The sequence below is a fragment of the Podarcis liolepis genome, assembly GCF_965112155.1.
Source record: "Podarcis liolepis genome assembly, chromosome: 11".
Taxonomy (NCBI): Eukaryota; Metazoa; Chordata; class Lepidosauria; order Squamata; family Lacertidae; genus Podarcis; species Podarcis liolepis.
The window spans coordinates 43677065-43749153 of NC_139565.1; the positions used below are offsets into that span (position 1 = coordinate 43677065).

General features: G+C 45.3%; 1 protein-coding gene across 2 annotated transcripts; it reads right to left on the reverse strand.

Annotated features, from left to right (window-relative positions):
• Nucleotides 1-17901: 17901 nt before the first annotated feature.
• Nucleotides 17902-37134, reverse strand: FST (follistatin). Of its 2 annotated transcripts, none has more exons than XM_083466216.1 (6): nt 36890-37134; nt 34569-34760; nt 31424-31642; nt 28755-28979; nt 19830-20060; nt 17902-19320 (listed from the first exon to the last, which is right to left on the reverse strand). In XM_083466216.1, coding segments are annotated over exons 1-6 (951 nt in total). In that variant the 5' UTR covers nt 36972-37134; the 3' UTR covers nt 17902-19318. The 2 variants fall into 2 exon arrangements, with proteins under 2 accessions (XP_083322342.1, XP_083322341.1); XM_083466215.1 differs by having other exon boundaries at nt 17902-19032; nt 36890-37128.
• Between the last annotated feature and the right edge of the window lie 34955 nt (nt 37135-72089).

Below are 72089 nucleotides of genomic sequence, written 5' to 3' on the forward strand. Positions count from 1 at the left end.
AATAAATCCACCAGTTTGTGTGAAGCTAAACCTGCCTGGTTCCCAAAGGCTATATCCTGCCCTGCATGTGTTTCAGCTGAAGCCCGGCCTGTTCTGTTCACTCCTACTGTGTAGGACAGACACCACTGACTATTAACTGTATTCTCCTGTGATGAAGCCCTCCGCTCCCCATTCCAGTCTACAGACCATACTGGGTAAGCAGGGAAAGAGCCTCAACTCGGTAAGTGAGACAAATAGATTGAACGATGAAAGCCCTATTCAGGAGTTTCTCCCCTGCACAACTAGAATCATCTGAAGTGGTTGAGGCTGGTTCCCATCACATCCTCGTCACCCATCTGTTGGCCTTCCACACATTGGAGGGGTACCTTCAGCAGAAGCCAGACATTTCTACTTGGGTACATTAAACCCAGATTATACAGAGCAAGAAACTGCACCTTTCAGTTGCAAGAGAGTTTAATGAGCAACAGAACATTGTGGTGTTGTTGCTGGCTCCAATTTTTATTTAGGGAAATTCTAAATGTTTCAGTTAACAGAACTGGTCATTGAAAATTTCTGATCACTTTTATTACACATTTTTGTACCAACAAATATTCAGCATCGGCCAGGAATATATTTCCTAGTAATCTTTTGAGAGTTAGATCCTTCTTTTACAGGAAGAACTATATGTTATCAGATACATAAAGGTAAAGGGACCCCTGACCATTAGGTCCAGTCGTGACCGACTCGGGTTGCGGTGCTCATCTCGCTTTATTGGCTGCCACATAAAACACCAGTTCTGCATCCAGTTTTCCCTGTCCCAGAGGCAGAGCTAGCGAATGTCCCGGGAGGTGGAGTAAGTGTCCCACGGGGGTGGGACGGCGATGTCACCCCCCTCAGGGATGACACCTGGGGCAGACCACACCCACTGCACCCACCTTCTTCCGCCAGTGCCCTGTCCCCTCTATAATACATGGAATGATTTACTAATCAGTTTCCTAAATCATGATGCCATACCCTGCAAGTGTTTAGAAAAACCATGGTGGCCATTTTGGGCACCATGATACAATCTGATCTGGAGTCAAGATCTTGCCCCGAGAAAGCTACACATCTAGCCTGGTTTGGGAGTGTTGAAGGGGCAAGTAAAGGTAACCTGAGAAACCTCCATTACATCTTTAATCCGTGTCCCCCCCCAATAAAAATATTTCTATACTATTGTACCATAAATATATATATCACAGCTACTTAGAACAATATAAAAACATACAACCAAACAATGAATTAATAAAAAGTTAAAAACACATTAAAAGGAAATAGAAATTAAAAACGAACATCAATAGCCCATTGTAGAGGATGTAGAATCATGGAATTGTAGAGTTGGAAGGGATCTTGCAGGTCATTTAGTCGAACCCCCTGCAATGCAGGAATCTGCCCTCAGCTGTCCCTGGGTGGGCTCCAACCACCAACCACAGGAGGTATAGGATACCCTCAATTGCCTGCATTGGCCTGGCTGAAAGGTTTTCTGCAGGCGTTTGAAAGTTGGCACAGAAAGCACCCACTAAATCTCTAATGGCAGGGTGTTATACAGGTCTAGACTGATGACACTGGAGGCTCATTTTCTTCTTGTTGTCAAACAAGCCTCACCAACTCAAGGGTTGACCCAAGATGCTCCTGCAGATGATCTCAGTGATCATAGCCAACTCCTAGGAGCCAATGTCCCTTCAATCCCCCCATAAAATATTCAAGCTCCCCCCCCAAGTTAATGAGCATTGCCATTCAAAGGGTGTCCATTTACCACGCCAAGTGACCAGGGTGGGCCTTACTTGACCCCCCCAATATTTTATTCAAGTTGGCACCCCTGTCAGTAATCAAGCTGGAATATAAGGGTTCAGGCAATCCCTGAAGTATCCTGGACCCAATTTCTTCAGAGTTTTGTACATCAATCCTGAACCAGGCTCAGTAGCAGACTGTAAGATAGGTCAACCAACACGATTACCTGCTAATGTGACCTGTTTTCAAAGGTAAAGAAGCAGCAACAGTCCGTTAAGCAGGTGTGGGGAACCCCCAGCCCTCCAGATGCTGCTGAATCACAACTCCCACCAACCCTGGCCATTGAGCATTCAGGGTGGGGCTGATGGGCGCTGTACCCCACACCTGCCCCTGAACTTTGATTGAAACATGGGAAGTCAGCAAGGCTTGGCTACCAAGTGGTTGCTGATTTTGTTCCTTCTACCATGAAAAAAAGAGAGAGTTCCACACTGATTTATTTAAATGTAGAAATACTTATAAACAGCAACAATTGTATGTACACGATTGTTATGATGATGAAGAAGAAGAGTTTGGATTTGATAACCCACTTTATCATTACCCGAAGGAGTCTCAAAGCGGCTAACATTCTCCTTTCCCTTCCTCCCTCACAACAAACACTGTGAGGTGAGTGGGGCTGAGATACTTCAAAGAAGTGTGCTTAGCCCAAGGTCACCCAGCAGCTGCATGTGGAGGAGCAGAGACACGAACCCTGTTCACCAGATTACGAGTCTACCGCTCTTAACCACTACACCACACTGGCTCTCAAGAAAGCCCAGCTGAAGATATCAAATGGTTTTCAGGAAACCCCATAAGGCTGCCAAGTGCAGACAAGTGGAGAGGGGATTTGAAGAATAAGGGGCAAAATGGGAAGGTGCCGCTTCCCCCGTTGTCACCCTGCCCCCTTGTTGTCACCCCAATGCCAGCGTCGCACCTCTTTTACCTGCAACACCAGTGGTATCCCATCTGTGAAGTGCCAGCAGCAGCTTCTGGCAAGATATCGCCAAAGTCTCCTGAGATCTCATGCATTCCGTGGGATTTTATGAGATTTCAGCACGTCAGAAACCGCTACCACTGGTGGTAGAGACAACAGGGCAGGTGATGGAGGCAAGGTGAGGTGAGGCAGGCTCCTCACCCCGTCAGTGGGCCGGGCCTATGTAGATTTCTTTGTAGATGAAAGGACATGTATAGGATTGCACTGTTGGTCTGCAATCCTATATGGACTTGCTCAGGATTAAGCCCCCTTGACCTCTGTGGAGGCTTACGTCTGAGCAGCCTTGGACTGTGCTGTATTAGAGCTTATTTGCCGGCAACTAGAACCACATTGTGCCCTTTGTCAGTGGGGTTTTCACCTGTCCAAACACTTGAATATCCATCAAACCATTCAGATAAATGAGGTGTACTCCAACATCATGAATTTCTGACTGAATTTTTATAACGTGTAATAGACACATCACTAAAGCTTGAAAATAAAAAGCACCTCTCTATATTAGCTTATTGTGGTGGAAATCTAAAGTCTCAAAAGTAATTGCTGATGATGTGAATTTCTTGTTTTGGTAGCTGCGTTGAGATTTCCACCTTATTGTTTAAAAATAATATTATTTGGAAAACCTGATAAAACATTTTTTTCCAAACAACAACGGTTCTGATATTTGAATAATAAACATTAAAGTCATTATGCAGCAGAACTCAGGCCTTTAAAAGAAATTATAATTTATCTTAAATTCTACCTAGTTGGAAATGTTCAGATTCTTCAAGCAAAATTATAAATGACGAAGGACTGTTGCAAAACTGGGGAGAACAGGATGGAGGTATCCCATGCCATTAAAAGGCTTAGCATATTAATAGCCCTTTGACATTATCAACCATTCAGCTGCAGGATTCTGTCATAGGAAAGAAAAGGCTTCTTACCCTAACAGGAAGCACTGGCAAAGCAAAAGTGACATTAATTCCCTGTCAAATGAAACCTAACTCTTGTTTCTGAGATGCACAATGCATGAAAATGCTTGCTTGTTTGTGCACAAATTATTTTTTTTATGTAAACTTCTTCACATATTAAGAAGCTCGTCCTTTAATTTTGAAACACTTTTTTATGAATTGTGTTTTCATCCTATTAAGTTTTGCAACAAAGACATTCCCATTACCCATTACAGTTCAGATCACAAAATGTCACCTCCAGCAGAAATCCAAATGTGCTGTGTGTGTGTGTGTGTGTGTGTGTGTGTAACACGTCTATTGAGGCTTTCTCTGCCCAAAGTCAATACTTCCACTTATATGTCATGAGAAAAATTAAAAGCCAAAATTAAATTACTCATCAGGATCCATGGATTGCTTGTGTTGCTGTTGTTTTATAAGAGTTTAAATTTTGTGTTCCAAAGAGGCTGTGTGTGCTTGGTTTTTTTTGTTTTTTGTTTGTTCCAGAGCTGTCACTCTAAATTTGGTGGTAGTGGCGTGTCTTTGCGCAGTGAAAACTTGATCCTTTGCTAATTTTGTTTACGCGTGTATTATTTTTACACACCCGCTCCTACGCTGTCCTATACACTTTATATTGTCAATTATTTTTTCTTTCAGTTAACATTTCAAAAGAAGGGAAATAACCATTTAAGGGAGATAATCTCTTCTGTAACAAAGAGAGAGAATCAGATTTAAATGAGGCAGGGTTCATCAAAGAGACTTGTAATCCTTATTGTGTCTGTGTATTCCTCCCATCAATTCACAAAATGTACTTTTAAAAACCATAGCACAAATCGCAGCAAACCTAATAAATCAATTTATATTCACACACAGTGTCTGACGTTTTCCTATATTGCAAACTTAAAAATTACTTTAAACATCTTATTCTTCCTTGCCTTTTCCATGCACCACATGGAAGCTATGGGTGCAGAATTTAGATTTTTGTTTTCTTCCATTGAATTTAATTGTACCCACAAATGTCTCTGTAACAAATGTAAGAGACATTTTGTTGCTCTAGACAGAAGTGCACCAAAAAATAAATAAAAAATAAAATAAAAATTAAGGTAAGTTTGGAATCCTAACCATATCTATTCAGGCATATGCCCTATTGAATTTAATGGATTATTGCCAGGTAAGTAGAGTTAGAATTGCAGCTTTAGGCATCTATATTCTATATGATTTTTATTCAAATCTTTGGACGAGAACTAGACAATCTGATAAGAGAAGCTTTAATTTTTCTTGAACAGCTGAGCTGATTTGCAACCAATGTGATATTAGTGGTTTAATTTGCATCAAGCTAAATAGATTAGAATTTCATTATTTTATATACATCTTTTTTATATCTCCAAGTAGTTCTGGTAATTCTTATTAATCTAAAACTTGTTTCACATACCCTTTTATAATACTTAACTAGAGAAAGCAATAGAACTAGGCAATACTGGAACTGTAGAAGTATACATGTTATGACACATTCAGTTCAAAGTTTTCTAGTCCAAAAGAGATACAAGTATAATCCCCTTTAAAATTCTTCATTCTACATACTTTTAATCATTTACCAAAACAAAAAACAAAAAAGCATAGGCTAAGATTTAGATAGAAAGCAGTGGAGCTGTATAAAACACCACATGAACACATTCCCAGAATAAAGAAAAACTTAAAGAAAAACGATTAGCTCTTATTTAGACACTGGCTATGTTCACAATACGGGTGGTGCTGTGGGTTAAACCACAGAGCCTAGGACTTGCCGATCAGAAGGTCGGCAGTTCAAATCCCCGCGACGGGGTGAGCTCCAGTTGCTCAGTCCCTGCTCCTGCCAACCTAGCAGTTCGAAAGCACATCACAGTGCAAGTAGATAAATCGGTACCGCTCCGGCGGGATGGTAAACGGTGTTACCGTGCGCTGGTTCGCCAGAAGTGGCTTAGTCATGCTGACCACATGTATGCTGGCCACGGCTGTATGCCAGCTCCCTTGGCCAATAAAGCGAGATGAGCGCCACAACCCCAGAGTCGGTCATGACTGGACCTAATGGTCAGGGGGCCCTTTACCTTTATGTACAATTTCTAGAGTGGCTTAACATCCAATCCCGTTTCAGAGAACTTTGGGAGGGAAATAGGGTCTTAACAGCTCTCAGTACCCTTAACAAACAGCAGCTCTTAGGATTCTTTGGGGGAAGCCATGAATGTTTAAAGTGGTATCGTAGTGCTTTAAATGTATGGTGTGGACACGGCCATCGTGTGATCCTGGAATGGCAAAGTCCAGTGCAGTCCTATGCATATTTACTCCGTGGGACCAATTCCCAGAAAAGAGTTACAGGATTGACAGAAGCTGTCATGAAATGGACAGCAGCTGTCTAGGGTTTCAGACAAGGGTCTTTCTCAGCCCTGTCTGGAGATGCCAGTACACAGAGTCTAATCAAATTCTCACCAGGGCACATGGCACAGCAGTCGTAGTATGATTTTCATGTATGCACATGCTACATTAAAATATCTGCGGAATATTTATTGAAATACTAAGCTTTGTTTTAAGGCAGTCTGTCCCAACCTGGTGCCTTCTATATATCTCTGGGCTGACCCTTGCCTTTGCTTGTTGGGATTGATGGGAACTGGAGTCAGAATACCAATTCAGGCATGTACTATACTGGGGATGGGGTTTTTAATTTAAAGCATGGAGATTTTAATTCAAGGCACTTCTCCTCCTTGCCATAACATGTGAACGTGGGGTGAAGAACCTATGTCTCTCCATATATTGTTGGACTCCAGTTTCCATCAGTCCTAGCCAGCATGGTCAATAGTCAGCAATGATGGGAATTGTTGTCATTCAACAGCTAGAGGTCCACAGTTCCTTATCCCTGGTGCAAGTAGTAAACATATCCTGCAGTCTCACATGTTGTGTTCATGTACGTCTTGGCCTCCATGCATCTTGATCCAGGACCAGCTTCACTTTTGAAAGGACCCCGGACAAACTGCCCGCTCGTTGGTCCTTCTGTTGTATTGGCAATAATCCAAACAGTGCTGGGCAGCTTGGTCTACCCATCCTTTAAATTCCTCATGACCAATGGCCATCCTGGCTTGAGGTTCTGAGAATGTAGCCCAAGATAGCTGGCGGGCACCAGATTGGGGAATGCTCATGAAACATTCTTTTAAAAATGGATAATATGCAAAGCTCAGAGTACGATAGTGAAGAAGAGAAGGAAGATGAGGAGGAGGAAGAAGAAGAAGGTGGTCACGGTTTACAAAATTGCATTTGGGAGGAAAATGGATTTCCTATTGCTGAAACACGATGCCGTGCAACCATGTAAAGTTCTGCCAACAATACATTCAAAGCATCATCAACAAAACCATATTTCTTAATTATATCTAATGGATGAAGTAGAATTAACAGCAAAAGTTGACAATTTAACATTTAATCATTGTCAATTTAACAATTTAACCAATGTCTCTGAAGTAAGGATTCAGTTCTCATAGACTTGTTGCTATGTATTTAAGAATGACAGTATTAAAATTAGCAACATGTTTCCTGCTCCGTGTTCATCACAGTTTCCTTTGACACGATCTATTCTTTTTAAAGTCTCTAAAATGAGGCAGGAAATGTGCGCGCGTGAGTACAGGGATGGGGGGGACGGACACCACTGATTTGGATCCTAACTTCATTTTGATTTGTCCGTCAGTTCCCTGGATTCAGAATCTTCCATCACAATTAGCACTTCAGTGTCCGGATTTCCTTCTCCTTGAATGCCCACAAGGTTCTGCTGTGATGGCTTTTCAATGTGAAGACCTGGAACAAGAGGATGAATTCAATAGCAACCCAAACTGGTGAATGAATGGTATTCCCAGGCCATTGTGCTGGTTAGTCGCATGTGGGGAGGTAATAACAAGGCATTCTAGTCTTTCTTAATGTCTCATCTACATATCAGTCTCATGGGACCTGAAGCCTTTTCAGCCAAAGCTTTCCAAAATAAGAGCTAAGAGGTGTAGATTTCCCAGGACTGCCAGCATGAACATCAGTCATCTGAAATACGCAAGATCCCATTTACACTTTACTGCCTTTCTCTCTCTTTCCCAACCCCCAAATGCTTGGGATATCTGTAACATCAAGTATTGGCCAAAGGTTGAATATATTTAGACAACTATAAAACTGGAAACCCAGCCCCAGCTTAATGCTGGGCATGGGTATTTTGATTGAATAACATGTTTCAGTTGGCTTTTGAAATGGGCAAGCTCTCCCAAAGTTGCCTCGGATTAACTCTGAAATTCTCTGAACTCTTCTGGGGAAATAAAAAATCCAAACAATTTTTCTGAGCCAATCCGAGACTTTGGAAAACTTACCTGTCTGCCTGCTGTAAAGGTAAAGGTAAAGGGACCCCTGACCATCAGGTCCAGTTGTGGACAGCTCTGGGGTTGTGTGCTCATCTCGCTCCATAGGCCGAGGGAGAAAGCATTTGTCCACAGACAGTTTTTCCGGGTCATGTGGCCAGCATGACTAAGCCACTTCTGGCGAACCAGAACAGTGCACGGAAACGCCATTTACCTTCTGGCTGGAGTGGTACCTATTTATCTACTTGCACTTTGACGTGCTTTTGAACTGCTAGGTTGGCAGGAGCTGGGACCAAACAACAGATGTTCACCCCGTCGCAGGGATTTGAACTGCCGACCTTCTGATCAGCAAGCCCTAGGCTCTGTGGTTTAACCCACAGCGCCACCCGCATCCCCGTGTATCTGCTGTATTTTATCAAATTGCTCATTGGAAGAGAAGTTGCTTTGCATGCAGCAGGTCCCAGGTTTAATCCTTGGCATCTCTCTATAGGGCTGGGAGAGATACCTGTCCAAAATCCTGGAGAATTTCTGCCAGCCAGTATAGTCAATTCTGACCTGTGATCCAACTCAGTATGAGGCTGCTCCCTTTGTTCTTAACAACATTCATCACCAACTCACATCCCCAAAACACGTCCCTCCTCCTCCCTATCCTCACCTGTAATTGGCCAAAAGGGGCTGCCATCACCTGCCCCCCACCCCACAAAATAATGCCCCTGGGAATGATACGACGTCATGGCATGGCTTTGTTCTCTTCAAAATTACAAAGTGGAAAGCTGCTGGGGTCCTGAGGGCAGGAAAGTCCCCACCCCTCTGTGCTGGGAGGTGGGGCTGGTACAGGTTTGTTTTTAATTTATTCTTTTTTATTTTTAAAATGCATAACCCTCTTTTCACCACCTTGGTCCCAAAGCGGCTCATAAAATACATACAGAAAATATACAAAACGAAAACTATAAATTAAACTCCGGAGGATTAAAACACCGGTGCAGCATTTGTGGTGCAAAGGAGCCCGGGAATAAAATGGCTTTAACCAGGCGTCCGAAATGTAGCAGGGATGGTCCCTGGCTGATTTCTACTGGGAGAGAGTTCTGTAGAGCTGGGCCAACTGTACAGAAGGCACAGCTCTTCATTGACATGAATTGCGCTTCTGGTCCATGGGAGATGACTAACAAGGCTCCACCAGATGATTGGCTTTCGACCTACCAACAGTCCAAAACATCTGGAGGGCAGCAGGTTGGCGTAGGCTGATCTAGGGGGTCCTTCAATTTTCCCTCATTAGGTCTACACAGTCTCCCCCCCCCCCCACCAAACAAGCACATTCAGAGCCTGCCAGGACAGTGAAAATTCAGCTTGCTCCTCTGCTCAGTTCCTTCCCTGTGTGCAGAAGGTTATTCTAAGTACATGTGTTCATGTTTTGTATTGCTTTATGATTTATTGTACCCCTTGATATTTAATATGAGCTGGCAGTATAATAATATTTTTTATGAATAAATATAATATTGATTCTCACGGGAGCGGAGAATTGTCGTGGAGGGAATGTTGCTTTGAAAAAGGAAATTTAAAAGGTGCAAATCCTGCAGAAAAGAGGTTGAAGGCTAACATTTTGGTGTGTGCGGCGTGAACTTTCATATAGTTCTGTGGCTTTTAACTACCAAAGCTCATACTGCTGTGTAAGTGTGCTTCCCTTTGAAGGTGCCACAAAGGTCTTAGTTGCCCTTTCCTGTGGAATTGTATCTTTTTACACTCCCTGTTGCAAAGTATTCTGTAAATACCTCTATGTGCCATACAGCAAACTGAATTTAACAAGTCAGTTTCTTTCAGAATAGCATATAGCTGAAGCACAGCACTCCTGCGTCCAATTACTCCCCTTGATTTTCCCAGCAAAATTCACACAATCACAGTATGAATATGAATTCAGCATGGAACAGTTGGCAGGTTAATACATTTATGCGCATTAACATGGACACCTCATATTCAATGCATCTGCAGCTTTGTTACTTCCTTTAATCTGTCTTGCTTATGCATTCAGTTAGTATCCCATAGGAATAAATGTCTCACACATTCCAAGCATTTCTGAAACAGACTGGTATCTCTTAAACATATGGCAGACTTGATTTCATAATGGGGCTCGCCCATTCTAAGCTTCACATCACCTACCAATTACTATGTAACTTAATTGCTGCTCTGATTATGGAATACTTTGTTTTTTTGTTGTAGTAGTATGAAATATACCGTAATTACAAGTTATTTGGCAGGGGGAGGTGGAAGAAGAGATGATAAATAGAACTTCTTTTGGTTTATCATTTTCCATATAAAAATGAAGCTCCATCAAGTATACTTTCAGGGTAACGTGCTCGTTTGTTGGTCCACAAAAGGGACTAGAGAGAATGGGTCAAGCGACTGTGCTTTCATATGACATATGTCCTCTTTTCCCAGGACATGCCGTCTTTTTCATAGATATGTAAAAGGAGAGTCATCATAAGCAATCCGTAGTTAAAGGCAGAAGTCAGCAAATGTGTCTTCTTTTTTGGTCTTCAAAATATGTCAACCCCATCATATGTCCATTTATTGTCTCAAAGGCTGTGGCTTTCTTCACGTATCAGATACTGGCCTGTCTCTTCTTCTGTTATCTTCTTGGGAAGAAGAAGGAGAGTTTGGATTTGATATCCCGCTTTATCACTACCCGAAGGAGTGTCAAAGCGGCTAACATTCTCCTTTCCCTTCCTCCCCCACAACAAGCACTCTGTGAGGTGAGTGAGGCTGAGAGACTTCAAAGAAGTGTGACTAGCCCAAGGTCACCCAGCAGCTGCATGTGGAGGAGCAGAGACACGAACCCTGTTCACCAGATTACAAGTCTACCACTCTTAACCACCACACCACACTGGCCCTTTCACCAGCTAAGCCTGCCTATGTGACATGGGTCTCCATGGGGCCATTTTGTGAGATGCGTTCTGCAACTTGTCATTGGCACAAAAATGCCAAGAGAGAAGTGGTGGTAAGAGTGTGAGAATGGTTGACCCCTGTATCGGAACAAACATCAATCTGTATAAAACCCATTTGGGTTTTCTTGGAGAAAGCAGCAGGGCAAACAAAACTCTTGGACCGATGCCTAGAAAGTATGGGACAAGCATAATGTGGATGAGCGATCAGTCTTAAACTGGACACATAGTGTTGTATCCCCATTCATGCAAGGACTTCCACATGTGAAATAGAACTTCTCCTCCCTCTCCTGCTGCATGCCCCCCATCTGTTCTAGGGATTCCCCCAACTCTCTGGAGGGGAGATGCAGGGGCACATGGGTGGGGGGGACAACTGATATAACCCATTGCAGCAGTTTGGAATGAATAATCTCCATCTAGAGCAGAAATGGAAAACCAGTGCCCCTCCAGATGTTGGCCAACTCACATCAGTTCCAGCCAGTATAACCAATGGTCAGAGATGATACAAGTTGTAGTGCAGCAACACCTGGAAGGTTACAGGTTGCCCACCCCTAATCTAGAGCCTGACAGAGGAAGTGAGATTCCTTTAGAGCTTTTGGATCTCTCAGCATCTTTTGACACAACTGATCATCAAAACTTTGTGAGCTGGCTGAAGAAGTTGGGTGTACGAGACATAATTGTTTAGTGGTTCCATTTCTAGACCAGAATTCCATGTCAGAAGGTAAAATCGGATGAGTACTGCTCTGCCTCATATAAATGGAATGAACAATAATTTGGAGATATAGATATAGATGTTAGAATTCCTGCTCCATGATTGCAGTCATGGGATTTTTGTCTAGCACATGACAGTTTATATTTTGACTCCACAGAGTGGGAAGTGACGGAGACAGGATGTTTGTGTTACTGTGTTCTGTGAAGTGGGACTATTGTCCTTTGCTCTTTCTCTTTGCTGTCTGATGCTAGAGAGAGAGGGAGCCATGTTGCAGTGCTCCGTGTGTGTTTATATGTAAATAAAGTAGATTGGCCCAAATGCTGAGTTGCTGAGGTCTGTTACGCAAACTGTGAACACTCTGCAGATCCCTAAGTGTGCCAGTGTCTGTTGGCATCAGTCACTGTGATGTTTGGGCTGAAGAAAGCTTTTGAAGCTCCCAAACAAAAGACCAGGAGAGAGAGAACATGCCAGTTGGGCATGTGTCTCTGCCAGGGTCCTACTCGAGAGTAGGACGAGCTCCTGACAATAGATATGTCAGGTTATGTATCCACAGCAGTAACCAGAGGAGGAATGACCGCTGGGGGAAGTGCAGAAAAAAGAAATGCCATGGTATACTTGAAGCAGCACAACTGGATGCCTTCATCTGCTCCAGCTGCAACAAAACATGTCTCTCCCATATTGGTCTCTACAGCAGCAGCAGGCACTGTAACTCTCCAATGGTTTGACTTCACCCTCAAAGGCCACTCTTCCATTGTCTTCTGAGACAGACAGATGCCAACCTTATAGATACATATGAACTGAAGTAGCTTTGGAGGAAGCCTAAATCCTGAGCCAAAGCAGAGTGCTTTGGAGCAAATTGGGACTTGTCTGAGATGAAGTGGAATCAGTACAAGGCACCCCAACTCAAACCAGGCATCTCTGCTAAGCACCTTGCAGTGCTTGAATGAATCAGATGCCCCTACGGACAAGTGTCTGCTAAAAGTGGAACTCATTTCTCTAACCTTACCTTATAAGGAAAACAACAGACTAGAGGAAAAAGGGGGAGATGGGGCAAAAGGGAGATTGTAGGGGAGATTGTGACTGTCAGGTCAAGCTTGTAATCAGGAGAGATGATTTTACCCAGACACTCCAATCCCAGTATTTTCAGAAAGGAAAACCAACAGATTTTAGTTTTGCCTCTCTCTGAAAATCAACTATGATTGTAGTCAGCGCTAAGACTGCTGGACCCATTTGCTTGCAGTTGTCAGGTTTCTTATCTAGGGGCACCTCTCACATGCCTGCTATATTCCAACCAACTGGTGGTTGTTGTTGTTGTTTTTAAAAAACAAACATTAAAGGTGTCATTGGACTTGCCTGAAAATTTGATCTAATTCTGCCAAAATAAAAAAGTTATGGAAGGTACACACACACACACACACACACACACACACTTTTAAAGACATCTAGCACAGCACACACCCCGACCTATTTGTCTGTAATTTGGCATGTTTCTTTCCTCAAGGCACCTCTCCTATGTCTGGTATTTGCAGACCAATTGCCCACAGATCACTTGGGGAGATTAAGTGAATCCTTTTTATCCACTCCAAGGCTACAAAGGCTGCCCTTAAAGGAAAGCACCGCCACTATCCTTCTGAAATTTGGCAGGATTTATTCCCTTAGGAAGGGCTACCATGTCTGCAAATTGTATCCCATTTCAGTGTGTGTGTGTGTGTGTGTGTGTGTGTGTGTGTGTGTGTGTGGCAGGCACCACAACCAGTTTCTGCAAAATGGCCTGGTTTCTAGGGAAGAGGGGTGAGAATGTGAACTCCGAAAAATGCCTCCTGAGAAATTTCAACTTGCACTGCCTCTAAAGTGTCAGAATTGCAGTCTTGGTTGGTATCCTGCTCTGCTGCTAGATACACTAGTAGCAAAAGTAGCCAGGATGGCCGATTACCACCTTTGATTTGTATTATGATCCTCTCAGATCACGAGCTGGCATCCATTCTGCATGCATTGATAATCTCCTGTGGATTGCTGTAATGCACTTTACGCGGGGCTGCCTTTAGAGACGGCTAGGAATGCTTTGATTATTGCAGAAACCAGCTGCTCTTTTACGGAAGAGAAATCATAGTCCTGCTAAGATTGGCTGCCTGTTTGCTTCTAGGGCCAATTCAAGTGTTAGGGCTTACCATTAAAGACTCAGATGGCCTGGTTCCTGCCTATCTTCAAGAATTCCTCTTCCCATATGTGCCTCCATGGTCTTTCAAATCTACCCAAGAGGTCTTGCTCTGTTTTCTATCATTATACCAAAGAGCACAAAACGAGGCCTTCACTGTAGCAATGACCCTTGTGTGGAACTCCCTAAAAATTCAACTGCTACCATTATAGAACTGCTCTGGAGGGCAGGGCCTGAACCAATGGCTTCAAGATACCGGGAAGGAGATTCCGACTAAACATCAGGAAGAACTTTCTGACAGCAAGGGCTGTTTGACAGTGGAAAGGTCTCCCTTGGATTGCCTTGGACTGTCCTTCCGCAGAGATTTTTAAGCAGAGATTGGATGGCTGCCTATCAGGGATGCTTTAGTTGAGATTCCTACCTTGCAGGGGGGAGTTGGGCTAGATGCATAGCTGTTGTGTGTGTGTGTGTGTGTGTTTTAATTTATTTAATCATTTTTTCAATACAAACAGCAACCACAAAAAACACATACAACAAAAAACACAATAACACAATTTAACAATTCAGATTTGAGTACTGATATACCTATAACTACACCTTTTTAACAGTATTTCCCCACCTCTCCTCCCCCTACTTAAGTAATCTCTTAAGTAATCCTTCCAGATTTCTTCATATTTATCCATTCTTAATTTGCGTTGATATGCAATTCGTTCGTATGTAACTAGTCTGTCCATATTGTCAATCCATGTGCTCAATGGGATCTTTTTGTTGCTCTTCCAATTCATCAGAACAAGTTTTTTTGCTTCTAACATGGCACGGTACATCCATTTTTTTTGACCCCTTGTAATCTCCCACGTTTCTGGTATATGATTTAGAATTAAATTCAAATCCCCTAAATAACATTTTTTTTTATTACTCTTGCTATATATATCCTCACCTCGCACCAAAATGATCTTATCATCGGGTAGCCAATCATCATATGTACTAAGTTTGCATTTTTACTTCCACATCTCCAGCAGTTGTCTGCATTTGTTATTTTCTTCTGGTAAAGTTTTGCTGGAGTCCAATGGACTCTGAATATTATTTTCTGCTGAATAAGTCTTAGATCCATAGAAGCTATTTCTGTTGATTTTATACATGACTCCAATATCACTTCTTATCTAAATCATACTTGCATAGCTGTCAACTTTTCCCTTTTCTTGCGAGGAATCCTATTCGGAATAAGGGAATTTCCCTTAAAAAAGGGGAAACCTTGACAGCTGTGGCTAGATGACCTTTGGGGTTCCTTCCAGCTCTACAGTTCTAAATACAAACGTCACAGATCTCCTGGACCTCTCACACTTCATGGCCTTTTGGCTTCACTGTTTACAAAATTAGTTTCCCTATCTGTGTCTGCCAATTGAGGATAACAGTTCACGCATCCGATAAAGCTGATACTTTCCCCCTGAAGCTTGTGCCAAAATAGACCTTGAAGGTGCTTCAGAAGACTAAACTGTTTTTGCTGTACCAGACTAATCTGACTACCCTTCTGGAGTTCCCCAGAAGTTAGGCATTCTTTATTTGATAAGGGTTTTGCTGGCATCTTGCTCATTGCACCAGAGTGTTCCAGAGGCTTCCACTGATGGAAGTCTTATTGCCAGCTGAATGACAGTGTTGGATACAGCCCAGTGGTGTCTATTCACATATTTTTGTGTAGACCACCAAGTATAAATAAATCCAGCTATCATTTGGCTTAGAACTGCTAGGTGCAAGGAATTAATTCCTCAGCAAGTAGACCTGTTAATATGCGATTAAAACTTCATGATCCCAGTGTCCACCAATAAAAGCTTTATTGCAGGCAGGCAAAATACATGATTATATTGACATTGTATGGTTTTACAGGATAAAGAGAGAGTCCCTGGAAGGATTCTTGAAACTGAACTAAGCTCTTAATGACATAAAGAGGAACAAACACTGTCACTGTTGCATTATTTATTACAATATTTCAGCCTTCCTTCGAGAAGCTGAGGGCATTGTATAACCCACATTTTATTCTCACAACAACCCTGTGAGTTGAGTTTGACTGAGAGAACGTGACTGGGCGAAGGTTCACCCCATGAGCTTTGTGGCTGAGTGAGGATTTGAACCTGGATCTCTGACGTTCTAGTTTAACATTCTAAACACTCCTGCACACTGGCTCTCAGGTGCCTCAATATGAGACGTTGGAAGTAAGTTAGAGTACAATTTTCTAGAATCTAGATGTGACTTTGCACCAGAATGGAACGTTTATTCTATGTGGAACAACCCTTTTACTCAATCGTGGTTGAATAAATAATAGATAAAATTATTTGACCTGTGCTTGTTTACCACTTTCCCATAACTCTAATAGATCACTTTTGACATGTCAGTATTGCTGCAAACCCTGTTTCTTTTACATCCCCAGTGGAGTAGGAATGGGGGGCGGAGGGGGCAGGTCGCCCCGGGTGCCACTCTGGGAGGGGTGACAAGATGGCCCCTGCCTCCCCTCAGCTGTAGAGCGAGCGAGGGTGCCCGCAGTCTCTATGGGCGCCACTCGCGCGCAGTCCGTATGGACTGTGCATGTGCGGCATTCTGTAGGGAGTCCATATGGGCTGCGCTGCCCCGGGTGCCGGAGAGGGTTCCTCCACCACTGTACATCCCCCAGTGAACTAAGGTTCAGATTTCATTTCTTCAGGTTTACTATGGCTCAGAGCTGTAAAAATGGGAAACCAATGGTTCCTTTGTTGTTGGACCTCAACTCTCATCCTACAACCTCTGGCCACCGTCAGTTCAGCCAATAGTCAGGGTTGATCAGCAACATCTCTGCAGGGATACAGGTTCTCCAGTCCTGTGCTAGGCATTTTGCCAGAGGCCTGCAATCTCATGGCGATTTCTAATGATCTACTAGAATCCACTATGTGAATTCGTACCATCACACAGTGATTTTTTTTCCTTTGCTCTCTGCTACTGATCATCCCCAATGTGGCCCCAAATCACATAGTGATATGGCTGGCAGTAGTAAATTCACCATTTGAATATAAGGTTTAAAGCAGTGCTGCAAATAAGTCTTCAGAAGACCACTAGTGGCCAGTGTAGTGGTATGGAACTTAACTTGAGAGGGCAGAGCAGTGGGGTTGTAAACATTTTTGGGGGGTGGCTCACTCAGGTAGGAGTGCCTGATTGCCTCCACCATAGCCCTGCCCAGTCCCCATCCAGGTTATCTGCAACGACACTGGTGTTTGGAGGGTGACTCCACCCTTCCACACCAGCCAATACTGCAAAAATTACTTAGTCCACAGATTATTTTACTAGTCCACTACTATTTGGTTCATCTGACAGAAAACCACCACCACCAGTTTCCCAGCATATAATTGCTTCCCTTCCCAATCATGTGACGCTTATTCCTACTCACCACATGTGATGAGGCAAGCAGCCATTTTGAAACCCTGTCAGCACCAACTCTTGGAGTTCATCCAGCACTAGATTGGGATATTTTTTTCACACCCAAAGAAAAGTACAAATTTGCTTCCATGATGGAACTCAAAGTAGCATATAAGGGATCTTAATGCTGTATTGTTTTTAATACTCAATTGGGAGCCGCCCAGAGTGGCTGGGGAAACTCAGCCAGATGGGCGGGGTATAAATAATATATTATTATTATTATTATTATTATTATTATTATTATTATTATTATTATTATTATTATTTATTTACCTCGTGTTCTTCCATTCAGACACTGCCCAGGGCTATACATGCTTAGTTTTAAGTTGACAGGCCTTCAGACAACTCCCGGGGCTCGAAATAACAACCTGCATTTGCAAACTTGGGGCCCTCCAGCTGTTTTGGACTTCAACACCCATCCCTCCCAGCCAGCAAAGCTAATGGTGAGGGATGATGGGAATTGTAGTTCAACACCTGAAGGGTACCAAGTTGGGAAGCCAGCTCTGAAACTAACTCCCTCCACATTCAAAAAGCCTTGGTGGTGGTGGTGGGGAAGAACCACATTAAGCAACCAATAACTGAAGCCAATGTATTATAGGGAAAAGAAATCCATTTTTTTATTTTTTCACTCATAATTTATTTACAAATACACATTATAACTTTTATATACATTGCACATTTACATGGTAGAAAAGTACAAAACTATATATTTAAATGAATTTATATTTAACTCGCCATGTTTGAAAATATAAAATTGCCTCAGAAAAAAAAGTATTATGAAAAGCAAGAAACTTGAACTGATAAAGCTTTGATATAATATTCTGTGAACACTTCGAATGAGAAATGAAAAGGACTTTTAAAAATGGAACTGCAGGACTATCTTAAAGGAAACATCAAATAAAACGTTGATGCATGTGACAATGTATTTTTCCCCCAATAAAAAATTATGCTCTCATTACATTTAGCCATATAGCTATTAACGGCCTTCATAACCCGATCTTTGGGTTTGGATTCTCATAGTACAGTAGAAATGTCCAGTACACTGAGATCACCTCAATTACATGAATCAATCAGAGGAACATAACCAAGGGATAACCAAGGGAAGCGGTTTCCTTAAAGACTGTCTCATTGCACCCCGAATCTATAGTTAAGTCAGTTTACAGCGCCTTTTGGTCAGTCAAGATTCCTTGTAAACAAATACCCGAGGGATTGTGGATGTATGTACAGAACCGGCAAGGAAATGCAATAAATAAAAATGTAACAGGAAACTGACATGCAAAGTTTTGTTAAAGTGGAAAAGAGTTAACACTGGCAGAAACAAGGATATGAAGAGTTGTGACGGGGATGGGGGGGGGATAAGCTCTAAGGAATGGATTTATAGTTTACAAGAAAAGAAGAAGCTTTACTATACAGGCAAGAGACCTCACAATAAATAACACTGTTCATCCCATAACGATTAAATTTCTTCCAAAAAAAAAAAAAAAAGGTGTACAGTCAATCGGACATTTTTTTATGTATAAATTATAAAACATGACACAGTATAAATAAATGTCTACAAGATTCAACTATATGTATACTTTTTTCTTCCCCAAATAAATAAGCATACATTTATGTACAGTATGGACATTGTATTTCTTGCCCAATGGCTATTCCAAAAGTGATGGAAGTTTTACCACTGATTGGAAGATAAGCTGTAGTCCTGGTCGTCGTCTTCGTCGTCTTCGTCAAGATCTTCATTAATGGCTAGATAGGAGAATACAGGGGAGCTGTTGTTTAAACACGGACAACAACAGCGCAGAAGCAGCTCAGAGCATGTTTTCAAAGCCCCCTGCATAGCCGTGATAGAGAGTTGCATTTTTACTCTTTTTTTGTTTTGTTTTTTTAAGCGTGGCTTGTAGTGAGATGCGCTTTGGCATCTGCTGTTACGCAATAAAGTTTTTGTGTGCATGTGTGTGTGTGTTACATAATCTATGAAGTCATAACTGCAGCAAGTTCTGAAGACTCAATGGCTCAGGTTTTATTGGCAGATTCCTGAAATTAGATAAAAAGTGCTCTTGTGTTCTAGGTTTTTTAAACTGCTTTTTTATTTTTATTTTTTTGAGTCCTTCATTCAGAGGCAACTGCAAGGAGACAGCAGCCCACATGGTTAAGTGTTAAGCTAGGGGGGTCGCGGGAGGGGGTGGGGAGGGAGGGTGCGATTAGATTGTAGCCAAGTGTTAATAAAGCAAACAGCAAAGCACTCTGAAGCAAACGATATTAAGAGAGGGCAGGAAATCGCCCGAAAGATGCATTTAAGGCAGCCCTCTGATGTTAAGCAGACCCTTTCCCTCAATGAGAAAAGGCTCCCCAAAATGTCCGCTGTTGGCTATCTGTTATGCCTTACGAACCACAAGACGTCTGTATAATATATAAATCTTTCTGCATAAGATCTCTCTCATGTTCCCTTTCATGTTTAATAAGGGTGTCAGTCTTCCCTAAACTGGGGGCTGTTTTGCCTTCAGAAGATAACCGTTCCTGGGAAGGTTAAAAATCTCACTTACAGTTGCAAGATCCTGGGTGCTTTACTTCCAAAAGTACACCCAGTGAACACGCTGCCTCCTTCATAGCACATTCGCTTGGGTAAGTGGTGTTATCGCTGGCACAAACAGATTCATCCGATTTGCTTTCGGGACAGAGCTCGTCGCAGAGGGCACACCGGCCTCTGCCCACTTTTAAATCCCACAAACATTTCTTCCCGGTGCTGCATTGGATGTCTTCGCAAGATTTGGCCTCTACAAGAGATTTTCATTTAAAAAAAGAAAAAGAGGGGAGGGGGAAAGAGGTTGACGTTTGCTTGCTTGTTTTTTGTTTTTTTTAAAAGAACTAAAGCAAAGTAACTGTGAATTTATATTCTGACAATTTCTGCAGGGTCACAAAGACAATTCCAAAAAACAACAGCCCTGTGACTGCCCAACAGGAGGCAGTGAAGCTGGAGGTGTGGGAAGAAGCTAGGACTTAAAATTGAGTTTTACTTGTCTCCTGGTTTTCTGATGGAGGGTGGGGCCCTGGCTGAAAGTTTTAGCTAGAAGAGGGAGAGTTTCAGCTAAAGGCACTGGAGGCTGTGAGTGCAATCTCAGAGAGGTTTCCTTATCCAACACTCTCAATCAGCAGAGGCTGATGCCCCTTAGGACTGGCAGGGAGGCCAACAGTAGATGCAACCAGAGTCAACGGCAGGTAGAGCAAGAGACAATGATAGGCAAGGCCAACTAATTCTGGTTTCCTACTGAATTCTGCAAGTGCAAGAGATGAAGGAGGAGGAGGAATCTGACTGCTAGTGCCACTCTCTGGACTGATTATTAGGAGGTGGGGGCTGACAGAGGACAGACTAAGATTGGTAAGGCAGAGCTCCATTCAGCCTAGCAGACTAGCCTCCAATGCTGTCTGCTCAGGCTAGGTAGAGAGACAGGGTCACGATGCTGGATACTGAGAGGCATAGCAGTGAGGTGATGGATGACAGAGCTGTGTGGGCTACCCAGCCTGCCCTGCACCTCATAAGCTATACTGCTATCCTCCTGTTTGGTGCAGAATCCTGTTCCTTCTCCTGTTTTGAAACAAGATTCATTTGCTAGCCTGATCTACTTTCTGAACATGGAAGGTTGAGGAGTGCCATCTGTTCCTTTGCTGGCCTTAGGATTGTTTTACTCTATTTGCCTTTGGGTGTAATGGCTCAAGCTGAAACCCTTGCCATGGCCAAGTCCAAATCCTATAAATCTGATTTATCGGCAACAGCCACCACAGAAAGTGCCAGCCCTTAAAATTGTGTTGTCTGGGGTGAAGGACAAAGTGGTGACACTCCTCTACTCCACACACAGAAACCAACTGTGCTGGTGGTTGAATTCTTACTTCCACACTAATGACGGGATAATACTCTTCACCACACCTAGAGAGGCCAGGAGAGGCTGTGTGGCAACACAAGGGAATGGCTGCAGAGCTCAGGAGGAACTCTGGGTGGCTGCTGCTTCGACCCACCAGCATCTGCCACCTGAGGCGGGTCCCTCACTTTGCCTAGTGGTAGGGCTGGCCCTGACTCTAGGGAAGCACTAGGGTGAGTGTCAACTTTCTGTGTGGGCTGGATAACCAGGCGAATCAGAGTGATTCAGGAGTCTTTCCCTCCCATGCTGAAGTGCCACGTCAAAAAGAAAGACAGGCCTGCCCACTCAGGATTATGAATGAAAATGTATCCCTTTTATGTCCCTCACAGACACAAAAAACCCACTTGGATCAATTTATCCACAATTTGACAGGCATAATCCACTCTGGAAGGACTACTGTGCCTGCAAACTTCATCCACTCTGGCCAAAACAGGGGGAAAGTTTTAGCTAATGTTAGATTCCCCATTACAAGTGAATGAAGAAACACATAGTTGTTTTAGACACAGGGCCTGGGATCTAGAAACACAAATCAAAGCAGAGAGAATTCAGAGTGACCTTGAAAGGAACCAGAGTTTTAAAAAGGCACAGATTCAAGGTGAATTTTTAGGCCCATTCCCTATGAATAAAAGAAAACGCACATGACTGCCTTTAAAATGACCCTAGGTTGCCTGATAAAGGGGGTGTTGGTGACACACATTTGCCACTGAGATCCGTAAGCATAAGCATACTCTCTAGGGAGCAAATCCCATGGAACCCAGGACGACTTAGAAGTGGGCTATGTGGCTCTTGTGTCATACTGATCTTCCAGGTCAGAGGTAGTGGCCTACTGCCAATGTAACAGCTTCTACATGAGCTGCTGAGCCAACTCTGGGCACAGGGACAGCTCCCAGTGCTGGCACAATGTTATAAACTAGTAATTGCTGCTGGTCCCAAGACCCCTGTGCTCGATCTTTGAGACCAAAGATCAGAATAGGATTTTTAAGGGAAAGGCATGCGAGGAGAGAGGGAGGGAGGGAGGGAGAAGCATCTTGCTTTCTAGGGCTCAATTAGTCCTCTATTTTTATAAACAGTGGCAGACCCAGCCGCAATGGTCACACTGAATGACTAGCTCTGCATTCTCAGAAGGGTCAGATAATGTAGCAAACCACTTATGACACCAGAAGGAGTTGCAAAATCAGCTCGTGTTACAGCAAGGAGCCCAAACAAGATCAAAGTTTTGTCTCCCACTCTAGGTGTTAGGTTAGCACGGCAAAGCAAGGGGAGATTGCGTGATCAGAAACCTCTCTGTCTTGAATGGTTACTGTACTCATTTTGCCTATGAATTTGCGTAGAAATGTCACAGGCTGTACATTTTGCAAGTCAAGGTCCTTTAGCTTCAATGTTTACAGCCAACTGAGGACAACATTTCATGCAATCAGTACAATGACTTGTGGTGCATGAACCAGGTCAAATTTATTTATCTTGAAGGATCTACTGCAGTCTTTATTGTTTTAGCATGGAGTATATAGTGTATGTGACTGTATAGGGCAGTGGTGAGGCAGGGCAGGGGGAGAGCTGCTGTTAAAAAAAGTTAAAAATCTAAGATCTTGGCCACATGCAAAGTGCTTTTTTAGATTGTAGCTGTTGCCTTTCTTTCTGTCCATAAATTCAGTACAAGATATATAATTTGCAGCTGATTATCAAATTAGTAAATTATATAGGGAATCACATCAGCCATTGGCTTCAGTTGTACAACCTTCAGCTGAAACTTGTATTATCTTCTTTCTCGGATGCTATGGCTATTATGCACTCTAACATGGCTGCACTGTTATTCCTCCACTCCTGGGGAGATCTAGTTTCCCCCATGCTGTGTATAGCACTGTGGAAATTGCATTTCTCAATGGTCCAGGCGTAAGAGAGGTGAATATGAAAGAAAGTCCCCTTGTTTTGTTCATCTCCTGTAGTTCCCCAGCTGACCTCCTGATTTGCTTGTGCAGTGTTTATATAGCTTCGTGTTAATTGTTCCTTCATCCCACAATTTCAGTGTACTTCCCTGTCACTTTCCTAACTGCAGAAAGTCTGTTGATTTTTTTTTAAGTGGATTTGTTACACTAAGGCCACAGAGCACTTCAATCTTCTTTAATTGTGCTAACCTAAATGTCCAATATGTGCTTTAATCCCTTGACCAAACATAAATGGAAGGATGTAGGGTTGCCATATTTAAAAAACTGAAAAGCTTTTTTTGAAAAAAAAAATACTTGCCAAAAAACCCCACATTTCTGATATGGACTGCCATATGCCTGGGTTTTCCTAGACATATTGACTGATTTCCCAAAATGCCACCTGGATGCCATTTTTGATGGACGTATTCCAGACATATGGCAGCCCTAGAAAGATGAGAATGCAAGTGGGTAGTGGGGGGGGGGGATGACTTGAAAGCTCACTGAAGCAGCTGGGGGGGGGGCAGAACCTGCCATGCTCTCAGTGGTATCATCAGGGAGACAACAGGCTCAGCTTATTTTTTCTGAATTTGTTTTTTCCAAGCCCAGCACCATGCATGACCAGGGTTGGGAGCGATGGTTCCCTGTCACTAATTTTGACACTGGCAGATATCACCAATTGGCTGATTTCCCCAGGTATGTTCAAATAGGGTTCTGCATTTTTCACTTGTAGACTTAAAATAGGAAGTTGTTTGCTTTTTATCATCCATTGTAAATGCTCACAAGTGATGCATTCTGGACTAAAATGTGCTTTTAATAGCACTTAGGAAAGCTGCCTGGGTGGCAGAGCAGGACAGAGTCCTTTAATGTAAGGGAATGTAAGTACAAAGGAGCTATTGAGGTGTAGTGTCTATAGAGTGCCGGATTTAAATAAGTTAAACATACATTCAGAACCCTGCTCAGTTGTGATGCACACCGCTTGATCTTGGGGGAAAAGACACAGGATATGTTGCTAATCTAAAGTCTGACGCCCACAAATGGCAGATGAGGTGGTAAAACCTTGCCAGGACAATGCCTCTTGAGACTGTATATATGAGCTCAAATGGCTGAATGCAAAAAAAAGAGAGAGCTACCTACAAAAATCCCTAGAAAACTAGAATGCCAGGAAAAAAAGCTAAGCTACAAGTTCTCTTTTTGATCTACTTTTCTACTACATTTATTTGTTTATTGTATGGAGAAGCATTTGATCATGTAAGTCCATAGCTGCAATCTGAATTGGTACAGCACCGAGAGTTTAACTTACTATCCACTGTTTGTGAGAACGAGGTTAAAAAGCCCTTTCTCCAAAAGCCTGCCCTTTTTGGAGAAAGGGGAGAGCACAACTTTAACAAATGATCTGAACTCCCAAGTTTTCCCAATAGGACAGAGTTATAAAGCATCTCCAAGGTTAATGAGAAAGTTTCTGGAAGATGGAGAGGAGCATGTCTTCTGCGGAAACAGGCAAAAGCCGTCTCCTATCACATGCAACCCCACCCCTCTACAGTGGTACCTTGGGTTACAGACGCTTCAGGTTACAGACTCTGCTAACCCAGAAATAGTACCTTGGGTTAAGAACTTTGCTTCAGGATAAGAACAGAAATTGCCCGCTGGCGGCGCAGTGGCAGCGGGAGGCCCCATTAGCTAAAGTACCTCAGGTTAAGAACAGTTTCAGGTTAAGAACGGATCTCCAGAATGAATTAAGTTCTTAACCCGAGGTACCACTGTATCTTCAAATTCCATACTGGAATCAACAGGGAACTGGGTTTTGTAGAAAAATTATTGAGTTAACTAGGGCTAGAAGTATTAACTGCTTTTGACTGTATTTCTGCCAGTGACGAAAGTCTCAATTCTGGGGGGTACTCCTTGCAAAAAGGTTTGTTTCAGTTGCCCTCACTTATCCTGACCCTTAGCTGACGTCTGTGATACAAATCTGACTGGCTTTGCAAAGTTGTAATGATATCTCATTACTTAATTCCTCAGTGGGTACGGTGATCTATGAGGAAGGTGCAAGAAGTTGCAGCAAGTGGGGAAATGGCAGAGATATAGCAGCCAGGTAAATGGAATTAGAAAAATGGATTTTCTGTAGAAATTTCCATGCCACTGAAATGACTAGTCTTGACCAAAAAGTAGAGAAAAACTGGCGCGCCCCTTGCACAACACATTCCATTCCTCGTCTTCCACACCAAAACCACAGCAGAAGAAAATGCTAAAAGTTCCAAAATTACTTAAAAACCAAGTAGGAATGTATTCCTGGAATCCAGAAATCCAGGTTTTAGTTCAAGAAAACTTTCTATTTAATTCAGCTGACAATTACTGAGGACAAATCTTTGGCCCACCTCCCACTGGAACCCCAAATACATGAGGATACCAGATCTTTGAAGATGTTTTCAGACCACATGGCTTCAGTGTTGAAGTCAACTGGATTCCAATAGAAACAACTGCCTGAACAACAATTCATGGGGAATATCATTTTACATGGACCAAAAATATCTATTCTCCCTTAAAAAATTTAGATCTCTCACAGGAGTGGGGAAATAACAGTTTGTAGTGAAGCCATGTAGCGTGCATAGCCATAGCATCAGACAAAGAAGGGATGAAAAAAACCTTTTTCCAGCCTTGGCATACTGAGTGATAGGATGGAAGGGAGAACTGAAGGTCTTATTGGACTCAGGTTAAAATCTGAACCGGAGAAGAAATTTGGGGCTCATAATACCAGCCTCATATTGTAGTTACCCAAATTTGCATTTTTGGGCTCACAATACTAATCTCCTATTGGAGTTACCCAAATCTGCATTTTTCAAGTCTGGAATTATGAATTTCAGCACCAGCCCAATTCCTGAGTCTCTCCCCTTGCTGTCACTTAAACTGCCATCTGCTCCTCTTCCGTTGCAAAGAAATTGTATTAGAATGATTATGGTTGCCAGATGAAGGAGAAATTTTAGGGGATTATTATTACCTGATAGCTTAATTGATTAACAGTGCAACACTATAGATGTCTACTTGTCACCACCACATCCAAATACTAGTTGGATCGGCTCATGGATCGTGGGGGCAGGGGACCTCGGGGGATGCACAGGGCTTTGGATCCAGTGACTCTAAACCAAGTGGCTCCCCACAATGGAAAGCCCTATTTTAGGGCTTCGTGAGCTTTTGCGCCCACTTGGGCATAGCACAGACCCTCCAAGAGTCCCTATTTCCCAAGGACAGCCCTGATTTAGAGAAGCCATCCCAGTTTTCTGATTTGATCCCAGAATGTCCCCTAGGATGTCCCTATTTTCATTGGAGAAATGTTGGAGGTTATGGAGTTATCTGACCCTCGAGCTGTTTGAAGGCAGTCCTGTACAGTCGTATCTTGTTTTGCGACTGGGATCCATTCTGGAGCCTCGACCACTAGCCAAAAAGGACGCAGGGCAAAGCACCATGTCTGCGCACGAGCGCTTCCGGGTTTGCCACGGACGTTTGCCGGAATGGGCGCTAGATGAGGCGGACGTTTGCAGAGGTATAAGGAAGGTTTTTTTTTTAAATGTTTAATGTTTTGTTGTGTTTTTTATATATGCTGGGAGCTGCCTAGAGTGGCTGAGGCAACCCAGTAAGATGTGTGGGGCATAAATAGAAACATATAATTATTTATATATATAATTATGGAATGGGACCTCCCTAATTTCATTGGAGAAATGTTGGGGGGTATGATAGCATGGGACCTCTGCCACAGTGGAGCCATCCCATACTAGTGGTACAGAGGCCAGCATGGAGGAATCCATGCAGCTTCCTAACATCTCAAGTCATTGACATGGAGTGTATGTATTAGGGTTGTCCCATCAATCTATGTACATTTTCCCATGATAGGAAAAAAGGCACAGCAGTTCTTAAGAGGGAAGCATGCTGAAATTGGCTTTGACTGATGTACACATGCATTGAAGCAGGCAGAATTTTGTAAGAGGCATTTCCTTTTCACATAGGAGAGAATGCGTCTTGCAAGATGATACTTTCTATCTGCAGTGTTAATAGCTATGGCTATTAAAAATAAATTTCAAGTTGACCTCAGGGCACCTTTTTAGTCAATGTAATTGTTTAAAATTGATTCATCTAAGCAATTTAGCAACTAAATCAGGTGTGGGGGACTTGAGGTTCCAACATTGTTGGACTCCAACTCTCATCAGCCCCAGCCTGCACAGCTAACATTTAACAATGATGGAATATTTAGTCAGCAGGTTCCTCACCCCTGATCTAAACCTTGCCATCTTAATTGTAACAGAAATGTAGTTTGAGGGCAAGCAAATGTGATTTGAAATAAGATCCCTGTCACAGAATCATCAGGTTGCCTTCATCAAGTCTCTATCTCACACCCTCTTTCTCTCACAGCCTTTAGTTCTTTAACTTTAAAATGTAAATCATACCTCACAGAATCATTGTGGGGGCCAGTGTGTGTAAAGTAAATGAATATATATTTGCCTTGCTGGCTTATGCCACCTATTTCTGAGGGGCACAGATACCCTGAAAGCAGCCTCTCTCCACTCTGGAGGGTTCCTCTGGCTCACAGGTTGCCCAAATCCAGGTGTCTCATCCAGCCAATATTGAATAGACACTCTCTGACACTGGCTGTTGTATGGCGCTCATTGCCCTTCTTGTTAAGGTGACTGATGGAAGGTCTCTGGCTCCCAATAGGGTAGCCTCACAACCATTTGCCTCTCCACACATTGGTAAACGTCCCGTGAGACAAGAGGAAGCAGAATGAGGATTACAATAACAGTACAGTGGTACCTCGGGTTAAAAACTTAATTCGTTCTGGAGGTCCGTTCTTAACCTGAAACTGTTCTCAACCTGAGGTACCACTTTAGCGAATGGGGCCTCCCGCTGCCACCGCGCGATTTCTGTTCTCATCCTGAAGCAAAGTTTTTAACCTGAGGTACTATTTCTGGGTTAGCGGAGTCTGTAACCTGAAGTGTCTGTAACCCGAGGTACCACAGTAAATGGTAATATTTAAAGTTTATAGAGCACCTTTTGAATGTTCAAAGTCCTACATTCCTGCAGTTTGATTCTATAAAACAGTATGTTCCTCACTGTTCAGTAGATACAGTTGGCCCTCATTCATCTGAGGTGAACTCAGAAAACCTACCAAGATAACTGGTGAAGAGTCCACACAGAAGAGGTTCTGTGGGCAGGAAGGAGGGGTGTGTGTCCTCAGATGGGGTAAAATCTATTTAAAATGACTTGAAGAGGAGAACTGGTCAGGGCAAAGGTTAAACACAGGATCATAGGAAGCTGTCTTATGCCAAGTATTGTCTACACTGACAGGCAGCCGTTCTCCAGGAATCGAAACTGGGTTTTCTCCCAGCCCCGCCTGGAGATGGCAGGGATTCAATCTTCTGCATGCAGAACAGATGCTCAAGCACTGAGTCAAGGTCCTTCCATAAACACTCCTTCCACCTGCCAGTTGTCTCCTGTGGCTGCCTCTCCACTAGACACCAAGAAGGGAGCCCTGTGTTTCCCTCACAATATCTGGTTCCACCCATGAGGCACAGATCCCAAGTTGGATGGTGTAGCCTCCTTCATTCAGGCCTCTCGGGTTTTCCCCACCCCAATGCATGGTACTTACTGATACATTTTCCTTCGTAGGCTAGACCGATGGATCTTCCGAGCAGGCAGGTCGCTTTCCTCAGATGACAAGCGCTTGCATATGTGATCCCGTCGTTCCCACAGAGATACTGTTCAGGGGAGGTGGGCTCTGGGCAAATCCGATTGCATGTCACACAGTTGGCGTTATTGTTTTGATCGACCACACAGGTGGAGCTGCCAGGGCACAAAACATCCCTACAGGTCTCTGAAAGAATAGACAGGGGGAAAGACCTGTGAGCAACAACAGGAACCACCTTCACCACCAAGCAGCCTAGAATAACATGTGGCACCAACAACAACCATTGAGAAGTTGTTTAGTAGCTTTTTACGTTAAATGGAAATGAACACAGTGAAGAGATGGCCACTCTGTCTCAGTGGTGGGGAGTCTCTGGCCCATCTCTGGCTAATTAGGCCTGTTTTCCCCCAAACCATTCTGGCCCACCTGCTCCACCCCTGCAAATATATCTGTCTGTCCCACACATCAGGGCTTGTAAAGTGTGAGCAGGCAAAAACAAGCCAGACTGCTTAGTCCACATCCAGTGGGCTCCCACTTCCAGTTTTTGAAGTCGCATATGCATGGTGTTTGTTGCAATCCAGGTGAATCCTCTAGTTTCTTGAGGTAAACTGCTGTTTTTCTCAAACCAGCTTACAACAATAATAGTAATTTGTTATTTATACCCCACTCATCCAACTGGGCTGCCCCAGCCACTCTGGATATCCAACAGGATATAAAATTCTGTTACAGGACTGCCTTCAAATGTATTTAGCAGGTTGTGTAGTTGTTTATCTCCTTGACATCTGATGGGAGGGTGCCACTGCCAAGAAGGCCCTCTGCCTGGTTCCCTGTAACTTCACTTCTCGCAGTGAGGGAACCGCCAGAAGGCCCTCAGAGCAGGACCTCAGTGTTCAGGCTGAACAGTGGGGGTGGAGATGCTCCTTCAGGTACACAGAGCCAAAGCAATTTAGGGCTTTAAACATCAGCACCAACATTTTGAATTGTGCTAGGAAACGTACTGGGAGCCAATGTAGATACTTCAGGACCGGAGTTATATAGTCCCGGCAGCTGCTCCCAGTTCCCCGTCTGGCGGCCACATTCTGGATGAGTTATGAGTTTCTGAGTCACCTTCAAAGATAGCCCCATGTAGAGCTTCAATATGACTAGCCGCATTTACTTCATACTTAAGAAGGATGTGTATGTGTGAGACAGCCACCACACATGAGGCAGATGACAGCTGCAAGAGCAGGAATTCCAGGTGGAGAGGGTTGCAAAGCCATGCGCATCCAGGCGAAGACACATCTGCCTCCTGTCTGGTGTGAACAACACTGTGCAAATGTGAATTGAAACACAGCGGGGGGTGGGGCAGGGAATGAACTTGCTGTGTTTTAAGTCTCCCTTATCTGTGGCGGCAAAGGGGACATAAGGATCCGGCCCATTGGCCTGATCCAGTTCCCTACCCCTGCTTGGTTTACTAGCCACAACATGGATAGCGCTGCTGTTTTCAAAACTTGGTGTTGCATCATCTGCATCCCAGTACGCCTTGTGGTGAACCCTTGCCAAGCCAAGGGGGCACAAAATAACAACAAGAACAACAACAACAACAACAACAACAACAATTTATATGGGTCCCTATTTAGAAGAACCATAAAAAAGCAACTGTATCAAAATGAATTATTGTGAAAATAAGAAATATTTAGGCAGGGAGGGGTGCGCGTCAAATTTTGTTCTCACCCAGGGTGCCATACTACCAACATCCACCCCTGTTATCTGGATGAGTGTGACACTGTGAATGTTGTCTTGTGGAAAAAGTAACAGCTCCCAGCACATGAAAACAACTAGGGCAGGGGTCTGCAACCTTTAAGACAAAAAGAGCCACTTGGACCCGTTTCCGAAGGGGAAAAAAACTGGGAGCCGCAAAACCATTGCGACATTTAAAACAAATATATCTCCGGAGCTGCGATCTGACAGTGGGTGGGAAGGTGACGTCGGGACGGTGTGTGACTAACGCACGCACCGCCCCCATGTGACGTCACAGCCACAGTGGGGAGTGTCGGGGCGCACAATGCGCCTCCTCCCCTTGCTAGTATCCGCCCCGGAGCCGCGGCAAAGGTGTAAAAGAGCCACATGCGGCTCCGGAGCCGCGGGTTGCAGACCCCTGAACTAGGGCACCAAGGAGCAGGATCAGCTTTAACTATTCTCCAGGATGATTCTTGCTTTCTAATTGCGTGTATGTTTTAATTGTACATATGTTAATTGTTTTTTTGGTTGGGGGGAGGGTAATTTTCAAGTGGCATTCCCCACCTATAGCCTGAAGAGGAACACTTGAGCCAACCGCTTGAGGACTCTACCACCTCATTCCGCTACACATGGGTAGGACAGGCTTCTCGACACCCTTAACAAACTACAGTTCCCAGGGTTCTTTCCCCTTTTTCAGAGGGGAAGCCATGTGCTTTAAATGTATGGAGTGTATGCAGTCCTTCTTGGGGGAACTTGAGTTAGAATCCACAAAGCACTTTTCTGCACTGGTATCTCCTGCATTATATACCATGATAAGTAGTATACCGGGAGAACCAGCAACTTCTGATTTTCCAGATAGACCTTCTCCCCCCACCAGCATTGCGACCCAGAGAACAGATTTGTTGCCAACTTACTTTTGCATCTGCCCTGGTACTGGACTTCAAGTTCAGGCTGCTCTTTGCACCTGGCTTTCAGAAGGGCACACTCATTCTTGTAGGTCTTCCCATCCAAGCCGCACACTGGACCCTTCCATGTGATATTAGAGCAATCCGGAGCACAGACACACCGAGGTTTGTTCTTCTTGTTCATTTTGCATTTCTTCCCAGGCCCACAGTCCACATTCTCACAGGTTTCTAAAGAGGAAACGGGAAAGGGAGCGGGGCAGTGTTGGGGGCGGGTAGAAGAAAAACCCAGAGACATTGCTTTAGTTGAACACCCAGAGTCCTCACCACAGCTTCACAAACAACCACAGGCTGACCCAGAATATAAGGAAGGTTATCCCCTCTCCCCTTCGCCGTAGCAAAAAGGCCATAAAATAAAAACAGAGGATCTTCCCGTTTGCTGAGCCAGATGCTTTCAACGTGACGCACAAGTCTGTATCCACTCCACTCCTTCCCAAATGCCCCTTATTCTGGTGCTATAGGCACAAAATAATGTCTGTGCACTCCCTAGTTATTAGCAAGCATTGGGCAGTAGCAACAGACATTAGAGCCAGTGGCGTAGCGTGGGGGGTGCAGGGGAGCCCGGCTGCACTGGGCGCAACATCTGGGGGGGGGGCGCTCACACTCGCAGCTCTCTGCCCCTACTAAAATCCACGGGTTAGGGGGCGCAAATTACTTGCCTTGCCCCGGGTGCTGACAACCCACGCTACGCCACTGATTAGAGCCCTCCTCCATTGAAAGGGTGGGCCATGCTATCCTTTTAATCGTCTGATGGCATGCCCAAGGGGCTAATCTCCAACGAGAAACTGCATGCGCAGGACAAGTGAGATGCATGTCAAAGATTGCTTCTTTGAGGAAATCTGCCTCAGCTCCTCCCTTTCTCCAGTCCGTTAGAATCATAGAATTGTAAAGGATCATCTGCTCCAAGCCCCTTCAATGCAATCTTTTGCCCAACATGGGGCTCAAACCCTGAGATTAGGAGTCTCATGCTCTACTGACTGTGCTATGCAGTATCTTCTCCGCTCATCCAGCACTCCTGACCTGTTGGGTTTCGTCCTCTACCCTCTTTCATTGGGGAGGTCATTTAAGTTACAGACAGCCCAAGGTTGCACGTGCCTCTCTGAAAAGCCCTGGCTGCGATCCATTTCTTTTTAAAATTATTATTATTCTAGAATAATCATGCCCAAGATACTTGGGTAAGTATTGGCTGAGGGAGCCGGCGTACAGCCTCCGGGTCATGTGGTCAGCATGACTAAGCTGCTTCTGGCGAACCAGAGCAGCGCACGGAAACGCTGTTTACCTTCCCGCTGGAGTGGTACCTATTTATCTACTTGCACTTTGACGTGCTTCCGAACTGCTAGGTTGGCAGGAGCAGGGGCAGAGCAACGGGAGCTCACCCCGTCCTGGATATTTGAACCGCCAACCTTCTGATCGGCAAGTCCTAGGCTCTGTGGTTTAACCCACAGCGCCACCCACGTCCCGGCTACACCTTAGTTCTTTACAAAACAGCCTTCGCCATCCTGCCACCCTCCTTACGTTTTGGACTACAACTCCCATCTGCCCCGGCCAGTGCAGGAAAACACCTGGAAGGTACCAGGTGAGCAAAAGTTGCTATGGAGCTTTGCACACTATTGCCACTAAAAGAAAGTTCGTAGTGGTTGCACCTTCCTCTTTCATGCTCACTCACACACCATGTTCCCCCATGTAACCAGAGCTCAACTTGAGTCTTCATCAGAGCATGCTTTGGACTCCAGTGGTCAGTAAGAGGAGCAGGGGTGTTGTTGTTGTTCCTGGCAGGGCCCCCGTGGCCATAATAGCCGTGTGGCAAAAAGCTGCTCCCAGCATGAAGATGAATTGGCTGGGAAAGGGTGGCCTGCCAAACTTCTGCTTGTTGTGCAGCTGTTAGAGGCACAGGGGGAACTGCTGGCAAGCCTACCTGCAGACTCTGGTATGAAGAGCGCATGCAGAATTTATTTCTGCATAACTCTAGCTGCCCCTTAACACATCTAGAATTAGCTGGAGGCAGTCTTAGAGCACCAGGAACTCTCCTTCAAAAATAAAATAGCGATGTCTATTATAAGGAGAAGCTGTTTATTTTCTTGTAGAGAAGGAGACACTGTATGGCAGACTGTCTAGAGACCTGAGATCTGGAAGCCCTCGCTGTTACTGTAGGGCTTTCATTAGTCAACAAAAGGCAAGGCAAATGTACTCTGTACCAAGGGACCCCTGACCATTAGGTCCAGTCGTGGCCGACTCTGGGGTTGCGGCGCTCATCTCTCTTTATTGGCTGAGGGAGCCGGCATACAGCTTCCAGGTCATGTGGCCAGCATGACTAAGCCGCTTCTGGTGAACCAGAGCAGCACACGGAAACACCATTTACCTTCCCACTGGAGAGGTACCTATTTATCTACTTGCATTTTGACGTGCTTTTGAACTGCTAGGTTGGCAGGAGCAGGGACCGAGCAATGGGAGCTCACCCCGTTGCGGGGATTCAAACTGCCGACCTTCTGATCGGCAAGTCCTAGGCTCTGCGGTTTAACCCACAGCGCCACCCGTGCCCCTTACCAGCTCAGGGGCACTTTAATCTCTTCTGCCTTGCTACATGTATCACATGGTTAGTTAGTTATTCAGCATATAATCCGCCCTTCACCAGATGATCTCAGGGTGGAATAGGATTGAGCCCAAGGCACTGAAAACAGATTCCTGGGCTCTGAGCCTTGGCACAAATTACGAAGCCCTAGGCTGCGATGGGTGGGGTGAGAAGTCTCCTCCTTCCTAGGAAGGGGCGGCAACTCAGTTTTAGACCTTTCTATGCAGAGGAACGCAAGCCCAACCTCTGACTGCTTCAGGGATAAGAAGGGTTCTCAGGTTGCAGGACTGGGGGAAATGTTCTGCCTGTGTGACCTTGGAGAGAGAAGCGCTGCTGGTCAGAGCAAACACTACTGGTCAGTGTGGACCAATTGTGTCTGACTCAGCACTGGGCAACTTAAGAGATTCATTCACATGTTACACAGGACACAGGTACAAAGCTGTCACACAACTCATTGAATGCAACATGTGAACACCCCTGGGGAAGAAATGCAGTCCTTTCCTATTTTTATTTTTAAGAGGCCCCCACCTTTGCATGGGATACAGTTCGGGGCACCCCCGCTGAAAATCATCCACTTGAAAAGCACGTGATCGCTGACGTCCTCCTCGGTCCAAGAAGTGGTAAGCCTGCCGGTTTTACAGCACTCCTCCTTGCTGAGACCATTTTTGTAGAGGACCTGGCAGCGGCCGTTCCTGGCTTGCCGGAGCCAGCAATTCCCAGCTGCATTCAGAAAGAGAGAGGGAGAGAGAGAGACCCAGCCATATCAATGTCAGTTACCAGTGACCCAGACACAACACGTGCGGCTTTCATTGACTTTTACTAGACTGTTTACTTTTTATTTGTCCGGTTTCATAACCTGAAGCTTCTCCTCAGGACCAAATGGAAGCGCTATTCCAATAACCTGATCAAGCCAATTTGACGTCTTACTTTTCCATATGGAGAAAGCGCTGTAGCTTTGGAGGGGAGTGTGGCGTGTAGGGTAGGGTGGGGGCCCGAAAAGACTTAATTGCACGTGGCAGGGGTGCGAAATAGATCTCAGGAATTATTTTTTAAAAAAAGGAAGGAGAAGATCATAAGGAAAAAAAATGACGCTTATTATCTCCCCCTCATTTGTCCATCCCACACTCCACCCCCTTGCTTAATTCATACATAAAAGTTGGCACACACACACACACACACACACACACACACAACCGACGGGGAAATTTCACTACAGTCTTTCCCGTCCCTCCACCCAAAGTATAGGATTTGGCAACGGTGGTAGATAAAACCGTAGTCTTTCGAAATCATCAAACTTTGCTGATTTCATCAATAGAAGAAATAGATGGCTTGTAGTAGATGAGTGATTGACCGAAGTGTGCACGCGTACTGCTAAGCGCAGGAGGAGGGAAGCGGAGAAGAATCGGATTAAGCTACACAAGTTTACACGGGTTTACTAGAGAAAAACAATTGGGGGAACATACGCGCGCACAAACACACGGTTACCCACAACAACAACCTTGCGGCTGGTCTGCTGCTGCTGCTTCTGGATCCGAACCAAGAACACTGATTAGACCTGTCGCTCCATTCTCTGAGATTGAAGAATTTGGGGGAGGGGGCGGGCGAGTCCCTCGTGAACCACCAATGTGACTCCTCCAAACACTCAGTGGCAATCGATTCTGCTTCTTTATCCATATGGGAATTTTGCCAGAGCAAAGAATTCAGAAGGAAATCACACACACGACTAACGTGGTCTCCCAAGCACCAAATCTATCCGCCTCAAAACTTCAAAAGAGTAATGGTAATAATAATTATCGTATTTTAGCTGCTGTCAGTCTAAGGTCGCAATATAGCACCAAGGGAGGCATAATCATTAACAAAGGAAACAGAAATAAATGCCCCAAGTCTAAACTGTAGAAGTATCCTAATAACCCCTCAATCCACATCTAATCAATAATGGAGTGGAGATGGGGCGAAACGCTTTTAGTCGTAAATACGTGGTTACATTGTGGGTTGGGTTTTTTTTTTAATCACCCTAAGATATCCTTTGCCAAAGTTCACAGAATGGCATAAAACTAGAGGAAAGCAGGGGCACATAAAACAATTATCCAAACTTGAAAAAACTATTTTCCTCTAGGAGTGTGAGCTATAATAATGAGTTCCTTTCGGGGTCCATATTCCCATCCTCGTCGCGCCAAGATGATTTTAGCAAATTAAACAGCAACCTTACCAAAAAGCTGCAACAACAAAAACAAAAAACAAAACTGCACAGCCTCCCCCTCCCTCCCTCCCTCCCTCCCTCTCAGGCGCGCGCGGGAGCACACACAGATTCACACATGTTCAAAACCAGACCTCCGTGGTGGTCGAACTCTGAAAAGTTCTGAGCTGGTGCAGCGGCTCATTTAAGCTGCAGCGCGTTAGGGATGCAAGATAAAAGCTATTGAGAAAAAGGGCTAGAGCTAATGATGATGAAGGCAATCAAGATTTTAATGATGATTGCGCCTAGCTTCTCTGCCCGATGCACCCGGCCAGACGCGGATCGCCCTGTCACCTCTGCGCCATTTGTGCCAAGGGGCCCGCGCAGAGCGATCCTAAGCACGTTTCCACCCAAAAAAGTAAGTCCAAGTGCGAGTTGAACGGACTTGTTTATTTATGTCCGAGACGGCAGCCGTAGACATGCAAAATCCCAGACATGTCTGCTCAGAGGCATGCCCCGTTGAGTTCCACAGTCAGCTCATCTGACGGGAGAGTCTCTGGAGAAAAGCGTGGGGGAAGAAGGCAGAAAGGGTAGACAGACAGACTCTCTCTAGGCAGACGGATGACAGAATAGGCACATCTGCACATTAAAAAGGCGTAAAAGCGCATCTTACCCTGTGCTGTTTGATCTTCCATGAAGTGGCAGAAAAACAGCAGGAGAAAAACCATGCCCGGGAAGATTCTCTGATTTAACATCCTTAGTTATTTCCCTCCAGCGGAAAGAGAAGACGCAACCTCTCAAGTAGCAGGAGGAAGACGAGGGAAACGAAAGAGCACGCCAGACAGACAAGCCTGCTTATTGAATGAACGTCAGGCTCTGAATGCAGCCTCTCTTTAAATCTATGGGGTCTTAGCTCTACGGTGGGCGGTCTCCTAATGTGTGTGTGCGCGCGCGAGTGTCTGTGTGTGTTCGGAGGTGGGGGGGGGAAGAGTGTTGGAGATTTTTAAAAGTTGAGTGCGAATCAGTGTGAAACCCTTTCCAATGATCCGACCTCCCCCCCCTTTTTTTAGGTGCGCGCGCGCGCGCGGGCACACACAGACACGCGCGCCCATCTAGTCTTTACGCTCCGCAAGCCAGGCACTCCACTCGCCACACTGGGGGTTAGAGCGACCCTACCTACCCAAAGGGACTCGCCTCACCTTTCTTACCGCCTGCGGTAGCAGGAAGGAAGGAGCGTTCGTTGTTGTGGTGGTTTGTGTGCGTGTGTCTGAAGCCAACAACAACAGTTTCTAGTAACCTTAAAATAAAAGGGGGGAAGCTTATAAGAGCACCCCCTGACTCCACTAATAAACCAGGGCGCAGGGAAAAGAAGGGGGAGAGAGGCGCGTTTAGACAGGAGACGCTACTTCTTAGGGAGTCTGTTTCGAAAGCCCATTTCGCTGGTTTGCAGTGCCTGCTTTTCCCACCCGAGTTCCCTAGCCCCTTCCCAACCCAACCTGGCCGGGGGCGGGGGGATGATATGCGAGTTGCAAAACAGCGATTGCGTTTGGAACGGAAGAGAATTGTGTGTGCAGAGATATTTGCTTGCAAGGAGGTGCAGCTGAGCTAGACGGCGACTGAGCAGTCACGAAGTTTTCCTCCCGAGAGGAAAAAGACGAAGCCTTGGCGTTGTCCTCGTTGTCTGTCTCTCCTGCGCCCCTCTCCCTGGAAGTGTTTGGACGGGGGGGGGGGGGGGAAGAGTGTTGCACGGTCTCCGCACCCCTCCCGCCGTCTCCCCACCACCAGCCCCGCGCCCCAGATGTTGTGGCTACTCATAAATCTCTAACCCTCACACCTCCAAACAGTAGTTAAGTGTCTGGCGCGCACATATTTCGCCCTCTCTGGGACTCGTCAAAAACAAATCAAAGTTTAATGCCCGGTTCAATACCCAAGTGTGAGTCTTTTCACTTGGGGGCGTCTGGAGTATTTGGAGTTGCAATGGAAGGTGGTGGCGGCGGTGGAGAGGAAGAAGGAGAAGGAGAAGGAGAAGGAGAAGGAGAAGGAGAAGGAGAAGGGACTGGCGATGGGGAGGCGACGTAGGCGGTCCCTCTTCCCGAAGAATAAAATAATAAGCCATCCTCCTCTACGACGGGGGAGGCGGAGAGACGGGACGGACGCGATTGCAACAGGCCTAATGAACTTTTGCAGCGTTGCTAGTCTATTAAGCGCTGTCTGGCATTCTTCTCGGCTTCTTTCAAGAAGAGTTGGCGGACTCATTTATAATAACATTTTTTGGCACCGCTGAATGAAACTGAGTAGGCGATATTTCCTTTTATACCAAACGATTACTTAACGGGAAAAAAATGGGGAGTGTTGATTCAAAAATCCGCCTCTTTAAAAACAACAATAAACCCCCCCACCTCCTCCGAGCCTCGTCCAGTGCCCGGCCCTTACCAACAGGGCAACAGACAGCAAAAAAATGCAGGCAAACATTCTTGCTTACTGCCAAGTCACTGGGATTTGTACCGAAGTCCGGCCGATCCTTCTTCAGACTCCCCCCCTTTATCCCCCCCGTCTGCCCCTTCTTCCCCCCTCCATCCCCAAGTCTCTCTCTCTCTCTCTCTCTCTCTCTCTCTGCCCCCCCACCAACCCCCCTTCCTACAACTGCAAATAACTCAGTGATAACAGATTTTTTTCCACCAACTGCAGGAGATAGTGCTAATCTTTTAATAAAAGATCCCATTACAATGGGATCTGTCTGGACAGACTATAATAGATCTAGAAATACAGCCGTGCTAATATTAGAAGACAGTTGTTTGGGTGCCTCAGACTGGGCCACGGTCCCGCCTTTGAAAAATGGGCATGAATCACAATACCACACCGAGGCATATCCCCCCCTCCCTCCGTCACACCCATTCACAACCAGACTGGTAAATGACTGACCTCTTCCTTGCAATTTATATATATACATATTTGGGTGGTGCTGGTGGTGGTGGTGGGGAGTATAGTCATTATAATCTTTATTGCCGAGCTCCGGGGCATTTTGATAATTTCAGAAGCTTCTTTGCATCCTCCGCCGCGCGCCCCCTCCCCGTCTCACCCCGTTCCCCAAATCAGTTCAGCCGCGCTCTCTCTTTCCCCCCCTTTCTCAATAGCACGCCTGATGCGGGGTTGATGAGCGCCCTCTTATGGCGGATGCCGTTACGCACGGACAGGAAGGAATAAAACAAGCCAGGCTTCTGCAGGAACCGTCGTTAAAAATGTGGGATTCCTGTCGAACACAGGTAGCGGCAGAGTCTAGGATGGATCCCTTTTTTACCGCACGGTTTTGACAAAGCCGGATATTTTATTTATTAATTCTGGCTTCCCTTAAAAACACGCGCGCACGTAGCGGGTGGTGTTTTCCCAGACACTGACTCTTTTGAAACTTTGCTCGTTTCCTTATGAATCAGGCTTGTAAAGGTTGCCGCTGAAACGTCCTGCCTCTCCGATTTAGCCTTACGCCACCCCCCAAGGGAAGTCAACGTGGGGCCCTCCAGAGCTGAGGCTGGTGGGAATTGTAGTCTAGAACAGCTGGGGGGCGCCTGGTTGGCTATCTCTGCCTTATGTTCTAAGGAAATAAAGTGGTACCTCGGGTTACAGACGCTTCAGGTTACAGATGCTTCAGGTTACAGACTCCGCTAACCCAGAAATAGTACCTCGGGTTAAGAACTTTGCTTCAGGATGAGAACAGAAATCGTGTGGCGCCGGCACGCTGGCTGCAGGAGGCCCCATTAGCTAAAGTGGTACCTCAGGTTAAGAACAGTTTCATGCTAAGAACGGACCTCCAGAACGAATTAAGTTCTTAACCCGAGGTACCACTATAATAAGCCATTGAGAAAGCCGGATAAGCTTTCCACCCTCTGCTCAAAGTCACAACGGATGAAGATGCAAAAGGGTCTCTTGTGACCTGAGGCTGATTACAGACCTCACTGCACCCCCTTTTGTTCTGCATATTTGGCTCAGAGCACTGCACACACAGCACCCCAATAATGTATTGCAAGATCTGGGCAAAGTGAGCTGGTATTGTTATCCAGATGTTGTGGGTGGGATGTCCAGTGCCATGTTGACTTAAGGCCACTTTCAGCAAATTTGTGGCCAAGGAAATATTTGAACTGGGAAGTAGTCATACAGTTACTATACCAGTCAGTGGTTTTTTTTTTCTGGGGGTACTCAACGGTAAAAATTAAAGGACCCCTGGACTGTTAAGTCCAGTTAAAGGTGACTATGGGGTTGCAGCGCTCATCTTGCTTTCAGGTCAAGGGAGCCGGCATTTGTCCACAGACAGCTTTCCGGGTCATGTGGCCAGGATGACTAAACCACTTCTGGCACAACGGGACACCATGACGGAAACCAGAGTGCACGGAAATGCTGTTTACCTTCCCATCACAGTGGTACCTATTTATCTACTTGCACTGGCGTGCTTTCAAACTGCTAGGTTGGCAGGAGCTGGGACAAAGCAACAGGAGCTCACTCCATTGCGGGGATTCGAACCACTGACCTTCTGATAGACAAGCCCAAGAGGCTCAGTGGTTCAGACCACAGTGCCACCCGTGTCCCTATCACTACTCAATGGTACGCTACTGCCTCTTTTCTAGAAGAAAAGCACTGGTTTAAAATGTGGCACTTACCATAACAACTTGATGGTGAGCACTGGCACCTTTTCCCTCCCTAGAAGAAAGCACTGTGTTTGATCCTAACAGACCCTCATCTTGCATAACCCTGTAGAACTCTATCTATGACACCCTTTGCAAATATGGTGCCCTCCCATAAACCCCAGACACCACAACATCTGGAAGGCACCTGGTTCCCAAGATGAGAGGGTGTTGGATGGAAGTGATGGGAATACAGTTAACTTTTACTTGTGTATCTCCTGTTGGTGCTAAGTATGAAATGAAAAGCATTTGGGGGCCCAGGATCTCAGCTTTAATTCCATGTCGGATACTGGATAGATGATAGATAGATAGATGATACCTGAAAGCCATTGCAATTTGTGTGCAAACATATATAAACTCGAAAGATTTTATATGCCATTTCATATGCCATATTAAATGAAAAATTATGCAAACTAAAACTCTGCATCATCATGGCCCTAATTTAAATGTCATCTGTTGGAAATTTTGTGGTTTTTGGTGTCACCAGCTTATCTTGGTCTGCAAGGAGAAAAGTAATGTAATTAGAATACAAGACATACGATAATTGGTGGCAAACATAGTCAGGGATAGAACAGCAGAAAACTAGGCCAACAGGATGGAGTAACAAAAAATTTAAAATTAAAATTTACCTGCCTTCATTCTTTACAGCATTGTGGCAATTCGATAAAAGATCACTCCCTCGTCCCAATTCACAAATGTAGCAAAGCACTTGGTTACATCAGGTCAAGGACTGAGCCAGTGTGTGGGATCAGTGTGGATAAAACGGAGGGTTGTTTGCTCTGTAGAATGGTTCACGTTCTCTCACTGAAGCTTCACCTTGATCATGCTTCACCTTGGCTTCGTATTGATCCACTGGGCAAAATGTTTATCCCAATTCTAGAAAGTATTTGCTATTACAGGGGCAGCTTTAACAGCCCATATTCCTGGAAGCAAACCTCATAACAGGTCATAACGGTCCCATATGCGCCTCAGATGTGCATCATCGGCAGATCAATATGATTGCCCTGGTATGGAGACTTGAATCACACCTGTTTTCTGACATCGCGTAGAGACAGCTGCAGTTTCCTTTATTGTTTTGGCTTCTTCAAATGCTAGACATTTGGCTTTGCTCGCACCTAAATGTCGGGGAGCAGCATTGTTGGACCTGAAATCTTCCTTTCAAATATCGGCATATTTTGACTGCCCTGCCTCCCTCCTCTTGCTTTGTCAACAACAAAATGTAACTTACAGTAAAGGCAACAATGATGCCCACTCTGTAAAGGAATTGTCTCATGGGACACAAGAATGCTGCTATTCTCAAGCTTTGCATTTTCTCATTAAAAAGCTAGCTTGTTTCAGAAGCCTATACATTTTAATATGTCTGGTTGCATTCTGAGGAAAATAACAACGAGGGGGAACCTGACCCCGTCTCATGAGAAAATGGTTCTTTGAGACAACTTGTGAGGAACCATATTCAGTATGCCTTTGTAAGGAATGTTATTTTTATTGTCATTTTAATCAGTTTTCATTTTAGTAAACATTGGGAATTTCCCCCAGCGCCTGTTCCAAGGCTTATCTTGCCCTCCAGAAGAATGACCATCACTGTCAGATGGTTCAGTTTTCCTTGATAATTGTTCTTGTTTCTCTGTTGTTACACTCAGGTACAGTGGTACCTCGGGTTACAGACGCTTCAGGTTACAGACTCTGCTAATCCAGAAATAGTACCTTGGGTTAAGAACTTTGCTTCAGGATGAGAACAGAAATCGCACGGCGGCAGCAGCGGGAGGCCCCATTAGCTAAAATGGTACCTCAGGTTAAGAACAGTTTCAGGTTAAGAACGGACCTCTGGAACGAATTAAGTTCTTAACCCGAGGTACCACTGTACTTTGCTTCCCCAAAACATTTAACAGATAGGAACAGTATGTGTGCATGAGGTACTTTTTCTGCCTGTTGAATGTCTTGGTGAAGCAAAGCACCCAAGCATGTGGTAAATAGAAAATCTTTCCTACACAGTCTAGGCACAGATTTGGAAAATGTTATGACTTCTCTAGAATGAGACAAGTTTTTCCTTTTTTTTGGGGGGGGGGTTTAATACTGAGCTAACATTTTCAACATGGTTGGTCCCATTTTATAAATGACGACAGAAACAAAGAGATTTTATATTCATATCTGAGATACATCCTGCAAGCAAACTCTTCTCAGTTTTGTGGGGATCTTTGGGAAATTGTCCTTTGAAGGGCCCTCTCCTAAGTTAGTGGATTCCTGGGCACAGGCTCAGTTTGAAGTGGTGGCCGGTGGCTCCGAGTCTCCCTTTAAAATTCCCCACAGTGCTTTGGAGCAATGCTACAAGAGGGGCATTCTGAGAAATTTAAAATGGCAGTTCACAGACCCAGAACGTGCTGTAGCAGGGACTGGCGGGGCAGGAATATCATCTTGTAAGTACTTGGGAGTAGGAGAAAAATAGCAGCTAAGAATAGAAACCCACTATCTTTGGCCAATCGCTTTAGGTCTTTTTCTTAAATCAGCTACCTTAGAATGTTCCAGAAATGCTGCCATTTTTTTAAGGTGTCACACTTCCCAGGCCACATGCCCTGCACTGGCCTTGCTTCACACCCCATATCCTCCAACATCCCACTGATCCAAATAGGGACTCTCATAGAATCATAGAGTTGGAAAGTGTCCTGAGGTCTTCTAGTCCAACCGCCTGCAATGCATGAATCTCAGCTAAAACATCCATGAAGCAACTCAGTTTTTTCTTTGGTCCCAAGCTCTCATGGGAGCTAGTTGAGTCATGCCACAGTGCTGGACCAAAAAACGGGACATTCTGGGATCCAGTCAGAAGCCAGGATGGCCTCATCCCAGTATACCTGAAGGAGCGTCTCCACCCCCATCATTCTGCCTGGATGCTGAGGTCCAGCGGCGAGGGCCTTCTGGCGGTTCCCTCATGGTGAGAAGCAAAGCTACAGGGAATCAGACAGAGGGCCTTCTTGGTAGTGGCACCCTGTGGAATGCCCTCCCATCAGATGTCGAAGAGATAAACAACTACCTGACATTTAGAAGACATCTGAAGGCAGCTCTGTTCAGGGAAGTTTTTAATGTGTGACATTTTAATGTATTTTTAATCTTTGTTGGAAACCACCCAGAGTGGCTGGGGAGACCCAGCCAGATGGGCAGGGTACAAATAATACATTATTATTATTATTATTATTATTATTATTATTATTATTATTCCAGATGTCCCGCTCAAATTGGGATGGTTGAGTGGTTTGACATCCTCAGTGAGAGGACGTGAATATGTCATTGAACGCTAATAATGACTCTCGCTTGGAGTATATAGAGAGAGCTGTGTGTCTAGAAATTAGCCTACATTTCTATCCATTGCTCCGCCCACCTTTGCCTTTGGCCCTGCCCACCACTGTCATGTGACCTCTGGAAGGTTGCCTAGAAGTGAATGTGGGAAAGTGGACTGAGAAAGTTTCTTCCCTCCTTCTCCGTAGACACTCTGGCACATTCTCAGCACATTCAGCTCACGTGCAGAGTTCTCAAGGCAGCCCTATTTGCCAGCAGAAAGGTATGCTTTCCAGATGGTCAGGGTGGTCCATATTGTGCAAAGCTCCAAGTGTTATGGCTGCCATTTGGAGCATCCAGGCAAAAGCCAAGCACATGTTTAAAGCTCTACCTTTGAAATCAGTGGGACTTCAAGGTGCCTTCAGTGGGATTTCAGGTTTGGCTGCATCACGCCATCTTGCACCAGTAAATCAGAAATGGAAAAGAGCGATGGAAAGCACTTCCTTAATTTTACCACATAGTACTGTGTTTTTCTGTGTTTAACACATCCCCGTGTATAAAAAAAACCCCTATTTACCAAATTAAGGAAATGGGGGTAGATTGCCCAGAGTTTATGAGCTTTTTTGGGGGGGGGGGAATTGCCTGCCTGACCGCCACTGCCAATCACACAGCTCGCCAAAGCCACCAATCATCTTCCCGCTCACCGCCAGCCTCCGCCAATCGCCAACCCAATTGCTGCAGCAGCAGCCAATTGCCAGCAGGCCTTGCCACACACACCAATCACCTGCACAATCACCGCTGACAATCTTCTGCTCGCGCTGCCACCAATCACCCGTTCCCCCTCTGCACTATCCATGTATAAGATAACTCCCAATTTTAAATATTTTTAAATATAAAAAAAATCATACACGGAAAAATACTGTACTTTAGTGACAAATATTTGCATTGGTTTTAGAACCAGTTCAAGTAGCCAAATTCTGTTATCATAAAACTATTGAAACCCTATTGGAAAATTGTTTGTGAGCTTGTCTAGTGCAAATTAGATCTATTTGGGAAGTTTACATTATTTATTTACTTCTATTAGATAATAACCATCATTATTATTCATTCATCACTTCTTCTTTTTACAAAAAATCTCAAAGCGACCTACAAAGATTATGAAAGAAAAATGGTCATACACATAAACATAGACATGACCGTATTGTTGTTTTCTTTTCCTGGTTTTTATGCATACAACTTCAGGCTGGCCAGCACTCTGTCCTCCACTCTCAGGTGTTCATCAAGCAAACCATCATAAGAAACTTCACTGCACTGTCTCCATAAAAATCTGAATCATTTTGCAGCGGCTTTATCAGACCAGTTGTCTCTTTTGCGTATTTGGTTCATCACGAGCCAAGGGAAGGACTGGGAAGGGGTGTTGTGTCTGTGCAGGCTGTCTGTGACCTTAAATACAAGAAGCCTCTTGTGAAGCTTTAAGGACTGTGGTGACTGTGTGTGGTTAGACAAATGCTTTGTGTGGATATAGTTAAAAGGGCATGCGAGCAGGTGGCATTCCCAAACGCCTCCAAATAAATCTGCACATGCTGTATAAGGTCAAACTTACCCGTGCTTGGGGTTTATTGGTAGCTGAAATAGTAATAACAGACCCTTGTGTCCCTACTTGAGGTCATAGATTTCGGCACACATTGTTAACAGTGGGACAGTGGAGAAAACATAAGGGCAGGCTGGAATCTCATAGGGCTGTTTAGTGCACTGTTGTCAAGGGAAGCTATCACAAAATGGGCGGGGAGGGGGGCCAGGAAGGGAAGAGAAGAGAAGAAAGCAAAATAAAACATTTAAAAACCCTTTGAATATGACATTTATTTATGCAGATGGCACTTTTATTTTGCCATTTAGGCAAAAAACGTCTCTCAGAGTAGCTTACCTGTTCCGTAGTAGAACAGCTCCTGCCTTCAGGCTTACAGCCTAAAAGACAGGGCACAGAAGCAGTGGCGTAGCGTGGGTTGTCAGCACCCGGGGCAAGGCAAGTAATTTGCGCCCCCTAACCCTAACCCCCAGATGTTGCACCCGGTGCGGCCAGGCCCCCCTGCACCCCCCACGCTACGCCACTGCACAGAAGGAAAAAGGGAAAGGGAGGGAAAAGGAAAAAGAGAAAAAGCAACCTCCGTGCCACTTCTTAAAGATATAGTTCTAACAAAGTCCAGCTGTGATGCAAACAGTTCAGGTTGTTGATGGAATGACTGTTACTAGGCAACAGTTGAGGGAGGGCAAATGGTGGCTCCTCCCTCAGCCAGGGTCCCTGCCTGCACCCTGATCTTAAGCTGCAAGTGAGATAAGGCTCAGCTAGAAGGGCCTACCCTAAACACAACAAATGAAAACGGTGCCCATTTTTCATTTTTAAACATACAGAACCACAGTTGCAACCACATTGGACTTCTTCACCCATTAACGCTTTTCAGATATACATCTAAAAATGTAAAAAATAAATCAATGTCCACCCACCTGCACTTTCTAGGAACATCCTCCCCCCCCCCCAAATCTGGTTGACCACCATGAGAACATGATACTGAACAAAGATGGGCCATTGGACTCATCCAGCAGCCCTTTCCTTATATGATATTTTTTGTTCCTATAAGCTATTCCAACTGAACAGGTCTCTGCCATGGGTGTCTATTTTGTATGGTTTTGACATTACAGTGGTACCTCGGGTTACATACGCTTCAGGTTACATACGCTTCAGGTTACAGACTCCCCTAACCCAGAAATAGTACCTCGGGTTAAGAACTTTGCTTTAGGATGAGAACAGAAATAGTGCTCCAGCGGCATGGTGGCAGCAGGAGGGCCCATTAGCTAAAGTGGTGCTTCAGGTTAAGAACAGTTTCAGGCTATGAATGGACCTCCGGAACAAATTATTGCCTGTGTTTATTGCACAACTCCCATCATCCCTGACTATTGGACTGATGGGAGCTGGAGTCCAAGAACATCTCTAGAAGACACTACATTGGTTTCCCTTGGTGGAGGCAATGCAGAATGAGATTAATATGGTGCAGGTATAGGACAGTTTCCTTTGAGGGTCTCTGCCAGAAGGTTTTCCCAGTCTACTGGAGGTGTCAGGGATTTTTTTGCGTTCAAAGCCATGTGCTTCAACACTGAGCTACAGTATGCCCATTCCCAATCATGCTTTGCAGTGTATTAATTTCCCTAACTTTTATGGCTTAAGTCTGCACTTAATTAAAAAACAACAACCACAAACTCATTGAACCATAAAACATTTTAGTGTCAGCTGGTTTTCGTGGCTGGAAAGCAATCAATGCCAACATGCCTTTGCAGACTATTTCTATGAATGCTATACCAAATCACATGACATTTTATGCAGAAAACAAATGGAAAGCATGAAGTTGTAATGTGACACACACACACACACACCACACCACACACACATGCACATGTTCCATAAACAACATAGCTAGAAAGTGGCTTGTGCTTTACTTAATGTGTGAAACCCTTTGCCTTTTCAAGTGCTTAGGATTGTAGATTAAGTAGTTTATGGAATACATCTTAATCTGTTTACATGGATATCTTAACACAGATCATTGAAGGTTCTGATGATTTACAACAGCAGTTGATGTAGCAGCACTTTTATATAGATTCTATCCAAACTGAGTTTCATTTGTGTGTTCCACTGGACAGAATGATGAGATTTACAGAAGGTAAGGAGAAAAGAAACAAGCTGTCTCTCTTTGAAGCAGCAATTGTAGAGCCATCCTATGCACATTTGAACAGAAGCAAGTCTCACTGTGCCCTCTGGGTTTACTCACAAGTAGGGATGGGGGAGAAGTTCAATTCAGTTTGCCTTTAAAGGTGAACCTACCCAATTCACACTATTTGAAACAACACACAAACACACAACCATCCTTTGAAATCAGCATGTCTCTGAATTTTGAAAATAGTGTGTAGAAAAATGCACATAGTAGGGTAAAGGGTGCATGTATTTGTATGCATGCGGTGGTGAAAGTAACATACAAAAATCCATTATATTAGGTGAAATTAGTTAGCAAAAATGTGCATATTAGATAAAATTAGAAGAAGTAATCCACCCCGACATGCTGCTGAACTTTCAGGATTAAAAAAAATATCTTTCAAACTGATGTGGAAATGTGGAGAACTGAACTTGAGATAGGAAAAATGAGAAACTGAAGTTGACAGATATGCTCATTGCAGCAGCTAGCAAAATGTGTATAGACCTGCAGCCTAAAATTCATTGTGGATGGGTTTCTGGGGTCCAGGATAGGATGAAGATCATTGTCAAAGGTTGCAAGAAGCATGCACAGATTTCTGACCAAGAGAAGCCATTAGCCCCATTTCTACCTGCTGGGTGTGGCGTTTCTTTCTCTCCCTGCAATAAAATTGTTGTCTACAGAGAGAGAGAGGGATGGAGGGAGGAGTAAGAAGAGTTAAATGTAAACAAAGCCCAGAAGAGTACAACCCAAATAAGCAGCAGACTGGCACCTCCAGTGAACCTTAGCTCCTTCTCCCTGCTGGAACTTATTAAAGACATTCTAAGTCTCACCAATGGTTAATTCACACCCTAGCGTCTCTCTTTTAAAAATCAGACACCACCCAGGCCATTTCCAACATACACACCATTATTTCTCACTCGGTTTCTAAAAGCAGTTTCCCTTTCCTGCAATCCTGCATAGTGTTTGCGTTTTTCTTATCCTCCAAAACTCATTCTGAGAAGCCGACCAACACTCAGCAAGCCTCATTAAAAAGCAAGATGCCAAAACAACATATGGAAAAACAACACACCCACACACCCCTTTATCTCGGGCCCTCCATGACCTCCTCCAGGTCTCGTGTCTGGCTAGAATGTGTCCTTGACCTGTGACAATATCTCTTGCTTGTCTGGATGGGCAGATGGACTTGCAGAACCTCTGACTGTAGAGTCCGGACAAATAGTCACATCTGTTGCTCCACCCCTGGCATGTGGCCACTGGAAGGTGGCCCATTCAGGAAGTGGCCTTTAGGTTACAAAAGGTTCCCCCACCCTGATCATCAAGTGAGGGAAGTGGCAACCCCTCCTGAAGACTTCAGGGGAAAACAAAAATCTTCTTCAGTTCCATGGTTTTCCAGAAAGCTTTTGTTTCACCTCCACCCACCCCTCCAAAAACCAGAAAAGACATTCATGAAATTTCCAGCACAGCTCTAGTTTGTGCACTTCTTAGTTCATTGGTTGCATTCACACTCCACTACACAGAAATAGCTCCAAGTCTTTATTCCCCTCTTCCTCTTTCTTTTCATCCTTGCTCTTTATACCTGAAGTCCACCCACACTTGGGTACGTAATGCTAGGCTTTGCCACTTGTGGTTAATAGGGATGATTCACATAACCTATAAAGGCCGATGGCCACATTCGCTTCTAGGGGCCATATACTAGTGATGGCCCGCCAGAGGCAAAAGTAGACATAGCATTAAATGTAGACTTCACCTTTGCGCAGTATGCTAGTTTCTTCACTCCGTCTCCTGTCTAGGCAAGCAAGAAGCATCATCAGAGTTCAATGGCATTTTCAATCTAGAGAAAGGCACTCAAGGGACAATGAGGGGTGTGGCTTGGGTGTGTGTGGTCTTGGGAGAGTTCTGAGGGCCACACAGAGAGACCTGGAAGGCCACATTTGTCCTGCAGGCCTTGAGTTCTTCATGCTTGCTATACACAGTGACTGAAGTGAAGGCTGGCTGTACCTAAGCTTTCAATGAAATGGAGATGTGTTTTTTGTTTTTGTGTATGAGAACTGATATTTACTGACACAGTAAAGTGATGGCCAGGATGAAACCTCAACCCCAAATCAGTCTACAGTAAAACTCTCATTTTAACTTCCTTTCAGGTTTGTCAGAACGGGCCCTCAGTTACTGCATTTTGTGCCGCATAAGGAAGAAAGTGGAGTAGACTGAATGGTATAATCATTATAAGGATGATGAACAAATGAAGTGGAAAAAGGATGGGTGCTAGTGTGGTTTTTTTTTTTTTTTGAATGGATGCATGTTCATGCATGCATGCAAGAGAGAAGGAGAGACAAAGAGAATAAATGGAAGGGAGAATGCCACAAATATAATAATTATTATTGTCATTTATTAATTTATATGCCACTTGTATGCCAAAGTGGTCCAAACACTCCCCCCAGAGGAATACAACTCTTGACCCTGAAACACTTGCTTATTTCTGATACGATGGGTCCATACCATACCGCGTGGATGCACTGCCCTCTGTTTTCCTATATCTCCACCCTTGTCTGGTGAGATGAAGACCTAAGCTGGAAAGCTAAATCCTGACTTTCTCTTTCCCCCTTTTTTGGACCTCTGCCTCAAGCATAGGCAGTCATGCTTTCTGTGGTGACTGCTAAGGATGACTTTCTTATGACCCTGTCTAAGCTGATGCTCTTGGGTTCTTGAATGTAAATAATCTAATAGACTTTAGCCAACAATTCCCAAAGGAGATGCAGCTGTAGTGCTATTACTTGTGGAATAACAACCAAACCAAAGCTATTCATGCTTGAGGCTGCACTGTATTCATCATATGATACACACAGGGAAACACAATATTGTAGCAAAACATCAGCTAAACAGATACTTGAGGCATAGGTTATGCCCACAGAAATGTAGGACACATATTTCTCCAAATACCATTAACACACATAAGATTTGTTCTTGCAACATTTCCAGTGGGAGTTGATTTATGCCCCCAAATACTTTCTTTTCTTTTACTGGAATTAAAAATGATCTGAGCTGCAGTGCACTTGGGCTGCTAAGTGCAACCAGTTAGGCTGCTTAAATCTCGTTGACTGGTATTGCATTTTCAGGCCGTCTTAGCTGCATGCCGAACCGTACGCCTTCGACAGCAAATAATCAAGCAGGGAAATTATATGCCGACAAATGCACCTGAGCATCCCTCCCCCCCTCCCAGTTCTCCCCCAGGCTTTCAGCCATGAAAAGGAGCAATTGTACAGCATCCCATATCGAGAAGCACTGATTTGGCTTCCAGGCAGCACAGGCTTGTAAGAAATGAGAAAACTGAAGGGCTTTCTGAACTTTTATAGAGGATCAGGAGTAAGCTGTTTGGCACAGGTGTTTCTGTAATTATGATACACTGGAAAAATTCATGGTGATCCACAAGCACTCATGCTGAGGCCACAGCTGTTCCAACACATACTTCTCTGTATATGATGCTGCGCTTTAGAGTTAGCACACTTGGTTCTGTGTCATGTTAAAACAAACAGGTTTCCCCCACCCCGAAAACAGGCTTCAGTGGTGCTAAGGGATGGCGGCTGCAGGATGGTGGCTTTTTTTTAAAAAAAAATTGCTGTTCCTTTCAGTGCAATGCTGGTATTGGACAGTATCCCTTGCATTCTGCTGGTCTCCACCCATCACTAAAAGGCTTAGAGGCTATTAGACACCTTCCTGAACTTTTCTGCGCTGCAACAGATCACATCGCTTCTGTTGCCCAAAGGATGGCATAGAGCAGGAAGGGTGATGAAAGTACCGTACTTCTTCACACAGTGCATAGCTAGTCTCTTGAATTCACAACCACAAGGTGTAGCAGGCTTTAAAAGCGGATTTAGCAAATCCACGGAGGATAAAGCTATCAGTGGCTACTAGTCCTGCTGGCTATGTGATCTCCAGTATTGGAGGCAGTGAATATTCATTGCTGGGACCATGAGAACCCTATTGTGCTTATGGGCTTCCCATAGGAATGCTAGACTTTATAAGTCTTTGGTCTAATATTGAATAAACAAATAATACTCTGGCAGTTGTCTGGGTCTCAGACAAAGGTTTTCCTTTCCACCAGCTACTTGATCCTTAAAAAGAGAGAGAAAGAAACCTGGAGTTGCCAGAGATTGCACCTGGAACCTCCTGCATGTCTGTGCTTCACCATTGGACGGTGGCTGGCAGAAGTCACTCCCCAACCCTGGTGGGCTGTGTAGGCTGCTTTGACATCCCGCCCGGACGCTGAGGTCTAGCGCTGAGGGCCTTCTGGCGGTTCCCTCGCTGCAAGAAGCCAAGTTACAGGGAATCAGGGAGAGGGCCTTCTCAGTAGTGGCACCTGCCCTGTGGGACGCCCTCCCACCAGATGTCAAAGAGAAAAACAACTACCAGACTTTTAGAAGACATCTGAAGGCAGTCCTGTTTAGGGAAGCTTTTAATGTTTGATGCACTATTGTATTTTAATATTTTGTTGGATGCCTTCCAGAGTGGCTGGGGAAACCTAGCCAGATGCTGTATAAATAAATTATTATTATTATTATTATTATTATTATTATTGAGACCCTGGCATGGATGCAAATCCGCAGCAGACCTTGCAGATGCTGAACAGCACAGAGCTGGTTTTGGCACACGCTGTCTGAGTGAAGGATGCAGAGCCCTGCCTCTGCCCTTAATTCCACCCCACATTGAGAAGATGGGCTTAGCCTGTATTATATTAATCCTAGGGTGCATTGTGCATCTGCCAGGCAGCACTTGTGCTGCAATTTGGGATAAATCCAAACAGTAGCTGGTTGGCTGGATTTATTCCTATCTGACTTCTTAAAGCAGAAAAGGAGGAAAGTTAGCAATAGTACAAGTATGGTTGACAAAGGGCTAGATAATCCACAGAGGAGAGGTGTCTCAAAGGCTATTTAGTTAAGATTATCAAGGGACTGCAACCTCATGCTTAGTCTATGATTGCCCTGTTTCTATTACGCTCCCCAGGAAACCTCCAGTATCAATTACTCTTAATGACAGGGGTCTTCACCGGTTTTGAGAGAAAGAAAATCTCAAATATATTCTTCTTGTTTGCTTGTGGATATGTACTTTTACATTCTGCTAACTCAGATGATGATGATTATAAAATGCATTAATGGATGACGATGACGAAAACAACCCAGTCCAAGATAAGTATTTTTAACTGCATACATTGCAATGAGATAAACTGAAGCATGGGTTTAATTCTCTTGCAGAAGTCAGTGAAACTTAAAAAGTGCTAAATTTTGGTAGGAAGATACAGTGGTACCTCAGTTTAAGAACAGCCCTGTTTATGAACTATTCAGTTTATGAACTCCGCAAAACTGGAAGTAGTGTCCCGGTTTGAGAACTTTACTTCGGTCTAAGAACGGAATCCGAACGGTAGAAGGGCACCAGTGGCAGGAGGCCTCATTAGGGAAAGTGTGCCTTGGTTTAAGAATGGTTTCGGTTTAAGAACGGACTTCCGGAACGGATTAAGTTCATAAACCGATGTACCACTGTACTTTAAAAACAGCATCACTCAAAGCTAAATTTCAAAAGCACAACTTGGAAATTCTGGGAAACTGATGTTTTGCTGAATTTAGGATTTGTGTGGAATTACATTTCTATCCTTTTGGGCATACCTGGTTAGACACTACTTGACCTGTAGTGAATATTGTGTGTTCTTAGTGAGAGCTGCCAATCAATCATTTTATTCGTGTGCCACCTTTCCAAAGCTAAAACAATGCTCGAGGTGGCGTACAACATATAAAAAAATTACATAAAACTGCAAACATAACAAAAGGAGTCATAAAGAATAAACAAAACATCAGAAAGTATACAACTAAATTGAACAATTTCCACATAAATCATAAGATCCAAAATTAAGATATTTAAAAATGACATCAACAGTGACAACAACCCCCTAAATAATACCCCAGCCCAGTTGTATGTAAGGAGTATGGCCAACCGAACTTCATTTTCTCTTTGTGGCAAATTGGCTTAGCACAGGAGAGAACTGTGGTCTTGCCTCTGCCATGGTTCATCAGACACTGGAGCACAGGTGAATATGGCTCCCAGGCTCACATCCTTCTCTAGAAGGATGTCCCACATAGATTGCATTGCAATAGACAAGCCTCTTTGAGACTACAAAGATAAGAGCGATAATTAAGCCACAGAAAGTGCTGCAAAATTGAAAAACCTATCCAGAACTGCTGAAAAAGCACCACAAGCAGTATATTATTATCAGGTAGGCAGAAACAATCGTCCAATGCACATTTACTATTTATAAAAAGCCATTACTCCTGCCACTAATAATTTGTCTGGGAGGGTTAGACTGTCAGTTAACCACATTCCTTAGCGAAAAATGAAGCCAGGGGAGAAGAAAGAGAGAGGGAAGTTACAATTTTGTAACTTGCTTTTGTACGGATAGTCTACTCTTGTGGCCTGGCAATGAATCTTTAATAGGCAGCTGTGCTAAAAAGAAAAGGTCCATTTTTATTTTATGCCCTTATGGCACATCTGTTCAATTAACAGCATCGCGTAGTTTCATTGCAGCTGGATTTGGGAGGCTGCTGATGAAATCAAATTCAAATTCAAATCTCTCTCACTCTGTTTCCCCCTTTTCCTTTCACATCCTGTGTCCCTGCAACAGCCTCATAAACCTGTTGGCTGAACAGTTTAAAATCTATTTTAGAACCCTGAATTCCACGTTCCAATAATTTGTTTTCTCAAAGCACCCTGGATTTTAAACAACATGAGTGCCGGATCCTGCTTGGTACATGGGCCTCAGGTGCTTGCAGTGATTGCTGTGGCAACAAAAACATGCAGCTGAGGATGAACATCTGATCATGTAAACCTCATTGGTACTGCATAGTATGGATGGAGATACACTTTCCCATCAGTCGTATGCAGTGCTTTTTTTTCCTTAAAAAAATGTTTAGGGATACTCTCATTTTGACTCAAGAAAATCACCATTTAATAGTTCAAATCGGGAAAAATAATTACAGTAAATGGACAAAAGTACAAAGATTCACAAAATGTTTAGGGGTATGCGTACCCCTGCATAGCCCCAGAAAAAAGCACTGGTCTTATGATACTGATGGAAATGTACAGCTACATGCAGTCCTTGCTGCTTGCAGCAATTCATTGCAGACCCTCCAAGTGTCCCTATTTTCCAGGGATGTCCCTGATTTAGAGAAGCTGTCCTAGTTTCTGATATGATCCCAGAATGTCCCACTTTTCCTTAGGCCAGGCATGGCCAAACTTGGCCCTCCAGCTGTTTTGGGACTACAGTTCCCATCATCCCTGACCACTGGTCCTGTTAGCTAGGGATGATGGGAGTTGTAGTCCTAAAACAGCTGGAGGGCCAAGTTTGGCCATTCCTGCCTTAGGCTGTCCCTATTTTTACTGGATAAATGTTGGAGGGTATGGAGTTATCTGACCCCCGAGCCATCTGAAGGCAATTTTGTATAGAGAAGTTTTTTTAAATGTTTAATGTTTTATTATGTTTTTATATACGCTGGAAGCTGCCCAGAGTGGCTGGGACAACTGCATTAGATGTGTGGGGTATAAATAGTAAAATTATCGTTATGGAATGGGACGTCCCTATTTTCATTGGAGAAATGTTGGAGGGTATGTGATTGTTAGAACCCTGCTAGAACCCTGGAGATTATTTAATCATCTTGGAAAGGTAGTTTAGTTACCAGATTTATGTATCAGTGGCTACTAACCCTGATGGATGTGTTCTACCTGGAGGCAGGCATGCTTCTGAATATCATTTGCTGAGAACCGCAGAAGGGGAAAGCTCTTCTTGGCCACCATGAGATCAGGATGCTGGACTAGATGGGACACTATCTGGATCCAGCAGGCTCTTATGCCCTCACCATAAAACCATGAAAAAAAAGTGTGCTACTGCTAGGAATGGGAAAATCTATCAGTTTCTCATTTTTAGTTCAATTCTTCACATTTACATAGCAGTTTGCATTCTTTTTATTATAAGAAAACTGTAATTCTGAAAATTTTCGCAGCATTTCATTGCAACCTTCTCCAAATCTTCTGACATACATAAAAATGTAAGGTTGTTGTCATGGTGCAGTTCTTGAGGCCAACAATAGGTGGCTACACAAACTACAGTGCAATATGGCAGGCAAGCAAGCAAGCAGTGTGGGTGGAAGGCAGCCCAGGTGAGCTGTTTAATGGAGTGAGGAGGTGCTTCAGAGAGCTCCTTCCCCCACCATTAAACCCAGTGGCATTGAGGAATAACAGAGGGGGAGTTGGTTGGTCACATGCAGAATGAAGAAGGGTTGCCTAATGGGGAAAGGGGCTTGGCGAAAAGAACAAGCAGAGGCAGCAGCCTCTGGGATACACATATTTGTATGGAATTTTGCTGGACATATACATTTTTGTAGAGAAGTTTCCCTTAATATAACACATTTCTGGAATAGTTATATTTGGAATATATATTTATACACACTTAATCCAGTGTTAGAAACTGGGGTAGAAAAGCTAGGAGCCAAATGGCTTCTGGGACCTGGGCTGTGGGTGCCAAAACAGAATGTCTAGGCATCACTGGGCGACTATTTCTTTATTATTTTAATAAGCATGAATTAATATGCAGTTCACATAAGTGACACATTGTTAATATCACATTTTTGCAGAAATGCATGTTTAATTTGTTGTTTACAATAAAAATGTCAATACCATACTTTTCGATGCCATATGTTGATACCATACTTTTCGAAACACTTTACTCTTTATTGTTAAACTCCTTAACATATTGTCAATCCTGAACATATATGGTACTTTCAGGCTTTAAAAGCACATGTATTTCAGTAATCCTTGAGTGTCAGCCAGGCACAAAAGATGGCGCCCAGACTTTCTGAGGTGCTCGCAAATGGAGAATCTTTAGGCACAAAATGCACCTGATGCCCTGCTAATTTTGAACCCTGACAACCCAAATATATGTATTTTGGTACACATTCCTTGGCTGGAAAGCCGCAAATTAATTAATTAAAAAGGGATGTGCAACTTTTGAAGGATCGCTATGTTTTGGGTCTCATATTGTTTTGGAAAGTGTGCATTAAGTAGGTTCACCTTTAAATGCAAGCTGAAATGAAATGTTTTTCCATCTGTAGTTACGCCCATGCCTGAGAAGTTTGCAGAGAATTTATCCTCCCCCTGGGAAAAGTCAGGGAAATGGTCTCCCCATTTCTTTGCCCTCGGTTAGGGTGGAGAATTTCAAGAGGCTGTAAAGTCTATCGCTAGCCAACAAATGGCAGCTCTCGAACTTGAATGACTGAAGTGTTATTCTGGTAACTACTCAAAGTGTATTTGAAATAATGATATGTGATGGTGTTGGATTAAGAGTCAGGAGAAGGAAAGACAAGAGCTAAAGTTGCAAGATCAGAAAGCATCAACATGCAAGAAAAGGTAGAAGGAAAAGTATGAGCATCATTTATAGGGACCTCAATTTGGAGATGAGTTGTTTTCATCCAATTTTGAAAAGATAAAAAGAAAGAGTTCAGGAATTTGTTAAATGGCCCCAAAGAATGCAGCTGTTGCAGAAGGTGCCTTTTCAATACAAATTTGGAGGCTACAAAGAACAAGGTAAGAGTATCAGAGGTGACAGTTCTTGCTGATGAGAGTGGCAGACAAGGATGAGTGGAATGGACATATTTTTAGGCATGTTGTTATCTAGACAAAACCAACAGGCTAAGAAAAGAGTCTGCATGTGAAAAGAAAAACAGAAGGATACAAAAATTGGGAGCTTAGTAGGGACAGTTTACCACCCATCTCTTGCGTCAGGCAAAATATAATTGTACTGAAGTTCCACTATATTATACAGTCAATAAATGACTAGGGTCTTCACTGTGGTGCCAGTGTAATGATTATTTTGTGGTGTCTGTAAGAGTTTCTTAGTGCCATGGCTCTGGAACTGAGATTCTCCTGTTTCAGGGGATGCCATCCGGGGCTCCCATGTCAGAAAGGGAATTGCAGGCAGAGTCCCCCAGAAGAAGTCCAACATACAAATCCATGATATTAACTCCCCTCCAGTTTGAGGTCACATTCTGTCCTGACTCAGAATTCCCATCTCAGAAGCCCCAGTACAACCAGGGTCTTTTTTGCACTATCAGAGTAAAAGACATCTGGAATCGGCTGAGCCCCTTTAAATGAAGAGGAAGTTTCCGGTAAAGGCAGAGCTTATAGGTGAGACAGAACTGCTGCTCCTAAGTTAGGCTGAGGCTTGTCCACACTTCTGCTCATCCTGTGACTAGAAAGCACAGTCTGAGCAGTTTCTCGCTAGACCCTCATTTTCTAGGCAGGGGTCTGAATGGTTTTCCGCTTGCACCACTCCTTTCCCAGGGAAAAACCACTCTTTAAATTGCTTGTTCCAATTGAGCACTAACGCGTGGGTTTTCCCAGGGGAAAGCAGTGAGATGAGAGGATGACCATTGCTGAAGCAACATCAACATTCTGCAGTCCTGTAGCGTTCAGTTTGAGCCCTGCCCCAGATAAGGTCAGTTTTTGCATTGTAACACATAAAATGTGCCCCTGGGTCTGAGGAACCTGTTAGGCTATAGTTCCATTCCACTTTAAAAGGGAACAGGCATGACTATTGTGTGTCACATGTCTGTTTACTTCCAGCTCTTGCTGGGAACTTCTGTTTGTATGTAGCTTTTGCTCTCTGCTGTTTTGCTGGAGACAAGGGAAAGCAGACATGTTTTCCTTTGTTCCTTAACTATGCTGAATAAAATGCTGTACATTATGCTTGCACATCTCTCTGTCCGCCTCATCTGCTGTGTGATGATTTACACAGAGCGTGCATGGGTCTCTAAATGTATCTGAGGCCCGTGTCGCTGTTTGATGCTGTTCCAAGGGAGACCAGCTGCCGGCCAGTGGCTGGAGCCAGCTGGGGGCCTGCTGATGCCTGCCTGATGCCGTCTTCCCGGCAGTATCCCAACAGAACCATGGCATAAACAACAGCCAGCTCCTCCTCCTCCTCTCAGTGGCAGAGCTTCATCCGCCAGTGCCTCTTCTTGGCCACTCAGTTGCTCACCTCTCAGTCTGGGCAGTGGTGGAGGTTTGTCCCAGCCTGGGTGCAACCTCCAGCATGGTCCAGAGGGTTTAGGACTGCTTGAAGATGCATATGGTAGCTACCATTGCCCTTTCTACTTGCTCACCAATTGTCCCATTCTCTTCTAGGCCACATGGAGAGGGCAGGTAAGCAGATGGGAAGGAGGATGATCAGAAACGATGGGGTTCTAGCGCTTGAAGGTAACCCCCTTTCTGGGGCTTGGGGGCTCAGCAAATGCCTGACAATGCTGGCTGTTGAGGCTGTAGGTCTTCCTGAAATGAAAGGATGCTGATCTCTTCAGTGTTACTGTAGTAAAACAATGTATTTTCTCCTGTAAGGTCTTAGGGCTGCGTGTCATTTCATTACTTAATAGTCCTTTTTTATATACGATATTGATTAAGATTTTCAAAGTATTACAAAAGAAAAATAGAAAAAAGAAAAATACAAAATAAAAATAATTAAAAACAACTCAATCTTTCCATTACTTATTTTTCATTAGCTTGTTTCCCGGACCTCCTCACGCCTCCCTTTTTTGTATTCCAATTTAGTTTGTTGGTTCAGCAAATCCTTCCCCTCTTTGTTTATCCTAATCTTTAATCTTAAAATATTATAACATTAAATATTTACCTATTAATAATCCATTTTTCATATTCCCTTATAGTATTGCAGCTAAAAACCCCTTAGTTTCTATCCAACATCGTTCTAACATTCATTAATTTTACAATATTTCTGTATATAGTCTTTAAATTTCTTCCAATCTTCTTCCACCGACTCTTCTCCCTGGTCTCGGATTCTGCCAGTCATTTCCACCAGTTCCATATAGTCAATCACCTTCATCTGCCATTCTTCCACAGTGGGTAGATCTTGTGTCTTCCAATACTTTGCAATGAGTATTCTTGCTGCTGTTGTGGCATACATAAAAAAAGTTCTATCCTTCTTTGGCACCAATTGGCCGACTATGCCCAGGAGAAAGGCCTCTGGTTTCTTCAAGAAGGTATATTTAAATACCTTTTTCAATTCATTATAGATCATCTCCCAGAAAGCCTTAATCCTTGGGCACGTCCACCAAAGGTGAAAGAATGTACCTTTAGTTTCTTTACATTTCCAACATTTATTATCAGGCAAATGATAGATTTTTGCAAGCTTGACTGGGGTCATGTAGCACCTGTATATCATTTTCATAATATTCTCTCTTAAGGCATTACATGCCGTAAACTTCATACTTGTGGTCCATAACTGTTCCCAGTCAGCCATCATAATATTATGTCCAACATCTTGTGCCCATTTAATCATAGCAGATTTCACCGTTTCATCCTGAGTATTCCATTTCAACAGCAGGTTGTACATCCTCATTACTTAATAGTCCTCAGTGCTACTCAACCTTTCTGTGGTTAATTTTTGTAGTGTGCCTTCTGCTACTGAGTTTATTCTTTCTTTTAAGTTTATGGTGTGTTTATTTTGTATTGATCTTTTAATCGGTTTTTAGAATATTCATTGGTGTGCTTTAATACAGTGGTACCTCGGGTTACAAATGCTTCAGGTTACAAACACTTCAGGTTACAGACTCCGCTAACCTGGAAGTAGTACCTCGGGTTAAGAACTTTACTTCAGGATGAGAACAGAAATCGCACGGCTGCGGAGCGAAAGCAGCAGGAGGCCCCATTAGCTAAAGTGGTACCTCAGGTTAAGAACAGTTTCCGGTTCAGAATGGACCTCCGGAACGAAATAAGTTCTTAACCAGAGGTACCACTGTATGTTGTTCACCCTGTGATCATATGGTGAAGGGTGTAGAATGACCTAAATAAATAGGTAAATTAAATGAGTAAATCTCTCCCTCTTCCTATTCAACAATTGTTTTCTTGGTGGCAATCTTCCTCTCCCCTCCGCTTGTTCCCTTTTAACTCAAAGTAAATTAAAGTAGTATTCTGTCCTCATTTTACTAGCTAGTTCACTCTGGGCTGCCTAATTCACCATATCAGTTCCTAGCGATGGGGTGTGTGTATGCGTGCACACACACACACACATTTTAATTTGGAATCAGTAGTAGGGGAAAACAAGGAAGAAATAATGAGAAATACCAGGGTAGGAAACTGTAACAAGAATAGAAGCAGAACAGGCGGTGGTGGTGAACTACCAGACGTTTACTGCATTATTCTGTAGCAAAATAAAGTTTAAAAAAATTACACAAAACATTTGCTTTCACATTTTTAATTAGATTTTCTGGAAATGGAAAAATAATTTGCTTTAATGGAATTACTATCAGCCTGTGACCCAAAACCTCTTTCAATATTTAACTGTATTAATATAAACCAGTCATTTCGAGTTAAGTAAAAGAATATGTTCAAAGTGGGAAATAATCCAGACAATCTACCAAGCTCGCTTTCTTTTTACAAGCCTCAAATAGCTTCCATTCTACTAATGGGCTTAATTCCGTTTTCAAAGTATACATAGGAAATGTTCGCGGCATTTAGATGTCTTTATCCAAAACACGTATTACTCAGATTCTCTCTCTGTGTGTGTATCAGATAAACCACAACGCCAGTATTTTAAAACCCTAATAGTATTGGCAGTCCTTGAAAAATCTAAAAAGGGTTGGGAGGTTTGTCATAAGCTTATGTGTCAGGGAGGCTGGGGCTTAAGAGAGTCAACAATGCTTTTATGATACATGGTTCCTCATTTCCCCCCAGCCTCCTGAAAACACATGGATTAGGCAATACAAATGCACAAGCCTTTATTGGTGCGCCAAGTTATGTGTAACTAGGTTCAGAAGTTGAGGAGGCTGGAAGGCAGTGGATGTTGAGAGAGATTAATGCTTTATTGATCTGTTGTACCAAGGATGGGAAACGTGGAGCCTTCCAAATGTTGCTATAGGACAGTTCCACCATCCCTGGTCATTGGCTATGCTGGCTGGGGCTGGTGGGAGTTTAAGTCCAGCAACAACTGGAGGGCCACAACTTCTATATCCCTGGGTACACATTGTATTCTGTACTGGAGATATTGCTTCATTGAAATTCACCTTCATTTCTTGCAGTTATACCTAGCTGATTGGTGGTTGTTTTGTTTCTGAGTTACTCTTTTTTACTTGGTCTGTTTCCCCCCCTGCATCAACTGTACTTTTTAAATAAAACCCGTACAGCACCCATCACAATGTTTTCTGAAAAATCTAAAATTAAGTTCAGATGTTTGCAACTCACTCAGTGGGGAGTGGCCTGAATTTGTTCAGGGATACAGACGCAGAGAGGAATCTTAGAGCTATAGGATCATAGAGTTGGGACCCCAATTCAGGCCTCCTGCCCCCAGCTGTCCCTGGGTGGGCTTGGACCACGAACCTTCTGGTTAACAGCAAGACACAATGACCCATTGTGTCATGAGGCGGTGGAATCCTAGAGACAGTCTGCTGTTTCCCTGTGGCGATGAGAAAGTCATTGCGACAATTTTTTCAGGGGGTATGAACATGCAAATTACCACTGAAGAAATAATATTCAGACTGGGAAATATGCCTTGTCACAGTACTTGCGGGTTTTGTGTTTCTTTAGCAAATTGTTAGGGCTGTATCCATTTGGCCTGTGTCTCTTCCTCCTGGTCACCGGCGTACTGTCACCGGATGCCCAAACAAAACAGACAAAATGAACCACCACTATAGAGAAGTCTGACAACCAGCTATGTGAATCAATTAGGGGCAAGAAGCAAGACTCAGAACCAGCCCAATGCAATGTGAAAGGTCCCGAGTTCAACTCCCTGCATCTCCAGGTAGAGTTGAGAAAGAACCCGTCTGACACTCTGGAGAACTATTGCCAGCCAGTGTTGACAAGGCTGAGCTAGATGGGTCAATGGATGTCAGGGCTTGGACTAAGGAGGAATGGTGGGATCTGCCCCACCCTTCTTGCACCTTCCAGAGAAGAGGAGGACAGTATAGATTTAGAACAGTGGTTTGCAGAAGGTTCAGAGGCTGCAGAGGGGAGAAGCTGGGAAATATTAGAAGAGCAGCAGGAAGAAGAAGCAACAGGGGAGAGACAGCTGACAGTGTCTCTTGACAGCATTCCTGACCCTCCCTCTCCCAGAACCAGGCGTGCCTTGAGAGTAGTAGAACAGAAAGCTCAGAGGCAAAAAGTACACATCAGCTGGCACAAGGGTGACATAGAATAGGAGGAACTGAGGGGGTGGGGCCTTACTTGGAGCAACGCCATTATCTAAGAGAGACCGCGTTCCTTCGTCTCTCTCTGTGAATATTGAATAAATTACTTGGCAATTTATTTCTTCTTGTTTCCCTGCTTCTTGGCATCCCACCGTGGGAGGGATAGGATTCCCTGAAGCCTTGACAATGGTCTAACTTTCTGCACAGCAGTTTTCGAAAGTCACAGTTAGGTTTTGTTGGAAAGAAATCCATTGGTCCATTTTAGACTGATCTTGGGAAACACATGCAAAGATTTGGTGATGATGCACATATTTGGGTGCAGGGCTCTTCTTAAATTTTTTTCATACGGAGTCTTAATATAGTTTGGGTTAGACATTCCACTCACTGTGTGTGCAGGGCCTTCAAGTATGGTCCCTCTTGTGGTATGCGTGGACGGAATGAGTGAAAGCATCTTCTGATTTGCTCTAAGCATTATCTAATGTGACCCCAGAAATGTAGGGTTGAGTGATACAGAAGAATAGGTGGAGCTTTGCAGATGGGAGCAGGCAGTAAAGGAGCTGTAATTTGGGACAACTGATTTTTAGTTGGGTACTGTCAGAGCTGCTTCCAGATCCTAGCTCACAGAGGATCACGCTAGCCAGCGGTCACTTGTAAAAGTCTTTTATTGAGTTACAGTTTCCATTCTCAAGCTGCTGCGCGCAACTCTACGTCTTAAGGGTTAGACCGGCGAAGCTCCGTCTGAGTCTCCGCCCCCTGTACACCAACTTAATACCCTAGCCTTACTCCACCTTTTCCGCCTGACTGTTCTTCTCTGGGTCCCTCTGCCCCCCGGGGTCTCTTCCTTCCGGGATTCTTCTGACGCTGACCCCCCGGACCCTCCTGTCTCCTTGCGCCGGGCTTTAGGACCTGGCTCCCTTTCCGGGCTGCTTACTGCGCCACCTTCCTGTGCATTTGAACTTGGCGCGCGCGCCCAACCTTCCACTTTCTGTCTGACCGTTTCTTCGCTCCCCGATGGAGGTGTGGCCACTCCTGACTCGTGCCCTCCCTCCTGTTGTGAGCTTCCAGCGCTTGATACCTGGCGCCCTTCCTCTCCCCTGCTCTCTGTGGGTGACGCTGGTCCCGATTTCCCACTGCTCCCCTCTGAGCCCCCTCTGGCCCTTTCTTCCTGGGGTGTCCCCCTAGGCTCCCCCCTTGCCCTGGCCACTGGTGCTCCTTTCTGTGAATCTTCTGATTCACTGGAGAGACTCGGAGATCTCGGGTCGTCGTCATCACTCATCTTTTCTTCTGCCTCCTCCCCCTCGCTCTCTGTTTCCTCCCTTGCCCTTGCCTCTGCTCCTGAACCCCTGACATCCACCCCCCCCTCGAAGCCCCCTCTTCCCCCCTCCCCTCCTTCCGGTGCGGGAGCTGGGTGCTGCCGTGTCAGGGGGACGAATGTCGGATACAGTCCGCTTCCCGTGGCGGGCCTCCATCTGAAGTCTTCCGGTTCTTCCTCCCTGCTCTCGTCGACGACGGTCACCTCCGCTTCCATCTCTGTGCCGCCGTGCTCGAAACCCGGGTCGTCCCCGAATATGTCCATGTCCGTCTCTCCCTCGTTTCCTTCTGGGGACGTTGCTCGTCCTGGACCCTCCAGCCACTTTCTGCGCCACTGCTCCTCTGGTCTATCGTCCCACCAATACGAGGGTTCTGAGGCAGATCCCGAGGGTGACCCCTCCGGGGAACGGGCGTCTCGTGTCGGTTCCTCGTCCGAGTCGAACCCCTGGAACGTGCTGGCTGAAAGCGTGGGCGTGAAAAGCCAGCCGTCGAAAAAGTCTGCTGGCATGGGCCTATGTGGGAAGAGGGCATGAAACTCTTCTTTGAGCAGGGGTTCGTCTAAAGCGTAGCCCGGCACCCAGCTGCTGGTACTGGCCGGGGTGCCCTCCCTGGCGAGAAGGTATTCTACCCCCTCTTCCCCCCATCTGGAGTCCAAAATCTCTGTGACTTCGTTGATGTGCTCCACCCGTGCCACTCCCCCTTGCTCGGTGCTCTCTCGGAGCGGACTCGGTGCCGTTCCTGGTTCCTGAAACCTGTGAGGTGCCTTGTAGGGAGTGAGCACCGATCTGTGGAACACCGGATGCATCCTGGAGCCCTCCGGAAGCGCCAGCCTGAAAGCCACCGGGTTGACCTGCTCTTCGACTTGGTAGGGCCCCAGTTGTTTATGCCCTAGTTTCTTCTTCGCCAACGACCTGGCCGGCACTGCGTGGGCTGCTAACCAGACCCAGTCTCCCACATGGATCTCTTCGCCAACCCTCCTGTGTTTGTCCGCTTGTACCTTGTATGCGTGTTTAGCCAGCTCCAGGTGCCGCCGAAGCTGATCGTGGACTTCCTGCAACTCCGATGCGAACTCATCTGCTGTCTGCGGCTCCCCCTCCCCCATTCTTTCCAGTCCCGGGAAGGTTCTGGGGTGCCTCCCGTTGTTGGCGAAGAACGGCGTGACCCCCGTGGACACGTGCTTCGTGTTGTTGTAGGCGAACTCGGCGAGAGGCAGGTAGTCCACCCACGTCGCAGGCTGTTGATTTGCATAACATCTCAGGTACTGCTGCATGATGGCATTGACCCGCTCCGCTTGCCCGTTGGTCTGCGGGTGTCTAGCCGAAGCCAGGTTGATTTTGACGTTCAGGAAGCCCATCAGCTTCTGCCAGAAGTTCGAGATGAACTGCCGCCCCCGGTCAGACAGACCGCGGCAGACCGTGAACCTTGAACACGTGGTCTATGAACAGTTTGGCGGTTTGTTCCGCCGTGGCCACTTTCGCACACGGAATGAAATGCGCCATCTTGGAGAACAAGTCCACCACCACTAGCACTGCCGTCTTGCCCCTTGAGCTGGGCAGATCCGTGACAAAGTCCAGGGCCACTCTCTCCCATGGTTCGCACGGGGTTTGCAGCGGTTCCAGCAGTCCCGCCGGCGGCCTGTGTACTGGTTTGGCCCTCTGGCAGGTGTCGCACCTCGCCACGTAGTCCGCGACCTCCCCTCTCATTCTGGGCCACCAGAAGTCCCTGGCGACTAATTCTATTGTCTTTTCTGTGCCAAAGTGCCCGGCAGTGGGTGCGTCGTGCAGCTGCTGCAGTACCTTGGCGCGAAGATCGTCCCCCGGCACGTAGATGGCCCCTTTACGGAGGAGTAATCCATCGCGAACTTGGAACTCGCCGGTCGCCGCCGTGCCCCTTTGCGCCTCTGCCATCTTGGCTCGCGCGAAGGTGTCAGCCTGCAGCGCTCTCCTCACCGCATCCAGGTCCACTGTCGCTGAAGCGCACGCCCACACCGTCGGTGCGAAGATGTGCATGGCAGCCGCTGGCGTCGCCTCCTCCAGGTACTGTGGTTTACGGGATAGGGCATCAGCCATGACGTTGGTGTCCCCCGGGACATACTCTATACGGAAGTCGAAGTTCGCAAAGAATTCGGCCCAACGTATCTGCCTCTGGTTCAGGAACTGCGCCGTGCGCCAGTGCTCCAGATTCTTGTGGTCCGTGCAGACCTGCACCGTGTGCTTGGCGCCGATCAGGAAGTGCCTCCACGCCTTGAAAGCTGCATGAATGGCAAGCAACTCCCTGTCCCAGATGGTGTAGTTCTGTTCAGACTTGCTGAGCTTCCTGGAGTAAAACGCTCCTGGCCTCCAGGCCCCCTGCGGGTCTTGCTGCAACAGGACTGCTCCCACGGCTCTGTCTGATGCGTCCGTCTCCACCCTCATAGGCCTGCTGGGGTTGACATGCAACAGCTGCTCTTCCGACGCGAAGAGACGCTTGAGTGCCTGAAAAGACTGCTCCGCCTGCTCCGTCCAGATGAACTTCTTCTTCTTGGAACTGAGCGTGTCTGTGATGGCCGCTGTTTGCATAGCAAACCCCTTGATAAACTTGCGATAGAAGTTCGCAAAGCCAACAAACCGCTGGACCTCCTTCCGGTTGCGCGGGCTCTTCCAGTCCAACACGGCACGAACCTTGGCGCTGTCTATGGCGAGCCCCTTGTCTGACAACCTGTAGCCCAGGAAATCCACCTCCGTCACGTCGAACTGGCACTTTTCCAGCTTGGCGTAGAGCCTATGCTGCTGTAGTCTGCTCAGCACTTCCTTGACGTGTCTGTCGTGATCCTGTTGCGATTCAGAAAATATCAGGATGTCATCCAAGAAGCAGACGCACGTCTTGTAGAGGAGCCCCGCCAGCACGTGATGCATAAAAACTTGAAAACAGTGGGAGCCATTTTGCAATCCAAAAGGCATAGCTCTGTATTCGTAGGTGCCCAGGGGCGTGAACATGGCTGTCTTCCACTCATCACCTTCCCGCATGCGAATGAGGTTGTACGCCCCACGCAGGTCCAACTTGGTGAACACGCGGCCCTTGCGTACCGTTGCAAGGAGGTCGTCGATCCTGGGCATGGGGAAGTCCGATGGCTTGGTCACACTGTTCAAAATCCGGTAGTCCACTACAAGTCTTTTTTGGGGCGTGTCCTTCTTCTTAACAAAGAATACAGGACTGCCTCCCACCGCCTTGGACTCTCGGATGAAGCCGCGCTCCAAATTATGATCTATGAACTCCTTGAGTTCCTGTAGTTCGTCTTCAGACATGGAATACAGCTTCCCTTTGGGCAGCGCCGCCCCTGGCAGTAGCTCAATCTTGCAGTCATATGATCTGTGGGGGGGTAGCTTATCCGCTTCCTTCTCGCAGAAGACCTCCAAAAATCCCGCGTATTTGTGGGGGATTGCTTGCAGCGACCCCAGCTGCAGCTGCGCTTCCTCCTCCTCCCCCTCCTGCCGGGGCAGAATGCAGTGTTCAGCGCAGTATGATGAGCCAAAGACTAGCTGCCGCTGGTACCAAGCCAATGTCGGACTGTGTCTGTCCAGCCAACTCATGCCCAAGACAATAGGCGTGTCCGACAGTCTGGTGACATTAAAACTGATGATTTCCCTGTGACTTCCAAGTCGCATCACCATTGGTGGCGTTTGCTTCACCACCTGCCCCCCTAGCAGCTCCCTGCCATCCACCGTGACGACCTGCAGGGGCAGCGTGGCAGGCAGCAGCTGTATAGCGTGTGTATCGACAAAGTCCTGCCCTATAAAGTCCACATTGCTTCCTGAGTCAATGGTGATTGGCACGTCCATGGTGAGTCCATTGGGTAGCTGGAGCGATGCGGTGAGCCTCACCACTGGTTTGGGTGGGAGGGGGTCTGTGGGCTGCAAAATCTCTGGGGACTGCTTCACTGACACGTCTGGCTGGGCCCCAGTGCCTCTCTCTCCAGCCAGACTCCGTCGTTTCCCTGCTGTGGTTCCCCTTGCTGAGTTGCTGCAGTTACCATTGCTGAGGCTGCAGTGTGCTTGTGGAGCCTCTGGGGACACTCTTTCGCCATGTGCTGCGGACTTTCGCAGATGTAACACTTCCTGTTCCCTCTAGGAGGCTTCGCTTTGACTGCTCCCGGTGCTGTGGCTCTGGTTGCTGACTGAGCCCTGGCACCGCCAACCTCCATCGGTTCCGCTCCCCCTCCTGGCGGAGGCGTGGATTGCGCACGCGCAGCTTCCCTGGGAACGAAGGAAAACCCTCTCGCTGGTTCGCGCCCTCCACGTCCTTCGTCCCTGCTCCATGGGCATTCCTCCAGCCGCACTCCCACCGCCAGCGCCCTCTGAACGACCTCCTGCGTGGTCCGGGGTCTCTCCCCCCTGGCAATTTCGTCTTTAACCGCATTGTTCAAGCCTTCCCAAAAGAGATCTCTGACTGGAGCTGAATCTCTGTCCCATTCCAAGGCACTGACTAATGCAAAAAAGCGGGCTTGGTACTGTCTTACGCTGGCCCTCCCTTGCTTCAGCCCATGCACCTCCCTCCGGGCAAGATCCACGTCTATGCTAGATAAAAAACAGCCATCCATCGCTTTAATAAAGGCATCCGCGGTTTGGAGCGCTGGATCCTTATCTCTCCACAAATTGCGCAGCCATGCTTTAGCATCTCCATGCAAATGGGACATGATAAATCCCACCTTCTCTTGCTCATCTCTAAAGTCTTTGTCCAGCAGTTGCAGTGCACACTGTACATCTGCTCTAAAGTTGGGGTACAGTTGTAAATTCCCATCGAAGTGAGAGACTAGACAGCCTGTTCTTCGCCCCAACCCAATCCCCTCCGGTTTGGGTGTCAGTTGCCCTTGCTTCGTAAGCACTTCCAACCTGACCTGGAGATCCCTGTAGGCGGCAGCTGCGTCCTCCTCTCTCTTCCTGGATGCAAGTATTTCGGCATTCAGACGTGTCACTGCGTCTCTGAGTTCTCCTATCTGCTGTTCGGCCGTCATCTTGTCTGCCGTTCGTGAGCTGAGTCGTGGGCACCCTCCTTCTCCTCTGTCCGCGAGGCTGTAGATGCCCACAACGGGAGACGGAGCTTACTGTCAGAGCTGCTTCCAGATCCTAGCTCACAGAGGATCACGCTAGCCAGCGGTCACTTGTAAAAGTCTTTTATTGAGTTACAGTTTCCATTCTCAAGCTGCTGCGCGCAACTCTACGTCTTAAGGGTTAGACCGGCGAAGCTCCGTCTGAGTCTCCGCCCCCTGTACACCAACTTAATACCCTAGCCTTACTCCACCTTTTCCGCCTGACTGTTCTTCTCTGGGTCCCTCTGCCCCCCGGGGTCTCTTCCTTCCGGGATTCTTCTGACGCTGACCCCCCGGACCCTCCTGTCTCCTTGCGCCGGGCTTTAGGACCTGGCTCCCTTTCCGGGCTGCTTACTGCGCCACCTTCCTGTGCATTTGAACTTGGCGCGCGCGCCCAACCTTCCACTTTCTGTCTGACCGTTTCTTCGCTCCCCGATGGAGGTGTGGCCACTCCTGACTCGTGCCCTCCCTCCTGTTGTGAGCTTCCAGCGCTTGATACCTGGCGCCCTTCCTCTCCCCTGCTCTCTGTGGGTGACGCTGGTCCCGATTTCCCACTGCTCCCCTCTGAGCCCCCTCTGGCCCTTTCTTCCTGGGGTGTCCCCCTAGGCTCCCCCCTTGCCCTGGCCACTGGTGCTCCTTTCTGTGAATCTTCTGATTCACTGGAGAGACTCGGAGATCTCGGGTCGTCGTCATCACTCATCTTTTCTTCTGCCTCCTCCCCCTCGCTCTCTGTTTCCTCCCTTGCCCTTGCCTCTGCTCCTGAACCCCTGACAGGTACGCTCTTTATTCCAGATACTGGATTTACTAGCCCCATTTGTCCCATCAAATGGTGTCCATGATTGTATCCTTTATTCCCATATAAGTGAATGGCTGCCATTCACACCTATGGAGAACACCAAAGTTCTGCAGGGGAACAATGGCACAAAGTTGGTGGCCTGGCTTCCAACAAGAACACTGCCTGCAGTCCCCACTATATATGAATATTCTCTCCAAAATACACTACCTCCCATAATGATGGGCATTTTGCTAGTGAATTACAATTGCAAGTAGAATTCTAATTCCCTGCAGGAGGTATTATTATGCATAATCTCCCAATTGTGTGTGCTTCTGCAAATTACAGCCGCAGTTTGGCACTGTATTAGGTACACTTAAGCCCCATGAAGTCAATGAGCTTAAGGCACAACTAACTTTGCAGGATTCTGACTTGTGAGTAAAACGTCAAGAGTGTGGCTTTCCCTTTTCTACTTTGGAATGGCACCGGCATTTTTAGGATTGTTGCTGAATTGCTATTGGAAGTCAGAGTTGCTGCACCTGCTCGATAAATGCAGGTGTGATTAGGTAACCAGCCATGCAGTTACCTGGTTTCATAACTGTGTTTCATTTTGCAGGTTCCAAAAATGACCTGATTATTTTAGATTGCTCACAGTTTCACTTAACCTTGTGACTCCTTCTCGAGAGCTGTCTGTGACATCATGTGGGAAAAATGCCATTTTAAAGTTCAAACCCTCAAATCATTGACGCTGCCCTGTTTGGTTGCAGATTCTCTAAGCAGCAGTGGCCACCATTATTACAGTTTGGTTGTTCTGTATGGGATTTCTCAGCCACCTCAACAATGTGAATTTGGATTTTTTTAAACAAGCAAACAAACAAAGGCAAATAAACAACACATTAACTATTTATTTAATAAAAGGTCTAGGGCAGTGTTTCCCAAACTTGGGTCTCCAGTTGTTTTTGGACTACAATTCCCATTATCTCTTACCACTTGTCCTGCTTGTGAGGAGGGGTGATGGGAATTGTAGTCCAACAAGAGTTGGAGACCCAAGTTTGGGAAACCCTGGTCTAGGGGATTCGCAGTCCAGGTTTCTCCACTGGTGAGGGAGAGGACTTACATCATTTCCTATGCTCACTTCATCTCTATCTGCCCATCCTGTTCTCCCTCCACTCATAACACCAAATGAAATGTTGACGATGGAAAAAAGAAGAAAGGTGGGAGAAGCAGTTAAATTTTACAAGTGTGAGAGTAGAGCAAAACTCTTCTCATGTTCATACAGTGACTGAAGAATGCGGACCTGCCACTGATCCTGCTGTTAGCACCAGGCATGTGTTGGTGCTTAGAGATGTCTTCATGGAGGACATCTATGCGTGAAGAGCTGTTGTGTGTCCCGTACAACTGGGACCCCCATAAATCAACAACAGCCATTTAAGAATCATATAAACATTTACATTTAAGAGCGAGAATCCACTGATAGTGTATCTTCAACAGATCTTTCAAAATTATATCAATGCAATTATTATGTTCTTATGTTGGATTGTAAGACAGGGTTAGCCAATGAGGTGGCCTCTGGATGTTGTTGGGCCAGAGCTCCCAACATCCCTAATCATTGGCCATCTGGTCACTTCCCTTCTTCTTTTTTGTGTGCTTTTAGTTGCGCTCTGTCAGAAACCTAACTGAATGACTCATAGAATTTTGGGATATGCCTCTCTCTCTCTCACTGATTACAAAGAAGGGCCCACAAGTATAGCAAAACCATAACAGGGGATGTTTTCAACATTGCTGCCTTTCTTAATCACTCCTTAGCTTTTGTAAATAATCTGC

Excerpts from the sequence above, each read along its gene's own strand:
- FST (XM_083466215.1), bottom strand. The coding sequence starts at position 36,971 with ATGTTAAATCAGAGAATCTTCCCGGGCATGGTTTTTCTCCTGCTGTTT. Across the intron at positions 28,980-31,423 it reads GTACCAGGGCAGATGCAAAA|AGACCTGTAGGGATGTTTTG; the intron begins GTAAGTTGGCAA and ends CTATTCTTTCAG. Across the intron at positions 19,033-19,829 it reads GCACCCAGGATCTTGCAACT|CCATTAATGAAGATCTTGAC; the intron begins GTAAGTGAGATT and ends TCTCCTATCTAG.